The sequence below is a fragment of the Cibotium barometz genome, chromosome 50 (assembly GCF_041138505.1).
Source record: "Cibotium barometz isolate CiBa-2024 chromosome 50, ASM4113850v1, whole genome shotgun sequence".
NCBI classification, from domain to species: Eukaryota; Viridiplantae; Streptophyta; class Polypodiopsida; order Cyatheales; family Cibotiaceae; genus Cibotium; species Cibotium barometz.
In genome coordinates, this window is record NC_141095.1 from 42084660 (window position 1) to 42156748 (window position 72089).

The following is a 72089-nucleotide window of genomic DNA, read 5'->3' on the forward strand; positions in this document are numbered from 1 at the left end:
ATGAAAATCACACCCTTAATATAAAAATTATATCCTTAAAGCATATGTTTATGCATACAATTCTTTTATGATAAAAATCATTCTTTTAATATAAAATTTTTATCCTTTATGCATATGTTTATGCATACAATTCATTTATGATGAAAAATCATTCTTTTAATAAAAGAATTTCTTTTATGCATCTTAATTATGCATAACATAAAAATCAAATTCTCCATGATTACAATAAAATTCTTTTAATTAATCTAGGATGATAATTCCTAGAATATGGTAGGAAATCCTCTTTTCATGCTTTGATTTTATAAAATTTTGCCATAGCTCCGCTACTATGACTGATAAATCTCAATTATTTTAAAAGATAAAGTTTATCATTAAGGGAATGATTAGAATGATCCCTAATTGGATCATTAACCCATAATGGATTGAATCATCAATATTCATAAACTAAAAGCATAGGGAAAGCCATTAATTTGATCTTAAGCATAGATTAATTTTGGATTAAGAAAAAGCTTTATGAAAAGCTTCATTTGGATTGAGAATAGGTCATAAGTATGACCATTTCTTTAGTGAGAGAGAGATATTACATAAAAACCATTAGAATTAAGCATAAATGTAAATTTATGTAATTCAATTCTATCATTCATTAATTACTTCAATAGCATTCAAAAACCATTCCAATTAAGCTTCTCAAACTTGAGAGGGGTTGAGAAGAGAGAAACATTGAGAGATTATAGAAAAGCTCAAAATTCACCACTTACCTTACAAATTGCTTGATTCTTTGTTCACAGTAGAGGCCCCCAACCAATCAATTGGTTAAGTATGTTGATGGAGCCACCAATGGAGATTGAAGAAAGAGGGAAGCTCTAATTTCTTACAAATTGGAGAGAATTTTAGAGAATAGTAAATATTAGCATTATTTCAGCATAGTTCTAGAATAGTAAAATTCTCCTCCTTTTTTTTCAAAGGATTCATGTTCTATTTATAGGAGAGGGAGGCTCTAACCAAAGCTAACTGATTTCTATAATTTTCCAATTTCAGTTTGGTTGAATTTGGACTAGATTTGGACCTAGTTTGGTTCCTTTTTTATTCGATTTGGTTCCTTTTTGATTTGGTTTGGTTCAAGAGAGAGGAGAGATAAAAATATCACATTATTTTTGAGTTTAAAACTCATTCAAGCATGTGAAATATGCACCTCCTTTAATGGACTCCCCTTCCTTACATATGTGTCAAAATGGAATCATTATACCCAAAATATCTCATATTTTTTATATTGCTCATAGTTTTTTACTAATAAACCTTGTACATTTTCAACTCTTCATCTTATGTGAGCATTTACTCATTTTTGGGTATCTTCTTTTACAAAATTGGATTTATCTCCTCCCTACACATGGATTGATGCTATTGGCCCATAGGAACCTTAATTGGACCATAATCCAAAAATTTCTGAAAATCTAGACCCTTAGGCTAAGGTCCTTTATACCCTTTTCCAATTAATTCTAATTGCACATTGGAAAGTTCTTTTTGAATTTCTGTTTCAGGGGAACTTATTTTAATAAGATGAAATAATTTTCTATCCAAAAATATTAAAAATCTGAATATTCTCTCTCTAGAATATTTTCTCTCTCTATGTCAAAACAGGCAGAGACGAGATCTCTTATAATTCTGAAGAGGGAATTGATTACAGGGAAAGATGCTGGATATCTTGAGAGGTTGGGGAGGAATCTTACATTCTCTCCCACTTGAAAAACGCGAGATGTCCTCATCTTGCAAACTGGGGGCAATTTCATAAGATGCACGAATATGAGACTTAGAGAAAAATTTAATTAAGATTAACCACCAACAAATAAAAAAGTCTCAAAGAGAGTAAGGGTCAAGACAAGAACAAGATTTAAACTTTATTCATTCTTGGAACATATACAGTAAAGATAGAAGAACTCTTTACACTTCCATAAGCCCGTCCATCATATGATCACAAAAGCAGCACTCACAAGCTGTGCACGTATAAGGTAACTCATCTATGGGAATAATTCTGTTGGTTATTGCCGCACCGATCTCAGTGGTATGAGGTGATCTAACAAAAGGACCTCTGAGAGGTAAGCCAAAAACGGGGTAAAGACATATCTTCTGATGAGGAAGAAAACATGCCAGTAAGAAGACCCGCTCAGAAAACCCAAGATGCCTTGATCTCATGACGCAGTAGTATCGGGGACCCAAACCCAAAGCTTCAATAACCATGGCCAAGCGGACATTGTTACGAAAGTGCTGCTGACCCCAGGGTGTTACCCTAGTTATGTCTTGATAGGTCCGCCATTTGGTCTGAGCTACAGAAGTTCCTAGGTGAGGAAAAAGTGAGCGCTCATACAGTTCTATAAAATCCTTCTTCACAGACTCGCTTGCGTCTTGAAGGTGAGAAATCATCATGGATAAAACTAATTCCTGTTGCCAAGCCATGAAGGAGATTAAGAAAGAAAGGAGATCGATGGAAGTAAGATTACTGTGAGCGATAAGTAAAAGTTACGACTTATATAAAGGAAGGAGCTAGCGTAACCTAGAAGCCAACGGTATCTTGCCACTGAAGTTTTACCGTCTTTCCATGATTTGGGTTTGGCACATATTTCTATAGAAGACATTAAGAACTTTGAGATGAGGAGATAAAAGAAGTTCGTAGGCTAAGTCACTTACTTTCTTTGGTCCACAATATCTCGGAGATAACTACTTATACTCCCCAAGAGATAAAGAACTTCTTTTGGGCCATACTCGAATGAAGACCAAAACCTTGGTATCCAAAACACCGATTTTTACTTCTGAACTCATTGTTCTGAATCCTTAAAATAGGTGGGACTCCTGAGAAGTATTCTAGGGAAAGGGTCTTCCTTTTTTTTTTTAAAACAAAATTTTTCTTTTATTTTAGAGAGGGAATAATTATAAGATCAGAAAAGGGAGATTCTTACTCCTGTATACCTCGAAGGCTGGAGAGGAATCTTACATTCTACCCCACTTAAAAAAGTGCGAGATGTCCTCATCTTGCAAGGTAGAGGACAACTCTTTTTCTTAAGATCCAATTTTATTCTGGGGTTCCTTATATTCTGGTCAACCCAACAGAACACTGGGATAAATATCCCTATATAGAACTCATCATTAAATAACAATTCATTCAGATCATATCATTCATATCTTTAACATGATAATGGTCCATTAGACCGAAAAATTTCCTTCTGAACATTCCTCCACGGGAATTTCAGTCAAGCAAGTTCTCAATTTGTCATCCCTTAACTTGATCTACCGGTCAAGTGTTAACAGTAGCAATCTGACAGCACAATCCACTAATCTCATAGTGATTTGCTGAATTCATTATCATCATCCCAGTTATGAATATCATCACAGGGACTCGTCCCATTCATCCTCATTGTGGTTTCGCTCAGGTTATTATATTTCAACTAAATTTCAGAAATCATCATTTTTCAATCAGAATCCAAATCAATTCATCAATTCTCAAGTAGAATTAAAAATCATATCAACCACATTCAAAATCATCATTTGGATAGCATTAACACTTATAATTTCAAGTCTTAGATTTACTTGTATATACTGTCAGTAAAGAGCTACAGTTATACTCTCGGTATATACTGGTAGTCACGGCCTTTGGAATTATAAGGTAAATACCATCATGTCTAGGCCTCAAGCAAGTCAGGAATTCTATATAATTGCGGTACTTCCATCTGAAGACCCAATTACCAAATTACGAATTTCAGTTTGAATATTAAATTGTATGACTTATATCACACAATTACAACCTTTTTGTGTTTCTTGATAAATTTTTGACATATTTGTATTCTCAGTTGATCTTTATTAGCCAAATCGCTTTGATACCAACTGTGGGATCCCTGTTCCCACCGCGCAACGGATTCGGGGTACTAGCAGCGGAAGTAGCACTTCTTGCGCGAGGCAGGGTTCCACACTCGGGGCCTCGTCCACGGATATCCGGACAAAAGACTAATCCGTCGGTTTTTCCAAAACCGAACCCAGAAAAACTTCCCTTATCCGGAAAGCACGAGCGATTCCTCCAGGATAACTTTTACTCTAACGTGGTCAAGACCATTTTTGATCAACCTGATCCGACTGCATCTATAAAGATACTTGGTCAGATCAAGGAAGAATCTTGCACTTGGATCATTGGGATCAACGCTTTTTTTCCCATCAAGAGGCATAGCCATTGATTCCTATCCATAGAACAATTACTATCCAGGATTTACTTTATCTATCATAGTAACAGAATTTGAGTCTCGATTTACGGATCCATCAGTCCAGCCTAACCCCATCCAGTCCCATGGGTTAGCCAACCGCCCAACCACTGTAGTGATGGGATCCAATTAAGAATTTGGTTAGGTTTTGTCCCAGGTACCAAGGAAAAGAGTTCCAAGGCCCCCTAGCCGGATGTTCATGCAAAAATAAAACTAGTCACACCACTTACACACCCAATATGAAATTGCCTTTTCACAGATTCAACCAGTTTTAAAACTATCCTTTAATAAAACCATAGTATCACTGATCGCAATCTTCCAATTTATCTGGTTGATTCATAATTTCCCATCATTCCTTCATCAGAGTATCTATGGCATCATTGGCAACCAGAACGCTCACCACCTGTCCACGCAGGGGCCTTTTCAATAGTTCCTAGCCCATAATACTCGGCAATATAATCACTTATAAAAATCAAGATGGACTCTCGTTGAAGATCAGCAAGATCAACCAAGATATGGATGATTGGGAGCAAGATCTAGTGTTATTGAAGCTTGGGAAGGAATCGTGGAGCCTTTGAGCATTGATTTTTCCCTTGCATCACCAAAACATGTTTTCTTTCCCATGATACAAAGGCTTATAAGCCATGTTATACAGTTTTTTGTCTTTTCTTCAAATCCTAGCCCTTGCATCACCAAAACATGTTTTCTTTCCCATGATATAAGGCTTACAAACCATGTTATACAAGATTTAATGGTGATTACTTGCATTTATCCACATGGAGGCAAAAACGGGCTACGTGTTTTTGTTGATGAATTGGGGTTCAAGATTCACAAGTATGGCTACAATCATGTTAGGCAAAGACATTCCAATGTGTAAGGTTTGCATTCTTCACTGCAATGCCTCAGTTTCTCATGTTTCTTGTATATTAGGGTTTCTCATGAATTAGGGATTTCCTCGTAAATTGAGAAAGCTATCCACATAATCCTCTTCTTCATGCTTTTCTCTTCCCAAATATGCCTTTATTTTTTGAATCTTGATGAGAATGAGGATTTATGGCCTCTTTGCAAAAACAATAAGGGTTTCTATCACATTTTTGGAAAAATTACTTCAAAAATCTTCTTCTCCATCCTTTGTTGTACGTTTGATTAGTTGATGCTAAAGCATGAGATTACATAGATTTTGTCCCTTTCTTGTATTTTTTAATTTCTTGGGAAATTAGGGTTTGCTCTTAGCTTTTTGGTGATTCAAGGCCTTAATCATGTTCATTAGCCTTCCCTTTAATCAAAACAATGGAGAAATTAGGCCTTCTTGGTTGAAACAGGATTTAGGGCAAATCCATCAAAATTAGGGTTTCACTTGGGGGTTTCTTGGCTTCTAATGCATAATCACATTTCCATTGACTTCCTTGATCATGCCTTGGATATTTTTTAGCTTTGGGAATATTGTACATCAAGCTTTTGTTCATTGAGACAAAGTGCTCTTCATTTTTGGGGCTTTTCTCATGCATTCATGCATATATGAATTGAGCTATTTTGATGAATACCTTGAAGAGTCAGTAATCAATGGAGAATAACCCAATAAAGAAGATGTTGCATGACCATTAAGCCTCATCATCAACATAAAACCCATTGTATTGGTTGAGTTGTAAGGCATACATCTATAAATGCCTTGGATGTAAGTGATTCTTCTCATGCATTGAATCATTGGATCTCACACACATTTGTAAAAACCTTTCAATACAAAAGCTAGCTAGAATGTGTGTGAGGGAACCTTGGCATTGATGGAGAGGCCAAGGGGAGAATTTCTTGGACTGATCGTGCCATAATGCATTGGTAAAGTGGTACGGGAGGGATTAGGCACCCGGTGTGAAGATTTGGCTCCAACTCTTGCTTGGACATAAACTTGGTAACAAGGTGGGAAGTGCTTGGCTGGGAGATTGGTAAGCATCAACATGCTTGTTCAATATTTGAAGACTTCAAAGGATACTTGTATGTGAGCAATGGGGCCCATTGATGGACATAAGAGTTTGCATTAAATGATGCCAAATGATGCATGCAATGTGGTCAAGTGCAAGTGATTGATTGGATATTGGATTGGATGCAATAGGAGAATTGAGATTTGGCTCCAATTACAAAGGAGACCATGTCAAAATTTTCTTAAAATTATTTGCACATAGCGGATTGACGGAAAATATGGTGATTATGATGTGCTCTAAAGTGTTCATCATGCTTATAATACAAGGGAGGATGCCCTAATGCAATTGAAAGACAATTGAAATCTAATTGGAGTCACTTTGATAATTTTTACAAAAATTAAAAACCCTAATTCATTTCATGCATAATTGGATTAAGGTTTGGGAATTCAGATACTCTCAAATCACTCCCTTACATCTTTCTATCAAGCCATCAACTATTCAAATCGGGCACCGTTTGACTTTCCAAATTGCCAAACTTCATTGAAAGGCAAACTTTGGCCCTATCAAAAACAAAAAAGTTGTTTAAGGCATTTGATGTCATGGGATAATTATAAAATCTTAGGGCTCTCCAATGAGCCATAGTACACCCAATTCCGATGTCATTTGGATGGTCAAATCTCTAGGAATGTATTTGACCTAGAAGTCAAAACAGAGAACAATTGCACATTGACCAATGTCAAACCCCTTATACCATTGTTTAGTACACTCCTAGAGCATTCTCAAGAGCCAAGAGACTTTCAGTTTCAAAAAATTTTGAGGGTTTTAGGAGAAAATCTTCATTTTTAGTTATATCCCTAAAATAGAGAATACTAGGTCACATCCAATTCCCAATGTTTTTCCATAGATGGATAGAGCATCTTAAGAGCTTTCTAACAAGCCTTATTATCAACTTTTAGAAAAACTATATTTTCATGGCCAACAAGCTAAACGGGAGACCGAGAAAGTTGTCATTGGCCATCGAGGAAATGTATGGAGGGGATATGAATGATTGTGACACTATGGACAATATGGGTAAAGCCTCAAGAGAGGTTAAAGAGGAATTGAATGTGGGGAGTGCTCATAAGTCAAATACTCAAGCCTTCGCAAGATGCCCTCCTTCAACTACTAGTGGATCAATTTGACTGCAAACCTTTCATGGAGAAATTGGATTCTATTAACTACACTTTGAACTCCAAGTTTGACGCTATAGTCACAAATAGGGGAGTTATGGAGGAAATGTTGATCTAACCCATGAGTCAACCTCAAGTCGGTAATCATGAAGGGAGGAATGGTGTGCATCAAGAGGTTTTCTTGAAGGCTACATGTGATTTTAGCATTCAGGCTCCTTCAATCAGATTCATGATGGAAGCTAGAAGACCACTCTTAAAGGATATGGGATCAACTTCATTCCATGTTGGTTCATCTCAATTGAATGAGAAAGCACCACAAGTACCATTCAAATCTATGGATGCAACTTACCCAACAAAAGGTAAATCAATCTATGATAGCATAAAAGAAGATGTATTGGCATGAAGAAGAGGTCATGCATGCATGACACACAAGATTGAGATCATATGTCCTTCATAGAGATACAACGGAATTCACATGATGGACGGTGGATACATCTTGCCAAGAGGGTGTTTACCCAACAAAAGGCAAATCAATCTTTGATGGCAGAAGAGAAAATGTATTGGGATGAAGAAGAGGTCATGCATAACACAAGATTGGGATCATATGTCCTTCATCGAGATGTAATGGGATTCACATGATAGATGGATGGAACTACCTAATCTCATCAAGCGGGATTCACATGATAGTTGGATGGAACTACCTAATCTCATCAAGTGGGAGTATAAGTATTTCCCTCAATTCTTGCAATCTTAATCCAAAATGCAGAAATTCAAACCCTCTCTACATCAAACAAGGCCAATCGAAGACTTTTCATCTTTAAGGGCAATGGACAGAAATGCCTATCAAATGCCTTGATCAATTAAGAGTCAAGGCAAAGGAAAATATGCTTTTGAAGGAGTATAGAACATTATGGTGACAATGTTCAAGGTCAAAAGGTTGTGGACGCAAAAGCAAGATTTAGGTTTTCCATGATGTATAGACTGCATACCAATGAAAGTGCAAGCTTTTCTTGCATTATATAGTGTCTACTCAAGTGGGTAGTTTATGGTTCAAAAGTGGAGAGCCATTTGCACAAACATTGTTTGCATTTGATGGTGTAGAAGTCACTTGCATGGGACTCAAGGATTGGATTTGTAATTGGGAGATTTTCATGCCTTTCCTTGTGATGATGAGATGGATGCTTTGTGTGATGCTCAATGTTTGGACATATGTGATGCTCATGCATCGATTAGTGTTAATTATGCATTGTTTGGTGTGGACAACCGTGCCTTGGATTCACCTCTGGGATAGTGTTGGTCTCGCATTGATAGGTGGTTCATGGACTATACATTTGTGAATCCAACTTATGATGCTTTTCTGAGTTTGGATTGGAAGGTTTATGATTGTGAGCTTTACGGGACCACTTCATGTGTGGATGCTTTATCAGAGTCCATTATTGACAAAGATCATGCCTATGTTCAATTTGAGGATCACACTTAGGACACTAGGGAGGATTACACATGCGGAGATGATGATGCACGGTATACTGGTAGGTTCTATGCTCATTGCATAGAAGACCACACCCAAGGAGTGACACCTAAGGAGAATCTATGGGATGATCATGATCACACCTATGCTCATATGGATATTTGCTATGAGGTGTGTATCTTTGGGCCTTGTGGATGCCGACACAAGGTGATGGTTTATGTAGTTGGGGCATTCACTTTTGGATGTGCTTTGTGCCATTTGGAATGTAATTTTGATGGAGAGCACATGACTATCTTCATGATAGATGATAGTCATTTACATTTTCCATTTGATTTAGGAGGATACATATGTAGCCTTGCCTCCAATGATGATTTTTTACATTGGCCGTTTGATCCAGGTGGGAGATTGCTTAGCTTTAGCTTCATCATCGAGCGACATGAGGCCCTCATCCTTTCAATTTCACCTTGGGCATCATACTATTCATGTTACGAGATTTGGGTCTTCCATGACATTGGCTTATGTCTCATGATTTTTGGTTTTCATACATAACCTTTTGTATATGTTTGATTTTGCATGACTACCCTTTGATTTCAAGGATAAAATCATTATAGGAGGGGATGATTTGTAATGAAGCAACAACTTTAGATTAGGTTTTGGACATCTTTTGATATTGGTCATCTTGGCTCTTAGAGGCTCATGGCTTTCATGCCCTTGGCTTGTGGAAGGCTATTTCTATCCTCTGGGTGGGAGGTTAACTCACTTTAGCATCATGGCCATTGTATGAGATTATCTCTTTAATCTTGTATTAATCCATGGTGATTATCCCTTATCTCAGCTTTATGATCACTCCATTTCAAGAAGACTGTATACAAAAGCCAAAATCATGATTAAGTATCAATGTCGTATAGCAAATAAAAAATATGCCGACACAATGTGGATGCATAAGTAGCATGATCTCCTCTAGGGTCAGATGGAAAGAAAGGTGGTATACTGCCGAAGATGAGGTCAATAATGTACCCACATGCATCAAATGGGAAAGTTGAGCCATGCAAACTCCAAAAGAATGGCCCTCCAACCACTTGGGTCAAATGGTAAATATGGGAGACCAATGTCATGGTGAGGCTAACCATAAGTCCTCCTGGGTTGCTAACAACTAGTCCATCCTCATAGTCGTAATGTGAATCTAACACTGAAGATATCCACACAATGAGCTCGAAACTCATGGCCAGAATGTCAAACCATCCTTGCAAGCACAAAGAACCATCGTGCAGGCCAAGGCTAGAATGTGCCACATGTGCATCTGAATGTTGAGCCATAGAGTCAAAACCATGCACTGCAAATGGCAAAAATGATGCACCCAAAGGTGAATGTTGCGGCTCCGCAAAACATAGGGTCGTGTTGACAATCATAGGAAGCAAACACATATAGCTTGCATTCAACATCATGCACAGTCAAATGGGAATCAACTTCATCGCCTGATGTAGCATAACTTGAAACATCTGAGGCACAATTCACTATATCCATGTGTGTATGTGCGTGATCTAAACTATGCATCACATCCTTATGTGAAAATGCCTATGTTGCAAGCACAAAGAACCATCGTGCAGGCCAAGGCTAGAATGTGCCACATGTGCATCTGAATGTTAAGCCATAGAGTCAAAACCATGTACTGCAAATGGCAAACGATGCACCCAAAGGTGAATGTTGCGGCTCCGTAAAACATAGGGTCGTGTTGACAATCTCATAGGAAGCAAACACATATAGCTTGCATTCAACATCATGCACAGTCAAATGGGAATCAACTTCATCGCCTGATGTAGCATAACTCGAAACATCTGAGGCACAATTCACTATATCCATGTGTGTATGTGCGTGATCTAAACTATGCATTACATCCTTATGTGAAAATGCCTATGTGTGTGTGATCCTCCAAGGTTTTAAAAAAAACTTCATCAATAATGAAGACTAACAATGTGTAATCCTCATCCAAAAAGTCACTTTGGACTCTCCAAGGTTACAGAGGTAATCCTCATAGGTAGGGTCTATCTTCATCAATACTGGATCCATGTGAAAAAATGTCTAAGTTAAAAGTAAAACTCTCTAGATCCATATGAATAATCATGTGTCACCTACATGGTAAAAATTAAGGACTATTTTTAGCCCAATGGTGAATTTCGAGCATCTTCAAAATTTTAAAGGTAATTTTTTATTTTTATTTTTTAAAAGTACAGGCAAGAAATTATCAGCCTTAGGGTACTAGCTTTCACCCTCATTTTTACATAATAGAGTTGCATGTTTTCAAAATATTTCCCAACCTTATTAAGGTAGGCATCGTACATAGGATTAAATCGCCCTCGCCCCATGATATAATGCAAAAGCTCACACATGCTTGAGTTCAAATCAGCCATAACTGAGGTACGATTCAATACACAGTTTCACCTCATAGTTTTGCACTCTTTTATGGTTCAATATAGTTTCATCTCATAGTTTTTCCCTCTTTCTATCAAAGCATACAAAGGAAAATTTCACTGTTGGGTGCTTTTGTTTTGTTGCTATGACACCACACCTTATTTTTCTTAGCTAGCAAGCTCTTGCTTCAGCTACACATAGCCCACATTAAAACCTCTTCTCCAACTGCATAGTGAAATTTCACACTAACTAGTAAATATTGAGGTGCCTTTTTCTACTCAACAGGTATTATGCCTTTGTTATGATTGTTCTATCACATGAAACATTTTTTTTATGAAAACTTCATACCAAGATTTTTGCACAAATTTTGGCAAATTTTCTATTAATTTTTTTATTTTTTATTTTCTTATTTTGATGTAGATTCTTGAATCATCAATGGCTTCACACAATGAATCATCAAATGACTTCACACTCAATAGAAGAGTGTTTTTCATGTAATAATTATTTAAGTCCATATTAGGGAATTTGGAAAAATCCATGCATTTTGGAAAAAATGAAATTAATATCTTTAAATTAATTTTGGTAATTTTGATGAATTTGGTAATTTCATTAAATTTGAATGAGAAAGTGTTACTACTCAAGGTTACTAATAACACATATGGGGTGTTTACAAACACCGTTTAAGCTACAGTGTAGCCAAGAAAATATCCATAAAATTTTAAAGAAAAGTATAAAAAACAATCAAATTCTGAATAGTAGGAGATTAAAATGTACTAACTAACTCATAAACAAAAGGTGTCCAAAATAGATCCAACTAGTACTGTAATGATCTAAACTCGATGGCCTTCATCAGAGTCCTTAGATGTTGCCAAACTCTCCTTTGCCTTAGCACACACATTTGTTGGAATTTTAATCTTTTGTGGCACTTTTTGCCTCTTAGGGAGCCACACAAAAACTATCGTGTTTGATAGTTCCCAACGCATAGGATCCTTCTTTTGTTACACATCCAGAATTTGTTCCAACAATCTCTATAAACCTCAGCATCACTAACATTTCTCTTTTTGCATACTGGTGCCGAATATTGTATTAAAATCCTCTTGTAGTTTTCAGATGTTTTGTTGGCATCTATGTTACTCTGTGCTACACCCAACCATATAGGATATATTGGTTTTGATGGTCGAATAAGAACAAAGTCTCCCTTTCTAACATCAACCACCATAGGCTAAAAAGCTTGCTTCGGCCTTTTACTTTGTGGTCCACAATAGTGATCATCAAATCCCTCCAATCCTAAGAATTCATCATCAATATCAATAGTTATGTCATCCACATGTGTGCCTAGAGTTCTTGGCCAAATGTTTTGATAGAGGCCTCTGTCCTGGACACTTGGTCTCTCTAGTGCCTGAACCATTGCCTCCCAATACTCAATCTTTGCGCTGATGTATAAGGTGAAATTTGCATCAGATCCTTGAACTGATATCTCTTTTCCAATATCGTATGTAATCCTTAATTCCTTTTACCACCTCTAAGTGATCTTTAATGTACTCAAACATTGGAACGCCACATGGAACCCCTGTTGGTAGTATTGTGTTATTATCACTATTCTTCTTCCATAATTCAATACCACCATCCTTTGGCAGCCATTCAATGGATTTAGGATGCACTTTATATTGCATGATTGGAACCTTTTCCTACATGAAGAATCTAAATTGTAATGGTTTTGAGTGCCCCACTAGCACATCTTGTCCATCAGACAAGTACCCATCAATGAATCCCTTAAAGTTTGGGACATTTGTCATCAAGAATGGGGTTGGAGCAGATACTTGGCTATCCTTGAATATTTTCATTAAATGTGGGAAGATGAATGTCTGGCTAGTCCTTAGTTTCTCAAAAAACTTGCTAAACATTGCATCAATATCCTCATGTGTATGACCAACCATCAAAAATCCTAACTAGACCATCTTAAATAGTCCTTTGGTAACCAGCAATGATAGATAAGCAAACAAATACCGATTCTTGTTCTCTGATGTACAATTGTCCAATTGCAACATCAAATTCTTTGGTAACTTCTTGAATTCTGAACTAGGATTTGTGTTCAACACTTCTGTTGCTATCCCAACATCATTCAATGTAGTTGAGCAAGCTCCCATGTATCCATCCTCATGCGGGTAACACTGATCAAGAGCCTTTATAGAGTTTAAAGCATTCAATAGTGTGCTAGTAGATCTAGGCATACCATCATTGGAAAAATCTCCATACTCATGTCTATCACACCTCTCAAGGTTTTTTAGACACAAGGCAAGAGAACCTATTATGAAATTTGGTTCAAATGGCCATAAGCTAATAGCAAAATATCCATAGTGCCCTTATCCATGTCCATGGGTTATCATTCTTGTTAGTGACACTAGCAATTGTGTTGACTTATCTGTCTCCTTGGAACGTACCTTCAGTATCGGAATCGCTGTTTTCTTTTGGTCCATCTTATCATGTATTATGCATAAGTACTTATTAGGATTTAATTGTGAGGTCAATCTCCAAGCATAGTAGAGATTTCTACAACTAAGTTTTTGCAACATGTGGGCCTTTCTTTGACGCATCAATCTATTACATTCATCTTGGCACTTTGTGGCTCCCCAACTGATCCTTTATTCCACTACATAAAGTGAGTGCACTTTGAAAACTCACTTGTTTTGGCAAGGCTAACATGCTTGAATTCTGTATTCCATATCCTACCAAATGTTAATGCCAACATTTCTTTTTTATTGATATTCTTCAATGTCATATTAACCTTATTCAGAATGTCCACCTATTTGTAGACATCTGGAATAACTAGTTGGGTTTCCTTAAAACCATCTGTCATGGTCCTGCTCCTGCGAGGCATCTTCTAAGAATTGTTTTGTATAGATTCTCAAATTATTTCCCCTCCTAGTTCAGTAGTGTGATCCCATGCCTTTCTTATAATCCCCTTGTTTTCATGCATTGACCTTCGTATACCATTCTCAAATTGATCTGTAGAATGTTATAGTTGGAATACCATGCATCTCATACCATGCCCTTGAACATACTTCCATACCATTGAATGTGAAGCTATACAATGTTTTCCCCACTCCATCCACACGACATGCCATTTCCATGGAATCATACACATAATCAGTGCGAGGTTGCAAGCAATGCCCTCAAAAATCTTTGCGGAGTTATATCATTGCATCATGATCAGCAACTTGGTAACATTTTCTCCTGCAACAATCAATTGTAGCTACATGGGAAACAACATCTAGTGTTGTCCTCTTTGAATTCCTTATTATTCCCAATAGTTTGGGCTCCCTCTTCACCATGTAGTATCTCCTCTTCTTAGTTAGAGTATCAACACATTCATCAATGAACTGGTCATCCATATCATTGAAATCCTCTTCAATGAGGAACGCTGAACCATCCTCAAATGTGAGTCTTTTAATAGGCCACCTAATGAGATTAATACCATTATTTCAAGAAGGTACTGTTTACTGAACTTGTTGGATGGCTTGATCAACCACCACACCTACATCATCTCTACCTAAAGCTTCAAAACCAATAGCCGCATATGGAAAGGCCAACAACATGACCCCTTTCCCAACACATTCTTCTTTGCCCTCTGACCACAATAACACAGATTTTTCTCTGCAACTCTCACGGATTGAAATTCCATCATATGACACTACTCTTGAATCATATCCTTCATCCATGGTTGAATCCATGGTTGAGCCCAAAACTTCTTGAATGTTAGGTGCTACAGCCAAGACCTCTAGAGAATTCTTACACCACTTGACAATGCTACCGACTGCATCGACTAATTTGCTTGCATCTAAAGTTGGGAATGGTAGTGCAATGTCATGGTTGAAGCACTTATCAATGCTCACAGAGACCTGGTCTTTCCCATGTGTTTCTCCATGGCACATGAGTTGCATGTATCTTGCCTATTGCCACCATCACATTATTGATGATCAACTTGACATATTCTCTATGAGAAAATTGAGATGACCATTTTCTTACACATGATAAATACATAGATTCAGTTCTCCAAATTCAGTTAATAGAATATATGTTATAATCTGTCATTAGTATCATCTTCTTTCACTTACCACTTGAAAGAATTGACCAATTTTTCAAATCTAAATACAAATGAATATTTTTGAGGTCACAAGGAGCAAAATCCTTTAACTCCACTGAACACATGGACTACTCCTTTTTATGGGATTATTACCCAAATATTTATACATATCCCATTCTTGCTTACAAATGCCACAACTCTCTAAAGAAGTGGTCAGATGTCCAAATATATTTCTTAGAATTCTATCACATCCTAGTTTTATGAACCTAGCCATTTAGATGTAAATATTTACATTTGACCAAATGTCCAAATCTATATATAATATGAATTGTCTCATAAACATCTCATATGAACTAGCCAATTTTCCATACCCTCTCCCATCGAATGCTGCTTCTTTAGTATTTACCTAGGTGTCTAAATCCATATCTGAATGGGCACACATCATACCATACTTTTAAGGACCTAACCATCCATATATACATACCCCTCTAATGCTAATTCTCTCCAAATATTTGACCAACTGTCCAAATCTAAGAGGGCCTCAGTTTTGGACAAGTGTCCAAATCCACCTTAAATTTTGATTTCTATCACCTCCTAGTTTTCTAGACCTACCCATTAGTAAGGCCACCCTCGTTTTGATCAAGTGTCCAAATCTACCTCTAACAAGGCCCTAGTTTTAGCCAAGTGTCCAAGTCAATGGGGCTAATCCAAATTTCTAACAAAGGCCATAGTTTTGGCCAAGTATCCAAATCAATGGCTAACATGAATTTCTAACAAGTTTTCAAATCAATGGCTAACATGTATTTCTAACAAGGCCCTGGTTTTGGCCAAGTGTCCAAATCAACTTGTACCATAGAATTCTAGCAAGGCTCTAGTTTTAGCCATGTCCAAATCAATGGGGCTAATACAAATTTTCAACAAGGCCCTAGTTTTTGGCAGTGTCCAAATCAATGGGCTAACATGGATTTCAACAAGTGTCCAAATCAATGGTGGCTAACATGTATTTCTAACAAGGCCCTAGTTTTGGCCGACTGTCTAAATCAACTTGTACCATGGAATTTGGAAGGCCCTAATTTTAGCCAAGTGTCCAAATCAATGGGGCTAATCCAAATTTTTAATAAGGACCTAGTTTTGGTCAAATGTCCAAATCAATGGCTAACATGTATTTCTAGCAAGGCCCTAGTTTTAGTCAAGTGTCCAAATCAACTTGTACCATGGAATTCTAGCAAGGCCCTAGTTTTAGCCAAGTGTCCAAATCAATGGGGCTAATCAATTTTTTTAACAAGGCCCAAGTTTTGGCCAAGTGTCCAAATCAACTTGTACCATGGAAATCTAACAAGGCTCTAGTTTTGTGAATAAGTGTGTTCAAATCAGCCTCTAACATGGATTTCTAAGAAGTCCCTATTTTTGGCCAACTATAAGTAAACCTCTAAGATAAATTTATAACAAGGCCCTAGTTTTGGCCAAGTGTCCAAGTCTACCTCTAATATGGATTTCTAGCAAGACCCTAGTTTTGACCAAGTGTCCAAGTCTACCTCTAACATGAATTTCTAACAACAACAAGGTCCCAATTTTGCCCAAGTGTCCAAATCAACCTCAAACATAGAGTTCTAACAAGGCCCTAGTTTTCGCCAATTGTCCTCATTATATCTTTAGATATATCTACACATATATACAAATGTATAACACACACACACACACACACACACACACACACACACACACACACACATACATACACATATATATGTATGTATGTATGTAGATGCATGTGTATGTGTATGTATATGTGTGTGTGTGTGTGTGTGTGTGCGTGTGCGTGTGTCTATGTGAGTTTATATCTATATGCGTATATATATACGATTGTATATCTATATATGTATATATGTTTATATATATATATATATATATATATATATATATATAAACATATATACATATATAGATATACAATATATATATATATATATATATATAAACATATATACATATATAGATATACAATCGTATATAATATATATATATATATATATATATATATAAACATATATACATATATAGATATACAATCGTATATATATATATATATATATATATATATATATATATATATGCACACATACATACACACACACACATGTATATATACATACGCACATACACACACCTATATATATATACATATATATATATATATATACATATATATATATATATATATATATATATACATATATATATATATATATATATATATATATATATATACATATGTATGTATGTATGTACGTACATATATGTGAGGGTTATCCATCAAGCTCTTGAACATCTCCAACAGACATGCCCGAACAAGACATTATGGGTCCAAAAAAGGGGATGATTTCCCAAACTTTTGTCCTTATTGTGTTGATAATTGGCTTGTCTTTCGGGGTGGTTGGGGGCACCCAATTTACCACCAAGAATTATTGAGGCCAGGGGGTCTAGGGGGCCTCTGGCCCCCCTAGTGGGGGTTTCAGGGGTGCGGGGGGCTGCTAGTAGGCCCTCAGCGCTACGGTATGACCTGTGTAACAATTTTTGTGCCATGACATCATTGAAAAATCATTGAAACGAAATTCAAAATAATATATAATGTAATAAAATTTAAAATATAGATAGTTATTATAATTATGTTATGGTTATGTGTGTGGGGGGACGTGGCCCAAAAAGAAAGAAAACGTGTGACCGACCTTTGATGGTTTAACATTAAAAGTCACACTCTCACAAGATTTGGCCCAAAAATTGAAAAAAAAAAATTTGCTCTTTGCCTCTACAGCTCGAGAAGCAAAACGCAAGGAGAAGAAAAAAGCAGGGAGAAGCAAAACGCAAGGAGAAGAAAAAAGCAGGGCGAAGAAAAACGCAGGGCGAAGAAAAAAGCAGGGCGAAGAAAAACGCAGGGAGAAGCAAGGGTGCGGAGCAGGATAGGCACAGGTAAATCATCTTCTCTCTCTCTCTCTCTCTCTCTCTCTCTCTCTATAAAATTGTCTCACCCTAGCAGAGCATTGTGAAAATAAATTGCATGATGGTAATGGTGATACAAGAATCAATCTTTCCCTCCCTCTTTCTCCACAAAACATAATCTGAAAAATAGCTTGTTGTGCAGAGATTTGGTAGAAGGAGAGTTTACCTCCTCTCTCTCTCTCTCTCTCTCTCTCTCTCTCTCTCTCTCTCTCTCTCTCTCTCTCTCATGCACATACAGTAGAGATGCTACACGCCATCAATGAATCTTGATTAACTAATCTATATTTATAGTTCATATCATCAATAATTGTACTAATTAATTCACCTTTATTAACTACTCAAATTCAATATATTAAATCAATTCATCACTAATTAAACTGGTTATACTAACTTTTCATTCACAGTCACTAATTTGACTAACCTGTGAGATTAATGCATTTAATCTATCACTATTTATTAATGCATTTCATGAAACTGTCTGTAATCTATAATCTATTGGCAAGTTATTTAATCTAAGATTAGGCTTATGTTATCATGCTTTCTTTCTTTTAATGAGTCCTGCAAATAAGAAAGATGTATTGCATACCTATATGATGTGGATTTGCTTTGGCTCTTTTGCTCTTTTAATGGATTCACTTCAGCTCTTTTTCTCTTCAAATAGATATCTTTGTCTCTAGAGTTAAACTAGAAGTAAACTCCTCCATAAAAATGAAAACCACCTCTTTCAATCTAGAGCCATTCACACATAACATGAAGATTTAGATAGTGGACTATTACCTTGGTCACCCACTTGGCCAAATCCTTGGGAATCCACTTAACCAAATCCTTGGATACCATAATGGCTAGACATGGTAATTGGACAAAGATATGGACAACTATTAAATTTGTCTAAATCCCTTACGTATCCATGGAACCTAGACTATAACCTTTCTCACCCACTTAGCCCGATCCTTTAGGTATCCATTTAACCAAACCCTTAGACAAAGTTCTAGCTTTACATGGGAGTTGGACAAAGATATGGAATTTCATTCAATTTGTCTTAATCCCACTAACATACATTTGGCCAACTGTCCAAATCTACATCAAATAGAAATGCATAACGACTATCACATGTGACCTTGCTCTTTTGGGGAATTGCCTAATGGTAACCCCAATTGGGGACTTGCCTAATGCTCATCTCACTAGATTTGGCCAACTCTTCAATATAGATTTGGACAATTGTCCAAATCTAACTATAATTTATAGCTTAATTCTATTGGGGACTTCCATAATTTGGACAATTGTCCAAATCTTACTATAATTTGAAGCTCAATTCTATTGGGGACTTCCACAATCCTCCTCCCAATAGAATTCACCTCTATCGGAGACTTTCCCAAGGCTAACCCTTATTGGGGATTTGTCTAATGCTCATATCACTAGGTTTAGCCAACCATTCAATATAAATTTGGACAATTGTCCAAATCTAACTCTAATCCATATCTCGATTCTATTGGGGACTTCCATAATGCTCCTCCCACTAGAACTCACCCCTATTGGAGACTTGTCTAAAGCTAACCCATATTATTGGGGATTTGTTTAATGCTCATATCACTACGTTTGGCTAACCATTCAATATAGATTTGGACAATTGTCTAAATCTAACTACAATTAATATCATATTGCTATTGTTGGGGACTTCTATATTGTCTCCTCTCATTAGGTCTCAACCCTATTGGAGACCTTGACTAAGGCCAACCCTTATTTAGCCACAACCATTCCTTGATATATATTTGGACAAATCTATATACATACATACACCACTCTTATTGGGGATTTCCTAATTCTCCTCTTAGTAGAACCATTCAGTAAAGATTTGGATAGTTATCTAAATCTATATAACATTTATAGCTCACTCATATTAGTAGCTAATACTCTTCTCAGAAGATTTGACTAATCATTCGATACACAGATTTGGACAATTGTCCTAATATATCTATAGTTCATCGCTCACTCCTAATGGGGATTGGCCTAACGTAAGCTTAGCCATGGACATGAATAATGCTCCTCTCACTAGATTTGGCCAACCGCTGAATGTAGATTTGGAAAATTTCCCAAATCTATATTTAATTCATAGTTCACTCCTATTAGGAACTTGCCTACCTCATGCTCTTCTCACCACATTTTACTAACCAATTAAATTAGGATTTGATGAATTATTAGATATAGATTTTTATGATTGTCTTAATCTACCCACAGTCCAAACCTCAACCCTTTTGGAAACCTCTATAGTTCTCCTCACACTAGACCTCAACTCTATTGGGCACCTTTCCTAAGGCCAACCTTGAATGGGGATTTCTCTAATTCTCTTCTTTTTGGATTTAGCCAACCATTCATTTATATAGATTTGGATAAATTTATATACATATATACACCACTGCTATTAGGGATTTGCCTAATGCTGCTCTTACTAGAACCATTCAGTATAGATTTGGATAGTTGTCCAAATCTACCTACAATGCATAGCTCACTCATATTAATAACTAATTCTCTTCTCACAAGATTTGGCTAACCTTTCAATATACAGATTTGGACAATTGTCCAAATCTATCTATAGTTCAGAACTCACTCTTAAGGGGGATTAGCCTAATGTTAACCCTAATCATGGACATGACTAATGCTCCTCTCACTAGGTTTGGCCAAAAGTGCTCAATGTAGATTTGGATAATTTCCCAAATCTATATTTAATTCATAGTAGGGACTTTCCTACCTAATTCTCCTCTCATCACATTTGGCTAACCCATTAAATGTAAATTTGGTCAACCAATCAAATGTAGATTTGGACAACCATGAAATATAGATTTCGATAATTTCCTTAATCTACCTACAATACATACCTCAACCCTATTGGGGACTTCTGTAATTTTCCTCTCAGTAGGCCTCAACCCTATTAAAGGCCTTGCGTAAGGCCAACCCTTGATATAAATTTGTCTAATGATCTTCTTGTTGGATTTAGCCAATCATTCATTGATATAGATTTGGACAAATCTATATACATACATATACCACTCCTATTGGGGATTTGCGTAATGCTCCTGTAACTAGAACCATTAAGTATAGATTCGGACAGTTGTCCAAATCTATATACAATGCATAGCTCACTCATATTACTAACTAATGCTATTCTCACAAGATTTAGATGGCCATTCAATATATAGATTTGGACAATTATCCAAATCTATCTATTGTTCATAGCTCACTCCTAATGGGCATTGGCCTGATGGTAACCCTAGCCATGGACATGACTAATGCTCCTCTCACTAGATTTGGCTAACCACTTAATGTAGATTTGTACAATTGCCCAAATATATAATTAATTCATAGTTCACTCCTATTAGGGACTTGCCTACCTAATTCTCTTCTCACCACATTTAGCTAACCATTAAATGTAGATTTGGCCAACCATTAAATATAGATTTTAATAATTATCTTAATCTACCTACAATCCTAAACCCTTACTTATGCTTATCTCATTAGATTTAGCTAACCATTTAATATAGATTTGGGCAATTTATCTATAGTTCATAGCTTCTATGACTATATCCTTACGCTAACCATTACCATGGACTTGCCTAATGCTCCTTTGACTACACCCTTATGGTAACCATTACCACGGACTTGCCTTTCTCCTCTCACTATATTTGACCAACAACTTCATATATAGATTTGGACAATTGTCTAAATCTATATGTAGTTCATAGCTCACTCCTGTTAGAAACTTGCCTAATGCTCTTCTCAATAATTTTGGCCAACCATTAAATGTAGATTTGGACAATTATCCAAATCCATGACCCCTATTGGAGACTTGCCTAATGCTATTTAGCCAACCATTCAATACAAATTTGGATAATCCAAATCTATCTATAATTCATAGCTCACTCCTATTGGGGACTTGCATAATGCTCATATCACTATACTTGACGTCCCTATTTTTGGGGTCTTGCCTAATACTAACACTTATTGGGGATTTTCCTAAAGCTTCTCTCATTATTTTTGATTCATAGCTCAACCTAATTGGGGAGAATAATTGTCCAGATCTAACTACAATTCATAGCTCACTCCGATTGGGGACTTCAAAAATGCTCCTCTCACTAGACCTCATCCATATTGGAGACTTGTCTAAGGCTAACCCTTATTAGGAATTTGTCTAATTCTCCTCTCACTAGATTTGACCACCCATTAAATATATATTTGGACAATTGTCCAAATCTATAGGTGACTCCATTGGGGACTCACATAATCCTCCTCCCACTAGATTTTACCAGCCATTCAATATAGATTTAGACAATTCTCCAAATCTATAACAATTCATATCTCAGTCCTACTAAGGACTTACCTAATGCGCTTCTCAATGGATTTGGCCAACCATACAATATAGATTTAGGCCCTTTAACTAGACCTCAACCCCATTAAAGGATTTCTTGATCCTAACCCTAACCACAAACTTGGGTAATGCTCCTCTCTCCCTATATTTGACTAACCACTCCATGTAGATTTGGACAAATGTCCAAATCTACCTATAATCCATACCTATCTCCTTTTGGGGATTTGCCTAATGCTCCTATCACTATATTTGGCCAACCATTAAATATAGATTTGGACAATCCTTTTGGGGATTTGCCTAATGCTCCTATCACTATATTTGGCCAACCATTAAATATAGATTTGGACAATCCAAATCTATCTATAATTCATAGCTCACTCCTATTGGAGACTCTCCTAAATGATAATCTCGCTAGCCCCTATGTCCCTATTGGGGGCTTGCCTAATAGTAACCCTTATTAGTCATTTCCCTAATTCTTATCTCATTATTTTTAATCAGTATCTCACCCCCATTTGGGGACTTGCCTAATACTAACCCTTATTAGGATTTTCCTAATGCTTCTCTCACTATTTTCAATCCATAGCTCACCCCAATTGGGTCTTGCCTAATGCTTTTCTTAGTGGATGTGGCCAATCATTCAATATAGATTTGGACAATTGTCTAAATCTATCTATAATTCATAGCTCACTTCTATTGTGGGGGGACTTCCATAATGCTCCTCTCACTTCTATTGTGGGGGGACTTCCATAATGCTCCTCTCACTACACATCACCCCTATTGGACTTGCCTAAGGCTAGCCCTTTTAGGGGACTTTCCTAATACTCATATCACCACATATGGCCAAGCATTCAAAATACATTTGGACAACTGTCCAAATCTAACTACAATGCATAGCTCACTCCTATTGGGACTTCCAAAATGCTACTCTCACTAGACCTCATCCATATTGTAGACCTATTGGGGATTTTTCTAATGCTCCTCTCACTGGATTTGACCAACCATTTAATATAGATTTGGACAATTGTCTAAATCTATATACAATTCATAGCTCTCTCGTATTGGGGACTTACCTAATGCTCCTCTTATAGATTTGACTAACCGTTTAATATAAATTTAGATATTTCTCCAAATCTATAAGTAATTCGTATCTCACTCCTATTAAGGACTTGCCAATGCTCTTCACAATAGATTTTTCCAACCAGTCAATACAATTATCCAAATATATATATACTTCATAGCTCACTCCCTCTCATATCCCTTTAAAGTATTTAACTAAATCTAATATTTCAACGTCATCCCTCTAGAGTACTCAATCATGATCTGATCAATAGATTGTTTTTTCTATGTAAATGTTAAATGATTAAAAATTTTAAAGATCTACAAAATGTATGAAACTAAGTAAGTTCATGACATCAAACTTTGAATAAGTTCAAAATGTCAAAGAGGAAGACATCATCCACTGCTGCTAAAAAGTCCAAGGGAAGCTAAAGGCTTGAGATTTTTGACGGCATTAATGATGACAAGGCATGGACTTGGTACCTTGACTTCTATAATGAAGAGGGGAAGCCAATGAAACATGTACAATTGTTTGCATTACAACACAAGAAAGACACACAAAAAGCTTGGTGTAGTACAAGCATTGTCTGAGGGGATTGCAAGAAAAGAAAGAGTTCCATCCATTTGTGTGAATCTAATAAATCATTCTTGCTGGATGCATTGTCTTATGATGATGCAAAGATGAAGATCGATGGTGCTTAATCTATGTTATCAATGGCTTCGTGTATAGAGGAGGAGGATGATGAGCCTATGATAACAATACATATCTAGACCGATGGTGCTTAATCTATGTTATCAATGGCTTCGTGTATAGAGGAGGAGGATGATGAGCCTATGATAACAATACATATCTAGATGGATTTTACAAGGTTCAAGCCAATATTTCAAAGGATGAGGCTAGGGGCTGCACATTGTTCACTTCGCTTTGCAACTCCTTGGTGAGGCTTTACAGGTTTATTGAATGCAATCCATTGATCCCTTACTTGCTTTAGATTATCATAATATGGAGATTGTCGCATTATATTTTGAGATTCTAAGTTTGCCATTCAAGATAATTCCACACTCTCCTTTGAAGAGCAATTTTGCACATCCTCGCCACCCTTTCCATATAATACTCTTTGTGAAAACTTTGGCTTCATAAATGGAGTGTTGACCAGAAAGTATCCAATACTTGTATTTATGAAGACGGTCTTTCCTCACTATCTCCAAGGGTTTGTGAGTGGCCTCATCAAAAGGCATTAGATCAACACATGATGCAGGTTCAATATTTGGTGTTTTTAGAAATACCTCAGTATATTATTGGTTATCATTGATAAATTAGTTCATAATATTGCCTAATGTTGAGAATGTTGTGTAGTAATTTATCGAGCTAATAGAAGTTGCGATTGGTGATAGTGTTGCAACAAATGATGCACACATGATAATATGCCAAGATGACATGTTTGAGACATGGATGAGGATTATGGATGCATACAGAGATGGGTCATTGCCCTATTGTGCTGAGTATAGTAATGATATCAATAAGGGTGGAAGACAACCGACTGCTGGCATATTTAGGTGTTTACAAAGTTTAGATGAGGAGAATATTAATGTGAGATCCCATGAGTCAAAATCTTAACTAGATAAACTGATCTGACCAAACCTGAAGTCACATGGTCAAATCAAGAAGAGACTTGCACTTGGTCCATAGAATCACTGCTTTTTTTCTCCTTTAACGAGGCATAGCGGCTGATCCCCTCCCACAGAACAAGGTCTTCTCAGGACTTAATCTAGCTATCATAACTAATCGCATCTAGTTGTTTTGCAGAAATCCTCCGATCCAGCCTATGGGTTAGCCAACCACCCGACCATTGTATTGGTGGGATTCCTTTATAAATATTTGATTGTGTTTTTGCCCGGGTACTGAGGAAAAGAGTTCTCAGGCCCCCTAGCCGGCGATTCATGCAAAAATTAAGGTAGGCATACCACGTACACACCCAATATAAAATTGCCATTTATAACAAATTCGGCTGGCTTTAAAACAATCCTTCGATGAAAATCATAATATTAGTGATCATCATCCTCCAAAATTCCGAGTCCATTGTATTACAAAATGGGCCCTCTGGACTCTCCGTTGAAGACCAGCTGGCCAACCAACGAGATCCAGTATCAAAATTTGATTCACAAAAATCTTTCCTTTTAGTCCATCCGAATCTTCCTCGACGTACGCATGGGTGTCTTAGCAACCGCGATCCCGTGCATCGCTTGGTCTGAACCCTCTAGGATCATCCTTAGGTGTCCTAGCACTTCACTCAGGGACCGCTTCGTCCGTCCTCGCCCATCGTACCGGAAGCACACCATTTTAACCGTGCCGAGGCTGGTCAAGACCTCGGCAGGCTTTGCCGCCCACAAGCGACGTCCCTTGACGACTCCTCGCTTAGTAAAACATATGCCAAATGCTTCCTCTAGCATTCTGGCGTAAAACAGTCCTTTAAATGAAAAACAGAGGTTCCAATGCAAGTAAAATTTTCAGTTTGAGATTGGTTCCATAAAACCCCTTTTTCCATAATTCTCAGTTTCATAATGAGGATCCTTGATCTCTCATGAGGGTAATCTCCCCATCATTTTGTCTGTTTAGCCAACTAGATTCTTGGTGAGTTCAGTGTGAGTTCGGTCAAAGGAAAAACTAGTTTAGTTCTGGTAGTCTATTCTTTGTATTTAGGAACTGGAATTGGTCACAAAGTTTCATATCGAGAGATGGACAAGTAGGGTTACTGTCCGTCCCTCTCATAGTCTAACCAAATTCATTCGATTTAGTTTTAACAAGGATTCCCTTCAGATAAACATCTAATTTTGGGTAAATATCAATTTAGTGATTTTTCCAATTAAAATATCCAAAGATATTCTGTATGCCACATAATTTCTCGACCTTAATTCATTAGGTAGAATTATGGTGGAAATTTATCTTTTGAAACTAAGATTTAATTCAAATCCATCTTTTCTTAAATATCATAAAAATTCTTTTTTTAACTAAATACCAATACCTATTTTTTTGAATAAACTTAAAATCCCTCTTTTTCTCATTTCATGAGTGCAATCCAATTATCATGGGAATTCCTCTTTTATCATAAATTAAATCTATCTAAAATTCCATTAATTCCATTAATTCCATTAAGCTAGAAATTCCACTTTTCTCATTCAAATGATTGAACTCCAAATATGGTGGGAATTCCTCTTTCATCATTTAAATTTATCTATGCAAAAAGATAAATTCAACTAAATTTTCTCTTAAAAATTAAATAAAACTCTCCATTAATTTCTTTACACTAGAAATTCCACTTTTCTCATTTAAATGGTTGAATTCCAATTATGGTGGGAATTCCTCTTTCATCATTTAAATTTATCTATGCAAAAAGATAAATTTAACTAAATTTTCTCTTAAAAATTAAATAAAAATCTCCATTAATTCCTTTACACTAGAAATTCCACTTTTCTCATTTAAATGGTTGAATTCTAATTATGGTGTGAATTCCTCTTTTAACATTTAAATTTATCTATGCATAAAAATAAATTTAACTAAAATTCTTATTTGATTTTTAAATAAAATATCCATTATTTTAGTATTCCAAATTGTTCTCTTTCCTCATTGGAATACATGGATTTCTATTGTCATGGGAATTTCTCTTTTATCATAAAAATGAATTACTAGAAATTTTTCTTTTTTCTAATTAACTATTTATGTATAAACATAAAAATCAAATTTTCCATGGTTATGATGAGAATTATTCAATTAACTTAGGATGATTAATCCTAAAATATGGTAGGAAGTCCTCTTTTCATATTATGTATGAAAATTATTTATGTGTTAATTTTTTCAAAAATTTTACCATAGCTCCGCTGCTATTACTAATAATTTTGAATAATCCATCTTTTCTTAAATATCATAAAAATTCTTCTTTTTAAATTAAAAAACCAATACCTATTTTTTGAATAAACTTAAAATCCCTCTTTTTCTTCTTTAAAGAGTGCAATCCAATTATCATGGGAATTCCTCTTTTACCATAAATTAAATTTATCTAAAATTCTTCTTAAAAATTACATAAAAATATCCATTAATTCCATTAAGCTAGAAATTCCACTTCTCTCATTCAAATGATTGAATTCCAAATATGGTGGAAATTTCTCTCTCTTCATTTAAATTTATCTATGCAAAAAGATAAATTTAACTAAATTTTTTCTTAAAAAATAAATAAAAATCTCCATTATTTTATTTACACTAGCAATTCCACTTTTTTCATTTAAATGGTTGAATTCCAATTATGGTGAAAATTCCTCTTTTATGATTTAAATTTATCTATGCAAAAAGATAAATTTAACTAAATTTTCTCTTGAAAATTAAATTAAAAAATCTCCATTAAATGCTTTACACTAGAAATTTCACTTTTCTCATTTAAATGGTTGAATTCCAATCATGGTGGAAATTCCTCTTTCATCACTTAAATTTATCTATATATAAAAATTAATTTAACTAAAATTCTTCTTTAATTTTTAAATAAAATATCCATTATTTTAGTATTCCAAATTTTTCTCTTTCATCATTGGAATACATGGATTTATATTGTCATGGAAATTTCTCTTTTATCATAAAAATGAATTATTAAAAATTTCCCTTTTTCCTAATTAACTATTTATGTATAAATATAAAAATCAAATTTTTCATGGTTATGATGAAAAGTATTCAATTAATCTAGGATGATTAATCCTAGAATATGGTATGAAGTCCTCTTTTCATATCATGTATGAAAATGACTCATGTGTTAATTTTTTCAAAAATTTTACCATAGCTCCGCTGTTGCTATTACTGATAATTTTTAATAATTTTAAAAGCATAAAGTTTTAGTAATACAATATGATAGAATAACTATCATTTGGATCAATATCCAATTATGGACTTGATTTCTAAGTTTTTCATAATTTAAATAGCATAAAAGCATTAAAAGGCCACTTCTTTGGCTTCTAATTTGACAAGCATAGAATTTACTTTTAGATTTGAGAATTGCTTCACGAGAAGCATCATTTGAATATAGAATAGCTCATAAGAATGACCATTCTTTGGGGAGAGAGAGATATACTTAAAAAATATTTTACTTTAAGCATAAATGGAAACTTTATGTGTTTAATCACTAAAATTCATTAGAGAGCTTCAATTGCATTAAAAAGCCATTCAATTGAATACTTCTCAAGCTTGAGAGGGGTTGAGAAGTGAGAAAAATTTAGAGATTAAGAAAAAGACCATAAAGTCACACTTTACCTCTTATTTTGCTTGATTCTTTAGTCTAAGGAGAGGCCCCCAACCAATCAATTGGTTTAGTATGTTGATGAAGACTCCAAAGAAGGTTAAAGAGAGAAAGAAGCTCCAATCTCTCTAATTTGTAGAGGATAATAGAAAATATGGTTATTTTAGAGTAATACTGGCATGGTCTAGTAAACAGATAAGAATACAAAAGAATGAGAGTCTATTTATAGGTGAGGGAGGCCACTAACGGAATCCAAATAAGTTCTAGAATTTTTCAGCTTCAGTTTGGCTAAATTTGGACAAGATTTGGACCAATTTGGCTCCCTTTTTGATTTGGTTTGATCCAGGAGAGAGGAGAGATAAAAATATCTTATTATTTTTTAGTATAAAACTCCTCCACACATGTGAATTAGGTGCCTCCTTGAAGGCTCCCCCTTTCCTTACTAACATGTCAAAAATGAATGATCACTCCAAAATATCTTTTTTTTAGTAATATTTCATAATTTTTAACTAATAAATCTTGTACTCAGTCAACTCTTCATCTTATGTGGGCCTCATTTTTGGGTATTTTCTTTTATTCATTGGATTTATCTCATCCCAACACTTGGATTAATCTTATTGGTCCATAGGAACCTTAATTGGACCATGATCCATAATTTTCATAAAATCTTGACCCTTAGGCTAAGGTCTTTTAAATCATTTTTAATTAATTCCAATTGCACCTTGGAAAATTTATTTTGATTTTTTGTTTCAAGGAAACATATTTTTGATATTTGTAGAATTTATATATCCAAAAATATGTTAATATTGAACTACCACTCTCTAGAAATTTTCATCTCACTAGGCAAAAACAAGGAAAAATTAATATTTTCTTGTATTCAGAAATAGGAAATGATTACAGGGTATTGAGATAAAGGTTTATTCATTATTCAAGCTGAGGATGTCCTCATCTCGCAAAGTGGGGGTAATCTTTTGCCAACTCTTCTTCTTTCTCCCAGGTGGTATCTTCTAGAGGGAAGAACTTCCACTTTACTAAAAATTGTATGAGGACTCTGCTCCTGAGAATCTTCTCCCGACTAACGTCAAGGATTTCCTCAGGTTGGAGTACCATCTGGCCTTGAGTTGGAGAAATCAATTGTTCATCAATCATCAAGCATGACTCGGGTTGGTTACATATTTCTTAAGCAAACTGACATGGAATACATCATGTACCTTGAGATGGCGAGGCAGAAGAAGTTTGTAGGCTAGATCACCCACTTTATTTATAATAGCATACGGCCCACAATATCTGGGAGAGAGCTTCTTGTACTTCTTTAGGGATAAGGAACTTCTTTTTGGTCGTACTCGAATGAAGACCATATCTGATTCTTCGAACTCTCTCCCTCTGATCTCTTTTTATCTGCATACTGCTTTTGTCTGTCGTGGGCTGCCTTTATATCTTTACGAATTGATTGCATTTGTTGGTCCTCCATGTTATCAAGCATTTGTCTAGACATTTTGACTCTGATCAATGGATCATACCAAGTCAACGGTGTAACGCAATCTTATCCATATAAAGCTTTGAAAGGACTCATCCCAATGCTTCGATGATAAGAAGCATTGTAAGCAAATTCAACTAGATGTAAATGGCTTGACCACTTCTTGGGTTCCCTGCCGTAGCATGACCGAAGGATATCTTCAATTACCTGATTCACTCTTTCAGTCTGGCCATCTGTTTTGGGGTGATAAGCTGTGCTGAGATCCAAGAAAGTTCCTACTACTTTGAAGAATGTAGTCCAGAATTTCGATGTGAATTGGGGTCTCTGTCACTTACTATCCTCCTGGGGGGGTAAGTAGTGCAATCTGAAGATTTCTTTAAGGAAAACACTGGCAACATCCACTGCAGTGTATGTTTCTTTCATTGGATTCAGATGGGCACTTTTGGTTAGTCTGTCAAACTACCACAAAAATGGAGTTGTAACCTGATTGCACTGAAGGTAGTCCAGTTGACAAAGTCCATACTGATACATTCCCACTTCACCTATGGAATGTCTAGAGGCTGTAGTTTCCCTGGCATCTTGACTCTCTCTACCTTGACTCTCTCACATTAAGCATTTTCGCACATGATCAAGTACATCCTTTTTGAGTCCTGGCCAGAAGAAGTTTTTCTTCACAGACATATAGGTTTTTATAATCCCTGGATGTCCAGCTATCAGGCTATCATGGGCTTCTCTCAGAATTCTTCCCTTTTTTCCCTCATCATTGGGGATACATAGCCGATTATTATAATACATGCATCCTTCATCCAATTTGTACCCAAGAACTCGACTCATTTCCTGAGGAGTCTTGCTTTCCTGCATCAAAAGGGTAGCAATAGTAGGGGCAAAGAATTTGTCCTGCATGATTTTCTCCTTTGCTTCACTGATCAATGGATTTGACTCCACTGTAATTGTTGCAAGCAAGGAGGCTTTTCTGCTGAGTGCATCTGCAACCACATTTTCTTTCCCTGATTGATACTTGATTTCAAAATCAAATTCTTGCAGGGTCTGCATCCATCTCCTTTTATGCATGTTGAGATCCCTTTGGGTGAAGATCCACTTCAAAATTTGATGATCTATCATCATGGTGAACGTCTGTTCCAAAAGATAATGTCTCCACAACTTCAGAGCATACACTACTACTACTGAGAGTAACTCCAAGTCATGGACGCTCTCATGTGTTCTCAGTTTTCTGGATTCATAGGCCACTGCATGACCTTCCTGCATAAGAGCACTGCCTAAGGCAAACCCATTGGCATCAGTAACTACCTCAAAGGGTTTGGTAGAATCTGGCAACTTAAGGACATGGTTGGTTACTAAGGCTGTCTTCAGCTTGTCAAAGGCACTCTGACACATTGCAGTCCATTGAAAAATTGTACTCTTCTTGAGAAGATTAGTTAAAGGGGATGCTATCTTAGCACACCTAGGAATAAAGATCCTATACCATCGGGTTAATCCTAGGAATCCTCTGACTTCCTTTACTGTCTTGGGCTTTGGCCATTCTACTACTGCTTGGATCTTTGCGGCGGGGTCAGGAGAAATCCCATCCTTTGCATAAAAATAAATTTAACTAAAATTCTTTTTTAATTTTTAAATAAAATATCCATTATTTTAGTATTCCAAATTTTTCTATTTTCTCATTGGAATACATGGATTTCTATTGTCATGGGAATTTCTCTTTTATCACATAAAAATAAAAAAATTGAAGTTCTCCTTTTTCCTAATTAACTATTTATGTATAAACATAAAAATCAAATTTTCCATGGTTATGATGAGAATTATTCAGTTAACCTAGGATGATTAATCCTAGAATATGGTAGGAAGTCCTTTTTCATATTATATATGAAAATGATTTATGTGGTAATTTTTTCAGAAATTTTACCATAGCTCCACTGCAATTACTGATAATTTTCAATAATTTTAAAAGCATAAAGTTTTAGTAATACAATATGATAGAATAACTATCATTTGGATCAATATCCAATTATGGACTTGATTGCTAAGTTTTTCATAATTTAAATAGCATAAAGCATTAAAAGGCCACTTCTTTGGCTTCTAATTTGACAAGCATAGAATTTACTTTTAGATTTGAGAATTGCTTCACGAGAAGCATCATTTGAATATAGAATAGGTCATAGGAATGACCATTCTTTGGGGAAGAGAGAGATATGCTTAAAGAATATTTTAATTTAAGCATAAATGGAAACTTTATGTGTTTAATCACTAAAATTCATTAGAGAGCTTCAGTTGCACTAAAGAGCCATTCAATTGAATACTTCTCAAGCTTGAGAGGGGTTGAGAAGTGAGAAACATTTAGAGATTAAGAAAAAGACCATAAAGTCACACTTTACCTCTTATTTTGCTTGATTCTTAAGTCTGAGGAGAGGCCCCCAACCAATCAATTAGTTTAGTAGGTTGATGAAGATTCCAAAGAAGGTTGAAGAGAGAGAGAAGCTCCAATCTCTCCAATTTGTAGAGGATAATAGAAAATATGGTTATTTTAGAGTAATACTGGCATGGTCTATTTCACAGATGAGAATACAAAAGAATGAGGGTTTATTTATAGGTGAGGGAGGCCACTAACTGAGTCCAACTAAGTTCTAAAAATTTTCAGCTTCAGTTTGGCTGAATTTGGACAAGATTTGGATCGATTTGGCTCCCTTTTTGATTTGGTTTGATCCAGGAGAGAGGAGAGATAAAAATATCTTATTATTTTTGAGTTTAAAACTCCTCCACACATGTGAATTAGGTGCCTCCTTGAAGGCTCCCCCTTTCCTTACTAACGTGTCAACAAAAATGAATGATCACTCCAAAATATCTCATTTTTTAAGTAAAATTTCATAATTTTTAACTAATAAATCTTGTACTCAGTCAACTCTTCATCTTATGTGGGCCTCATTTTTGGGTATTTTCTTTTATTCATTGGATTTATCTCATCCCAACACTTGGATTAATCGTATTGGTCCATAGGAATCTTAATTGGACCATGATCCAAAATTTTCAGAAAATAGGCTGTCTTTTAAATCATTTTTGATTAATTCCAATTGCACCTTGGAAAATTTATTTTGATTTTCTGTTTCAAGGAAGCATATTTTTGATATTTGTAGAATTTTTATTTCCAAAAATATCTTAATATTGAACTACCACTCTCTAGAAATTTTTATCTCACTAGACAAAAACAAGGAAAAAATAATATTTTCTTGTATTCAGAAATAGGAAATGATTACAGGGTATTGAGGTAAAGGCTTATTCATTATTCAGGCTGAGAAGGAATATTACATCCTCTCCCACACTTGCAAAATGCGAGATGTCCTCATCTCGCAAAGTGGGGGTAATCTTTTGCCAACTCTTCTTCTTTCTCCCAGGTGGCGTCTTCTAGAGGGAAGAACTTCCACTTTACAAAAAATTCTCTGAGGACTCTGCTCCTGAGAATCTTCTCCCGAACGTCAAGGATTTCCTCAGGTTGGAGTACCATCTGGCCTTGAGTCGGAGAAATCAATTGTTCATCAATCATCAAGCATGTGACTCGGGTTGGGTACTTATTTCTTAAGCAAACTGACATGGAATACATCATGTACCTTGAGATGGGGAGGCAGGAGAAGTTCGTAGGCTGGATCTCCCACTTTATTTATAATAGCATACGGCCCACAATATCTGGGAGAGAGCTTCTTGTACTTCCCTAGGGATAACGATCATGGTAATTTGGCCTCAATAGCATTAATCAAATTACACTAGGAACTTCTTTTTGGTCGTACTCGAATGAAGACCATATCTGATTCTTCAAACTCTCTCTCTCTGATCTCTTTTTATCTGCATATTGCTTTTGTCTGTCTTGGGCTGCCTTTATATCTTTACGGATTGATTGCATTTGCTGGTCCATGTTATCAAGCATTTGTCTAGACATTTGCTGATCCTCAATGATTCAAACCAAGTCAGCAGTGTAAGGCAATCTTGTCCATACAAAGCTTTGAAAGGACTCATCCCAATGCTTCGATGATAAGAAGCATTGTAAGCAAATTCGACTAGATGTAAGCAAATTAAACTAGATGTAAGCAAATTCAACTAGATGTAAATGGCTTAACGACTTCTTGGGTTCCCTGCCCCGTAGCATGACCGAAGGATATCTTCAATTACCTGATTCACTCTTTCAGTCTGGCCATCTGTTTTGGGGTGATAAGCTGTGCTGAGATCCAAGAAAGTTCCTACTACTTTGAAGAATGCAATCCAGAATTTCGATGTGAATTGGGGATCTCTGTCACTTACTATCCTCCTGGGGGGGTAAGTCGTGCAATCTGAAGATTTCTTTAAGGAAAACACTGGCAACATCCACTGCAGTGTATGTTTCTTTCACTGGATTCAGATGGGCACTTTTGGTTAGTCTGTCAAACTACCACAAAAATGGAGTTGTAACCTGATTGCACTGAAGGTAGTCCAGTTGACAAAGTCCATATTGATACATTTCCACTTCACCTATGGAATGTCTAGAGGCTATAGTTTCCCTTGCATGTTGACTCTCTCTACCTTGACTCTCTCACACATTAAGCATTTTCGCACATGATCAAGTACATCCTTTTTGAGTCCTGGCCAGAAGAAGTTTTTCTTCACAGACATATAGGTTTTTATAATCCCTGGATGTCCAGCTATCAAGCTATCATGAATTCTTCCCTTTATTCCCTCATCATTGGGGATACTTATAATACATGCATCCTTCATCCAATTTGTACCCAAGAACTCGACTCATTTCCTGAGGAGTCTTGCTTTCCTGCATCAAAAGGGTAGCAATAGTAGGGGCAAAGAATTTGTCATGCATGATTTTCTCCTTTGCTTCAGTGATCAATGGATTTGACACCACTGTAATTGTTGCAAGCAAGGAGGCTTTTCTGCTGAGTGCATCTGCAACCCCATTTTCTTTCCCTGATCGATACTTGATTTCAAAATCAAATTCTTGCAGGGTCTGCATCCATCTCCTTTTATGCATGTTGAGATCCCTTTGGGTGAAGATCCACTTCAGAATTTGATGATCTGTCATCAAGGTGAACGTCTATCCCAAAAGATAATGTCTCCACAACTTCAGAGCATACACTACTACTACTGAGAGTAACTCCAAGTCATGGACGCTCTCATGTGTTCTCAGTTTTCTGGATTCATAGGCCACTGCATGACCTTCCTGCATAAGAGCACTGCCTAAGGCAAACCCATTGGCATCAGTAACTACCTCAAAGGGTTTGGTAGAATCTGGCAACTTAAGGACATGGTTGGTTACTAAGGCTATCTTCAGCTTGTCAAAGGCACTCTGACACATTGCAGTCCATTGAAAAAGTGTACTCTTCTTGAGAAGATTAGTTAAAGGGGATGCTATCTTAGCATACCTAGGAATAAAGATCCTATACCTTGGGGTAATCCTAGGAATCCTCTGACTTCCTTTACTGTCTTGGGTTCTGGCCATTCTACTACTGCTTGGATCTTTGCGGCGGCGGGGTCAGGAGAAATCCCATCCTTTGCATAAAAATAAATTTAACTAAAATTCTTCTTTAATTTTTAAATAAAATATCCATTATTTTAGTATTCCAAATTTTTCTATTTCCTCATTGCAATACATGGATTTCTATTGTCATGGGAATTTCTCTTTTATCACATAAAAATAAAATAATTGAAGTTCTCCTTTTTCCTAATGATCTATTTATGTATAAACGTAAAAATCAAATTTTCCATGGTTATGATGAGAAGTTTTAGTAATACAATATGATAGAATAACTATCATTTGGATCAATATTCAATTATGGACTTGATTCCTAAGTTTTTCATAATTTAAATAGCATAAAGCATTAAAAGGCCACTTCTTTGGCTTCTAATTTGACAAGCATAGAATTTACTTTTAGATTTGAGAATTGCTTCACGAGAAGCATCATTTGAATATAGAATAGGTCATAGGAATGACCATTCTTTGGGGGAGAGAGAGATATGCTTAAAAAACATTTTAATTTAAGCATAAATGGAAACTTTATGTGTTTAATCACTAAAATTCATTAGAGAGCTTCAGTTGCACTAAAGAGCCATTCAATTGAATACTTCTCAAGCTTGAGAGGGGTTGAGAAGTGAGAAACATTTAGAGATTAAGAAAAAGTCACACTTTACCTCTTATTTTGCTTGATTCTTTAGTCTGAGGAGAGGCCCCCAACCAATCAATTAGTTTAGTAGGTTGATGAAGATTCCAAAGAAGGTTGAAGAGAGAGAGAAGCTCCAATCTCTCCAATTTGTAGAGGATAATAGAAAATATGCTTATTTTAGAGTAATACTAGCATGGTCTATTTCACAGATGAGAATACAAAAGAATGAGGCTCTATTTATAGGTGAGGGAGGCCACTAACTGAGTCCAACTAAGTTCTAGAATTTTTCAGCTTCAGTTTGGCTGAATTTGGACAAGATTTGGACCGGTTTGGCTCCCTTTTTGATTTGGTTTGATCCAGGAGAGAGGAGAGATAAAAATATCTTATTATTTTTTAGTTTAAAACTCCTCCACACATGTGAATTAGGTGCCTCCTTGAAGGCTCCCCCTTTCCTTACTAACGTGTCAACAAAAATGAATGATCACTCCAAAATATCTCATTCTTTTTAGTAATATTTCATAATTTTTAACTAATAAATCTTGTACTCAGTCAACTCTTCATCTTATGTGGGCCTCATTTTCGGGTATTTTCTTTTATTCATTGGATTTATCTCATCCCAACACTTGGATTAATTGTATTGGTCCATAGGAACCTTAATTGGACCATGATCCAAAATTTTCAGAAAATAGGATGTCTTTTAAATCATAATTAATTCCAATTGCACCTTGGAAAATTTATTTTGATTTTCTGTTTCAAGGAAGCATATTTTTGATATTTGTAGAATTTATATATCCAAAAATATCTTAATATTGAACTACCACTCTCTAGAAATTTTCATCTCACTAGGCAAAAACAAGGAAAAAATAATATTTTCTTGTATTCAGAAACAGGAAATGATTACAGGGTATTGAGGTAAAGGCTTATTCATTGTTCAGGTTGAGGAGGAATCTTACATCCTCTCCCACACTGGAAACACGTGAGATGTCCTCATCTCGCAAAGTGGGGGTAATCTTTTGCCAACTCTTCTTCGTTCTCCCAGGTGGCGTCTTCTAGAGGGAAGAACTTCCACTTTACAAAAAATTCTCTGAGGACTCTGCTCCTGGAATCTTCTCCCGAACGTCAAGAATTTCCTCAGGTTGGAGTACCATCTGGCCTTGAGTCGGAGAAATCAATTATTCATCAATCATCCAGCATGTGACTCGGGTTGGGTACATATTTCTTAAGCAAACTGACATGGAATACATCATGTACCTTGAGATGGGGAGGCAGAAGAAGTTCGTATGTGATAAGCTGTGCTGAGATCCAAGAAAGTTCCTACTGCTTCGAAGAATGCAGTCCAGAATTTCGATGTGAATTGGGGATCTCTGTCACTTACTATCCTCCTGGGGGGGTAAGCCATGCAATATAAAGATTTCTTTAGGAAAAACTCTGGCAAGAAGAGAGCCCACAAACCTCTTAAGGTTGGATACATGAAACACATTATGAATCCTTGTAGAAGGAGGTAGGTCAAGCTTATAAGCCAAATCACCCACTTTCTGTCATCAAGGTGAATGTCTGTCCCAAAAGATAATGTCTCCACAACTTCAGAGCATACACTACTACTACTGAGAGTAACTCCAAGTCATGGGCGCTCTCATGTGTTCTCAGTTTTCTAGATTCATAGGCTACTGCATGACCTTCCTGCATAAGAGCACTGCCTAAGGCAAACCCATTGGCACCAGTAACTACCTCAAAGGGTTTGGTAGAATCTGGCAACTTAAGGACATGGTTGGTTACTAAGGCTGTCTTCAGCTTGTCAAAGGCACTCTGACACATTGCAGTCCATTGAAAAAGTGTACTCTTCTTGAGAAGATTAGTTAAAGGGGATGCTATCTTAGCATACCTAGGAATAAAGATCCTATACCATTGGGTTAATCCTAGGAATCCTCTGACTTCCTTTACTGTCTTGGGTTCTGGCCATTCTACTACTTCTTGAATCTTTGCGGCGGGGTCAGGAGAAATCCCATCCTTTGCATAAAAATAAATTTAACTAAAATTCTTCTTTAATTTTTAAAAAAAATATCCATTATTTTAGTATTCTCATTGGAATACATGGATTTCTATTGTCATGGGAATTTCTCTTTTATCACATAAAAATAAAATAATTGAAGTTCTCCTTTTTTCTAATTAACTATTTATGTATAAACATAAAAATCAAAGTTTCCATGGTTATGATGAGAATTATTCAATTAACCTAGGATGATTAATCCTAGAATATGGTAGGAAGTCCTTTTTCATATTATATATGAAAATGATTTATGTGTTAATTTTTTCAGAAATTTTACCATGGCTCCGCTGCAATTACTGATAATTTTCAATAATTTTGAAAGCATAAAGTTTTAGTAATACAATATGATAGAATAACTATCATTTGGATCAATATCCAATTATGGAGTTGATTCCTAAGTTTTTCATAATTTAAATAGCATAAAGCATTAAAAGGCCACTTCTTTGGCTTCTAATTTGACAAGCATAGAATTTACTTTTAGATTTGAGAATTGCTTCTCGAGAAGCATCATTTGAATATAGAATAGGTCATAGGAATGACCATTCTTTGGGGGAGAGAGAGATATGCTTAAAAAACATTTTAATTTAAGCATAAATGGAAACTTTATGTGTTTAATCACTAAAATTCATTAGAGAGCTTCAGTTGCACTAAAGAGCCATTCAATTGAATACTTCTCAAGCTTGAGAGGGGTTGAGAAGTGAGAGACATTTAGAGATTAAGAAAAAGACCATAAAGTCACACTTTGCCTCTTATTTTGCTTGACTCTTTAGTCTGAGGAGAGGCCCCCAACCAATCAATTAGTTTAGTAGGTTGATGAAGATTCCAAAGAAGGTTGAAGAGAGAGAGAATCTCTCCAATTTGTAGAGGATAATAGAAAATATGCTTATTTTAGAGTAATACTGACATGGTCTATTTCACAGATGAGAATACAAAAGAATGAGGGTCTATTTATAGGTGAGGGAGGCCACTAACTGAGTCCAACTAAGTTTTAGAATTTTTCAGCTTCAGTTTGGCTGAATTTGGACAAGATTTGGACCGGTTTGGCTCCCTTTTTGATTTGGTTTGATCCAGGAGAGAGGAGAGATAAAAATATCTTATTATTTTTGAGTTTAGAACTCCTCCACACATGTGAATTAGGTGCCTCCTTGAAGGCTCCCCCTTTCCTTACTAATGTGTCAACAAAAATGAATGATCACTTCAAAATATCTCCTTTTTTTTAGTAATATTTCATAATTTTTAACTAATAAATCTTGTTCTCAGTCAACTCTTCATCTTATGTGGGCCTCATTTTTTGGTATTTTCTTTTATTCATTGGATTTATCTCATCCCAACACTTGGATTAATCGTATTGGTCCATAGGAACCTTAATTGGACCATGATCCAAAATTTTCAAAAAATAGGATGTCTTTTAAATCATTTTTAATTAATTCCAATTGCACCTTGGAAAATTTATTTTGATTTTCTGTTTCAAGGAAGCATATTTTTGATATTTGTAGAATTTATATATCCAAAAATATCTTAATATTGAACTACCACTCTCTAGAAATTTTTATCTCACTAGGCAAAAACAAGGAAAAAATAATATTTTCTTGTATTCAGAAACACGAAATGATTACAGGGTATTGAGGTAAAGGCTTATTCATTCTTCAGGCTGAGGAGGAATCTTACATCCTCTCCCACACTTGAAAAATGCGAGATATCCTCATCTTGAAAAGTGGGGGTAATCTTTTGCCAACTCTTCTTCTTTCTCCAAGGTGGCGTCTTCTAGAGGGAAGAACTTCCACTTTACAAAAAATTCCCTGAGGACTCTACTCCTGAGAATCTTCTCCCGAACGTCAAGGATTTCCTCAAGTTCGAGTACCATCTGAGTCGGAGAAATCAATTGTTCATCAATCATCAAGCATGTGACTCGGGTTGGGTACATATTTCTTAAGCAAACTGACATGGAATACATCATGTACCTTGAGATGGGGAGGCAGGAGAAGTTCGTAGGCTGGATCGCTCACTTTATTTATAATAGCATACGGCCCACAATATCTGGGAGAGAGCTTCTTGTACTTCCCTAGGGATAAAGATCATTGTAATTTGGCCTCAATAGCATTAATCAAATTACACTAGGAACTTCTTTTTGGTCGTACTCGAATGAAGACCATATCTGATTCTTCAAACTCTCTCTCTCTGATCTCTTTTTATCTGATTCTTCAAACTCTCTCTCTCTGATCTCTTTTTATCTGCATACTGCTTTTGTCTGTCTTGGGCTGCCTTTATATCTTTACGGATTGATTGCATTTGCTGGTCCATGTTATCAAGCATTTGTCTAGACATTTGCTGATCCTCAATGATTCAAACCAAGTCAGCGGTGTAAGGTAATCTTGTCCATACAAAGCTTTGAAAGGACTCATCCCAATGCTTCGATGATAAGAAGCATTGTAAGCAAATTCGACTAGATGTAAGCAAATTAAACTAGATGTAAGCAAATTCAACTAGATGTAAATGGCTTAACCACTTCTTGGGTTCCCTGCCGCCCGTAGCATGACCGAAGGATATCTTCAATTAACTGATTCACTCTTTTAGTCTGGCCATCTGTTTTGGGATGATAAGCTGTGCTGAGATCCAAGAAAGTTCCTACTACTTTGAAGAATGCAGTCCAGAATTTTGATGTGAATTGGGAATCTTTGTCACTTACTATCCTCCTGGGGGGGTAAGTCGTGCAATCTGAAGATTTCTTTAAGGAAAACACTGGCAACATCCACTGCAGTGTATGTTTCTTTCACTGGATTCAGATGGGCACTTTTGGTTAGTCTGTCAAACTACCACAAAAATGGAGTTGTAACCTGATTGCACTCAAGGTAGTCCAGTTGACAAAGTCCATACTGATACATTCCCACTTCACCTATGGAATGTCTAGAGGCTGTAGTTTCCCTGGCATCTTGACTCTCTCTACCTTGACTCTCTCACACATTAAGCATTTTCGCACATGATCAAGTACATCCTTTTTTAGTCCTGGCCAAAAGAAGTTTTTCTTCACAGACATATAGGTTTTTATAATCCCTCGATGTCTAGCTATCAAGCTATCATGGGCTTCTCTCAAAATTCTTCCCTTTATTCCCTCATCATTGGGGATATATAGCCGATTATTATAATACATGCATCCTTCATCCAATTTGTACCCAAGAACTCGACTCATTTCCTGAGGAGTCTTGCTTTCCTGCATCAAAAGGGTAGCAATAGTAGGGGCAAAGAATTTGTCCTGTATGATTTTCTCCTTTGCTTCACTGATCAATGGATTTGACACAACTGCAAGCAAGGAGGCTTTTCTGCTGAGTGCATCTACAACCACATTTTCTTTCCCTGATCGATACTTGATTTCAAAATCAAATTCTTGCAGGGTCTGCATCCATCTCCTTTTATGCATGTTGAGATCCCTTTGGGTGAAGATCCACTTCAAAATTTGATGATCTGTCTCATCAAGGTGAACGTCTCTCCCAAAAGACAATGTCTCCACAACTTCAGAGCATACACTACTACTACTGAGAGTAACTCCAAGTCATGGACGCTCTCATGTGTTCTCAAATTTTTTGGATTCATAGGCATCTACATGACCTTCCTGCATAAGAGCACTGCCTAAGGCAAACCCATTGGCATCAGTAACTACCTCAAAGGGTTTGGTAGAATCTGGCAACTTAAGACATGGTTGGTTACTAAGGCTGTCTTCAGCTTGTCAAAGGCACTCTCACACATTGCAGTCCATTGAAAAAGTGCTCTTCTTGAGACGATTAGTTAAAGGGGATGCTATCTTAGCATACCTAGGAATAAATATCCTATACCATCGGGTTAATCCTAGGAATCCTCTAACTTCCTTTACTATCTTGGGTTCTGGCCATTCTACTATTGCTTGGATCTTTGCGGTGGGGTCAGGAGAAATCCCATCCTTTGTATAAAAATAAATTTAACTAAAATTCTTCTTTAATTTTTAAATAAAATATCCATTATTTTAGTATTCCAAATTTTTCTATTTCCTCATTGGAATACATGGATTTCTATTGTCATGGGAATTTCTCTTTTATCACATAAAAATAAAATAATTGAAGTTCTCCTTTTTCCTAATTAACTATTTATGTATAAACATAAAAATCAAAGTTTCCATGGTTATGATGAGAATTATTCAATTAACCTAGGATGATTAATCCTAGAATATGTTAGGAAGTCCTTTTTCATATTATATATGAAAATGATTTATGTGTTAATTTTTTCAGAAATTTTACCATGGCTCCGCTGCAATTACTGATAATTTTCAATAATTTTGAAAGCATAAAGTTTTAGTAATACAATATGATAGAATAACTATCATTTGGATCAATATCCAATTATGAAGTTGATTCCTAAGTTTTTCATAATTTAAATAGCATAAAGCATTAAAAGGCCACTTCTTTGGCTTCTAATTTGACAAGCATAGAATTTACTTTTAGATTTGAGAATTGCTTCACGAGAAGCATCATTTGAATATAGAATAGGTCATAGGAATGACCATTCTTTGGGGGAGAGAGAGATATGCTTAAAAAACATTTTAATTTAAGCATAAATGGAAACTTTATGTGTTTAATCACTAAAATTCATTAGAGAGCTTCAGTTGCACTAAAGAGCCATTCAATTGAATACTTCTCAAGCTTGAGAGGGGTTGAGAAGTGAGAAACATTTAGAGATTAAGAAAAAGACCATAAAGTCACACTTTGCCTCTTATTTTGCTTGACTCTTTAGTCTGAGGAGAGGCCCCCAACCAATCAATTAGTTTAGTAGGTTGATGAAGATTCCAAAGAAGGTTGAAGAGAGAGAGAATCTCTCCAATTTGTAGAGGATAATAGAAAATATGCTTATTTTAGAGTAAAACTGACATGGTCTATTTCACAGATAAGAATACAAAAGAATGAGGGTCTATTTATAGGTGAGGGAGGCCACTAACTGAGTCCAACTAAGTTTTAGAATTTTTCAGCTTCAGTTTGGCTGAATTTGGACAAGATTTGGACCGGTTTGGCTCCCTTTTTGATTTGGTTTGATCCAGGAGAGAGGAGAGATAAAAATATCTTATTATTTTTGAGTTTAAAACTCCTCCACACATGTGAATTAGGTGCCTCCTTGAAGGCTCCCCCTTTCCTTACTAACGTGTCAACAAAAATGAATGATCACTTCAAAATATCTCCTTTTTTTTAGTAATATTTCATAATTTTTAACTAATAAATCTTGTACTCAGTCAACTCTTCATCTTATGTGGGTCTCATTTTTTGGTATTTTCTTTTATTCATTGGATTTATCTCATCCCAACACTTGGATTAATCGTATTGGTCCATAGGAACCTTAATTGGACCATGATCCAAAATTTTCAAAAAATAGGATGTCTTTTAAATCATTTTTAATTAATTCCAATTGCACCTTGGAAAATTTATTTTGATTTTCTGTTTCAAGGAAGCATATTTTTGATATTTGTAGAATTTATATATCCAAAAATATCTTAATATTGAACTACCACTCTCTAGAAATTTTTATCTCACTAGGCAAAAACAAGGAAAAAATAATATTTTATTGTATTCAGAAACACGAAATGATTACAGGGTATTGAGGTAAAGGCTTATTCATTCTTCAGGCTGAGGAGGAATCTTACATCCTCTCCCACACTTGAAAAATGCGAGATGTCCTCATCTTGCAAAGTGGGGGTAATCTTTTGCCAACTCTTCTTCTTTCTCCAAGGTGGCGTCTTCTAGAGGGAAGAACTTCCACTTTACAAAAAATTCCCTGAGGACTCTGCTCCTGAGAATCTTCTCCCGAACGTCAAGGATTTCCTCAAGTTCGAGTACCATCTGGCCTTGAGTCGGAGAAATCAATTGTTCATCAATCATCAAGCATGTGACTCGGGTTGGGTACATATTTCTTAAGCAAACTGACATGGAATACATCATGTACCTTGAGATGGGGAGGCAGGAGAAGTTCGTAGGCTGGATCGCCCACTTTATTTATAATAGCATACGGCCCACAATATCTGGGAGAGAGCTTCTTGTACTTCCCTAGGGATAAAGATCATTGTAATTTGGCCTCAATAGCATTAATCAAATTACACTAGGAACTTCTTTTTGGTCGTACTCGAATGAAGACCATATCTGATTCTTCAAACTCTCTCTCTCTGATCTCTTTTTATCTGCATACTGCTTTTGTCTATCTTGGGCTGCCTTTATATCTTTACGGATTGATTGCATTTGCTGGTCCATGTTATCAAGCATTTGTCTAGACATTTGCTGATCCTCAATGATTCAAACCAAGTCAGCGGTGTAAGGCAATCTTGTCCATACAAAGCTTTGAAAGGACTCATCCTAATGCTTCGATGATAAGAAGCATTGTAAGCAAATTCGACTAGATGTAAGCAAATTAAACTAGATGTAAGCAAATTCAACTAGATGTAAATGGCTTAACCACTTCTTGGGTTCCCTGCCGCCGTAGCATGACCGAAGGATATCTTCAATTAACTGATTCACTCTTTTAGTCTGGCCATCTGTTTTGGGATGATAAGCTGTGCTGAGATCCAAGAAAGTTCCTACTACTTTGAAGAATGCAGTCCAGAATTTTGATGTGAATTGGGGATCTTTGTCACTTACTATCCTCCTGGGGGGGTAGGTCGTGCAATCTGAAGATTTCTTTAAGGAAAACACTGGCAACATCTACTGCAGTGTATGTTTCTTTCACTGGATTCAGATGGGCACTTTTGGTTAGTCTGTCAAAACTACCACAAAAATGGAGTTGTAACCTGATTGCACTGAAGGTAGTCCAGTTGACAAAGTCCATACTGATACATTCCCACTTCACCTATGGAATGTCTAGAGGCTGTAGTTTCCCTGGCATCTTGACTCTCTCTACCTTGACTCTCTCACACATTAAGCATTTTCGCACATGATCAAGTACATCCTTTTTTAGTCCTGGCCAAAAGAAGTTTTTCTTCACAGACATATAGGTTTTTATAATCCCTCGATGTCTAGTTATCAAGCTATCATGGGCTTCTCTCAAAATTCTTCCCTTTATTCCCTCATCATTGGGGATATATAGCCGATTATTATAATACATGCATCCTTCATCCAATTTGTACCCAAGAACTCAACTCATTTCCTGAGGAGTCTTGCTTTCCTGCATCAAAAGGGTAGCAATAGTAGGGGCAAAGAATTTGTCCTGTATGATTTTCTCCTTTGCTTCTCTGATCAATGGATTTGACACAACTGCAAGCAAGGAGGCTTTTCTGCTGAGTGCATCTACAACCACATTTTCTTTCCCTGATCGATACTTGATTTCAAAATCAAATTCTTGCAGGGTCTGCATCCATCTCCTTTTATGCATGTTGAGATCCCTTTGGGTGAAGATCCACTTCAAAATTTGATGATCTGTCTCATCAAGGTGAACGTCTCTCCCAAAAGACAATGTCTCCACAACTTCAGAGCATCCATCTCCTTTTATGCATGTTGAGATCCCTTTGGGTGAAGATCCACTTCAAAATTTGATGATCTGTCTCATCAAGGTGAACGTCTCCACAACTTCAGAGCATACACTACTACTACTGAGAGTAACTCCAAGTCATGGACGCTCTCATGTGTTCTCAATTTTTTTGGATTCATAGGCATCTGCATGACCTTCCTGCATAAGAGCACTGCCTAAGGCAAACCCATTGGCATCAGTAACTACCTCAAAGGGTTTGGTAGAATCTGGCAACTTAAGACATGGTTGGTTACTAAGGCTGTCTTCAGCTTGTCAAAGGCACTCTCACACATTGCAGTCCATTGAAAAAGTGCTCTTCTTGAGACGATTAGTTAAAGGGGATGCTATCTTAGCATACCTAGCAATAAATATCCTATACCATCGGGTTAATCCTAGGAATCCTCTAACTTCCTTTACTATCTTGGGTTGTGGCCATTCTACTACTGCTTGGATCTTTGCGGTGGGGTCAGGAGAAATCCCATCCTTTGTATAAAAATAAATTTAACTAAAATTCTTCTTTAATTTTTAAATAAAATATCCATTATTTTAGTATTCCAAATTTTTCTATTTCCTCATTGGAATACATGGATTTCTATTGTCATGGGAATTTCTCTTTTATCACATAAAAATAAAATAATTGAAGTTCTCCTTTTTCCTAATTTACTATTTATGTATAAACATAAAAATCAAAGTTTCCATGGTTATGATGAGAATTATTCAATTAACCTAGGATGATTAATCCTAGAATATGGTAGGAAGTCCTTTTTCATATTATATATGAAAATGATTTATGTGTTAATTTTTTCAAAAATTTTACCATGGCTCCACTGCAATTACTGATAATTTTCAATAATTTTGAAAGCATAAAGTTTTAGTAATACAATATGATAGAATAACTATCATTTGGATCAATATCCAATTATGGAGTTGATTCCTAAGTTTTTCATAATTTAAATAGCATAAAGCATTAAAAGGCCACTTCTTTGGCTTCTAATTTGACAAGCATAGAATTTACTTTTAGATTTGAGAATTGCTTCACGAGAAGCATCATTTGAATATAGAATAGGTCATAGGAATGACCATTCTTTGGGGGAGAGAGAGATATGCTTAAAAAACATTTTAATTTAAGCATAAATGGAAACTTTATGTGTTTAATCACTAAAATTCATTAGAGAGCTTCAGTTGCACTAAAGAGCCATTCAATTGAATACTTCTCAAGCTTGAGAGGGGTTGAGAAGTGAGAAACATTTAGAGATTAAGAAAAAGACCATAAAGTCACACTTTGCCTCTTATTTTGCTTGACTCTTTAGTCTGAGGAGAGGCCCCCAACCAATCAATTAGTTTAGTAGGTTGATGAAGATTCCAAAGAAGGTTGAAGAGAGAGAGAATCTCTCCAATTTGTAGAGGATAATAGAAAATATGCTTATTTTAGAGTAATACTGACATGGTCTATTTCACAGATGAGAATACAAAATAATGAGGGTCTATTTATAGGTGAGGGAGGCCACTAACTGAGTCCAACTAAGTTTTAGAATTTTTCAGCTTCAGTTTGGCTGAATTTGGACAAGATTTGGACCGGTTTGGCTCCCTTTTTGATTTGGTTTGATCCAGGAGAGAGGAGAGATAAAAATATCTTATTATTTTTGAGTTTAAAACTCCTCCACACATGTGAATTAGGTGCCTCCTTGAAGGCTCCCCCTTTCCTTACTAACGTGTCAACAAAAATGAATGATCACTTCAAAATATCTCCTTTTTTTTAGTAATATTTCATAATTTTTAACTAATAAATCTTGTACTCAGTCAACTCTTCATCTTATGTGGGTCTCATTTTTTGGTATTTTCTTTTATTCATTGGATTTATCTCATCCCAACACTTGGATTAATCGTATTGGTCCATAGGAACCTTAATTGGACCATGATCCAAAATTTTCAGAAAATAGGATGTCTTTTAAATCATTTTTAATTAATTCCAATTGCACCTTGGAAAATTTATTTTGATTTTCTGTTTCAAGGAAGCATATTTTTGATATTTGTAGAATTTATATATCCAAAAATATCTTAATATTGAACTACCACTCTCTAGAAATTTTCATCTTAGTAGGCAAAAACAAGGAAAAAATAATATTTTATTGTATTCAGAAACACGAAATGATTACAGGGTATTGAGGTAAAGGCTTATTCATTCTTCAGGCGGAGGAGGAATCTTACATCCTCTCCCACACTTGAAAAATGCGAGATGTCCTCATCTCGCAAAGTGGGGGTAATCTTTTGCCAACTCTTCTTCTTTCTCCAAGGTTGTGTCTTCTAGAGGGAAGAACTTCCACTTTACAAAAAATTCCCTGAGGACTCTGCTCCTGAGAATCTTCTCCCGAACGTCAAGGATTTCCTCAAGTTCGAGTACCATCTGGCCTTGAGTCAGAGAAATCAATTGTTCATCAATCATCAAGCATGTGACTCGGGTTGGGTACATATTTCTTAAGCAAACTGACATGGAATACATCATGTACCTTGAGATGGGGAGGCAGGAGAAGTTCGTAGGCTGGATCGCCCACTTTATTTATAATATCATACGGCCCACAATATCTGGGAGAGAGCTTCTTGTACTTCCCTAGGGATAAAGATCATTGTAATTTGGCCTCAATAGCATTAATCAAATTACACTAGGAACTTCTTTTTGGTCGTACTCGAATGAAGACCATATCTGATTCTTCAAACTCTCTCTCTCTGATCTCTTTTTATCTGCATACTGCTTTTGTCTGTCTTGGGCTGCCTTTATATCTTTACGGATTGATTGCATTTGCTGGTCCATGTTATCAAGCATTTGTCTAGACATTTGCTGATCCTCAATGATTCAAACCAAGTTAGCGGTGTAAGGCAATCTTGTCCATACAAAGCTTTGAAAGGACTCATCCCAATGCTTCGATGATAAGAAGCATTGTAAGCAAATTCGACTAGATGTAAGCAAATTCGACTAGATGTAAGCAAATTAAACTAGATGTAAGCAAATTCAACTAGATGTAAGCAAATTCAACTAGATGTAAATGGCTTAACCACTTCTTGGGTTCCCTGCCAGCATGACCGAAGGATATCTTCAATAACCTAATTCACTCTTTCAGTCTGGCCATCTGTTTTGGGATGATAAGCTGTGCTGAGATCCAAGAAAGTTCCTACTACTTTGAAGAATGCAGTCCAGAATTTTGATGTGAATTGGGGATCTTTGTCACTTACTATTCTCCTGGGGGGGTAAGTCATGCAATCTGAAGATTTCTTTAAGGAAAACACTGGCAACATCCACTGCAGTGTATGTTTGTTTCACTGGATTCAGATGGGCACTTTTGGTTAGTCTGTCAAACTACCACAAAAATGGAGTTGTAACCTGATTGCACTGAAGGTAGTCCAGTTGACAAAGTCCATACTGATACATTCCCACTTCACCTATGGAATGTCTAGAGGCTGTAGTTTCCCTGGCATCTTGACTCTCTCTACCTTGACTCTCTCACACATTAAGCATTTTCGCACATGATCAAGTACATCCTTTTTGAGTCCTGGCCAGAAGAAGTTTTTCTTCACAGACATATAGGTTTTTATAATCCCTCGATGTCTAGCTATCAAGCTATCATGGGCTTCTCTCAAAATTCTTCCCTTTATTCCCTCATCATTGGGGATATATAGCCGATTATTATAATACATGCATCCTTCATCCAATTTGTACCCAAGAACTCGACTCATTTCCTGAGGAGTCTTGCTTTCCTGCATCAAAAGGGTAGCAATAGTAGGGGCAAAGAATTTGTCCTGCATGATTTTCTCCTTTGCTTCACTGATCAATGGATTTGACACAACTGCAAGCAAGGAGGCTTTTCTGCTGAGTGCATCTGCAACCACATTTTCTTTCCCTGATTGATACTTGATTTCAAAATCAAATTCTTGCAGAGTCTGCATCCATCTTCTTTTATGCATGTTGAGATCCCTTTGGGTGAAGATCCACTTCAGAATTTGATGATCTGTCATCAAGGTGAATGTCTGTCCCAAAAGATAATGTCTCCACAACTTCAGAGCATACACTACTACTACTGAGAGTAACTCCAAGTCATGGACGCTCTCATGTGTTCTCAGTTTTTTGGATTCATAGGCCACTGCATGACCTTCCTGCATAAGAGCACTGCCTAAGGCAAACCCATTGGCATTAGTAACTACCTCAAAGTGTTTGGTAGAATCTGGCAACTTAAGGACATGGTTGGTTACTAAGGCTGTCTTCAGCTTGTCAAATGTGCTCTGACACATTGCAGTCCATTGAAAAAGTGTACTCTTCTTGAGACGACGATTAGTAAAAGGGGATGCTATCTTAGCATACGTAGGAATAAAGATCCTATACCATCGGGTTAATCCTAGGAATCCTCTGACTTCCTTTACTATCTTGGGTTCTTGCCATTCTACTACTGCTTGGATCTTTGCGTGGCGGGGTCAGGAGAAATCCCATCCTTTGCATAAAAATAAATTTAACTAAAATTCTTCTTTAATTTTTAAATAAAATATCCATTATTTTAGTATTCCAAATTTTTCTATTTCCTCATTGGAATACATGGATTTCTATTGTCATGGGAATTTCTCTTTTATCACATAAAAATAAAATAATTAAAGTTCTCTTTTTTCTAATTAACTATTTATGTATAAACATAAAAATCAAATTTTCCATGGTTATGATGAGAATTATTCAATTAACCTAGGATGATTAATCCTAGAATATGGTAGGAAGTCCTTTTTCATATTATATATGAAAATAATTTATGTGTTAATTTTTTCAGAAATTTTACCATGGCTCCGCTGCAATTACTGATAATTTTCAATAATTTTGAAAGCATAAAGTTTTAGTAATACAATATGATAGAATAACTATCATTTGGATCAATATCCAATTATGGACTTGATTCCTAAGTTTTTCATAATTTAAATAGCATAAAGCATTAAAAGGCCACTTCTTTGGCTTCTAATTTGACAAGCATAGAATTTACTTTTAGATTTGACAATTGCTTCACGAGAAGCATCATTTGAATATAGAATAGGTCATAGGAATGACCATTCTTTGGGGGAGAGAGAGATATGCTTAAAAAATATTTTAATTTAAGCATAAATGGAAACTTTATGTGTTTAATCACTAAAATTCATTAGAGAGCTTCAGTTGCACTAAAGAGCCATTCAATTGAATACTTCTCAAGCTTGAGAGGGGTTGAGAAGTGAGAAACATTTAGAGATTAAGAAAAAGACCATAAAGTCACACTTTACCTCTTATTTTGCTTGATTCTTTAGTCTGAGGAGAGGCCCCCAACCAATCAATTAGTTTAGTAGGTTGATGAAGATTCCAAAGAAGGTTGAAGAGAGAGAGAAGCTCCAATCTATCCAATTTGTAGAGGATAATAAAAATATGCTTATTTTAGAGTAATACTGGCATGGTCTATTTCACAGATGAGAATACAAAAGAATGAGGGTCTATTTATAGGTGAGGGAGGCCACTAACTGAGTCCAACTAAGTTCTAAAAATTTTCAGTTTCACTTTGGCTGAATTTGGACAAGCTTTGGACCGGTTTGGCTCCCTTTTTGATTTGGTTTGATCCAGGAGAGAGGAGACATAAAAATATCTTATTATTTTTTAGTTTAAAACTCCTCCACACATGTGAATTAGGTGCCTCCTTGAAGGCTCCCCCTTTCCTTACTAACGTGTCAACAAAAATGAATGATCACTCCAAAATATCTCTTTTTTTAAAGTAATATTTCATAATTTTTAACTAATAAATCTTGGGTATTTTCTTTTATTCATTGGATTTATCTCATCCCAACACTCGGATTAATCGTATTGGTCCATAGGAACCTTAATTGGACCATGATCCAAAATTTTCAGAAAAAAGGATGTCTTTTAAATCATTTTTAATTAATTCCAATTGCACCTTGGAAAATTTATTTTGATTTTCTGTTTCAAGGAAGGATATTTTTTATATTTGTAGAATTTATATATCCAAAATATCTTAATATTGAACTACCACTCTCTAGAAATTTTTATCTCACTAGGCAAAAACAAGGAAAAAATAATATTTTCTTGTATTCAGAAACACGAAATGATTATAGGATATTGAGGTAAAGGCTTATTCATTATTCAGGCTGAGGAGGAATCTTACATCCTCTCCCACACTTGAAAAACGCGAGATGTCCTCATCTCGCAAAGTGGGTTAATCTTTTGCCAACTCTTCTTATTTCTCCCAGGTGGCGTCTTCTAGAGGGAAGAACTTCCACTTTACAAAAAATTCTCTGAGGACTCTGCTCCTGAGAATCTTCTCCCGAACGTCAAGGATTTCCTCAGGTTGGAGTCCCATCTGGCCTTGAGTCGGAGAAATCAATTGTTCATCAATCATCAAGCATGTGACTCGGGTTGGGTACATATTTCTTAAGCAAACTGACATGGAATACATCATGTACCTTGAGATGGGGAGGCAGGAGAAGTTCGTAGGCTGGATCGCCCACTTTATTTATAATAGCATACGGTCCACAATATCTAGGAGAGAGCTTCTTGTACTTCCCTAGGGATAAAGATCATGGTAATTTGGCCTCAATAGCATTAATCAAATTACACTAGGAACTTCTTTTTGGTCGTACTCGAATGAAGACCATATTTGATTCTTCAAACTCTCTCTCTCTCTCATCTCTTTTTATCTGCATACTGCTTTGGTCTTTCTTGGGCTGCCTTTATATCTTTATGGATTGATTGCATTTGCTGGTCCATGTTATCAAGCATTTGTCTAGACATTTGGACTCTGATCCTCAATGATTCAGACCAAGTCAGCGGTGTAAGGCAATCTTGTCCATACAAAGCTTTGAAAGGACTCATCCCAATGCTTCGATGATAAGAAGCATTGTAAGCAAATTCGACTAGATGTAAGCAAATTAAACTAGATGTAAATGGCTTAACCACTTCTTGGGTTCCCGCCGTAGCATGACCGAAGGATATCTTCAATTACCTGATTCACTCTTTCAATCTGGCCAACTGTTTTAGGGGTGATAAGCTGTGCTGAGATCCAAGAAAGTTCCTAATACTTTGAAGAATGCAGTCCAGAATTTTGATGTGAATTGGGGATCTCTGTCACTTACTATCCTCCCTGGGGGGGTAAGTCGTGCAATCTGAAGATTTCTTTAAGGAAAACACTGGCAACATCCACTGCTGCAGTGCATGTTTTTCACTGGATTCAGATGGGCACTTTTGGTTAGTCTGTCAAACTACCACAAAAATGGAGTTGTAACCTGATTGCACTGAAGGTAGTCCAGTTGACAAAGTCCATACTGATACATTCCCACTTCACCTATGGAATGTCTAGAGGCTGTAGTTTCCCTGGCATCTTGACTCTCTCTACCTGGACTCTCTCACACATTAAGCATTTTCGCACATGATCAAGTACATCCTTTTTTAGTCCTGGCCAGAAGAAGTTTTTCTTCACAGACATATAGGTTTTTATAATCCCTCGATGTCCAGCTATCAAGCTATCATGGGCTTCTCTCAGAATTCTTCCCTTTATTTCCTCATCATTGGGGATACATGGCCGATTATTATAATACATGCATCCTTCATCCAATTTGTACCCAAGAACTCGACTCATTTCCTGAGGAGTCTTGCTTTCCTGCATCAAAAGGGTAACAATAGTAGGGGCAAAGAATTTGTCCTGTATGATTTTCTCCTTTGCTTCACTGATCAATGGATTTGACACCACTGTAATTGTTGCAAGCAAGGAGGCTTTTCTGCTGAGTGCATTTGCAACCACATTTTCTTTCCCTGATCGATACTTGATTTCAAAATCAAATTCTTGCAGGGTCTGCATCCATCTCCTTTTATGCATGTTGAGATCCCTTTGGGTGAAGATCCACTTCAGAATTTGATGATCTGTCATCAAAGTGAATGTATGTCCCAAAAGATAATGTCTCAACTTCAGAGCATACACTACTACTACTGAGAGTAACTCCAAGTCATGGACGCTCTCATGTGTTCTCAGTTTTTTTGGATTCATAGGCCACTGCATGACCACCTTGCATAAGAGCACTGCCTAAGGCAAACCCATTGGCATCAGTAACTACCTCAAAGGGTTTGGTAGAATCTAGCAACTTAAGGACATGGTTGGTTACTAAGGCTATCTTCAGCTTGTCAAAGGCACTCTAACACATTGCAGTCCATTGAAAAAGTGTACTCTTCTTGAGAAGATTAGTTAAAGGGGATGCTATCTTAGCATACCTAGGAATAAAGATCCTATACCATCGGGTTAATCCTAGGAATCCTCTAACTTCCTTTACTATCTTGGGTTCTGGCCATTCTACTACTGCTTGGATCTTTGCGGTGGGTCAGGAGAAATCCCATCCTTTGCATAAAAATAAATTTAACTAAAATTCTTCTTTAATTTTTAAATAAAATATCCATTATTTTGGTATTCCAAATTTTTCTATTTCCTCATTGGAATACATGGATTTCTATTGTCATGTGAATTTCTCTTTTATCACATAAAAATAAAATAATTGAAGTTCTCCTTTTTCCTAATTAACTATTTATGTATAAACATAAAAATCAAATTTTTCATGGTTATGATGAGAATTATTCAATTAACCTAGGATTATTAATCCTAGAATATGGTAGGAAGTCCTTTTTCATATTATATATGAAAATGATTTATGTGTTAATTTTTTCAAAAAATTTACCATGGCTTCGCCGTAATTACTGATAATTTTCAATAATTTTGAAAGCATAAAGTTTTAGTAATACAATATGATAGAATAACTATCATTTGGATCAATATCCAATTATGGACTTGATTCCTAAGTTTTTCATAATTTAAATAGCATAAAGCATTAAAAGGCCACTTCTTTGGCTTCTAATTTGACAAGCATAGAATTTACTTTTAGATTTGAGAATTGCTTCACGAGAAGCATCATTTGAATATAGAATAGGTCATAGGAATGGCCATTCTTTGGAGGGGAGAGAGATATGCTTAAAAAACATTTTAATTTAAGCATAAATGGAAACTTTATGTGTTTAATCACTAAAATTCATTAGAGAGCTTCAGTTGCACTAAAGAGCCATTCAAATGAATACTTCTCAAGCTTGAGAGGGGTTGAGAAGTGAGAAACATTTAGAGATTAAGAAAAAGACCATAAAGTCACACTTTACCTCTTATTTTGCTTGATTCTTTAGTCTGAGGAGAGGCCCCCAACCAATCAATTAGTTTAGTAGGTTGATGAAGATTCCAAAGAAGGTTGAAGAGAGAGAGAAGCTCCAATCTCTCCAATTTGAGGATAATAGAAAATATGCTTATTTTAGAGTAATACTGGCATGGTCTATTTCACAGATGAGAATACAAAAGAATGAGAGTCTTTTTATAGGTGAGGGAGGCCACTAACTGAGTCCAACTAAGTTCTAGAATTTTTTAGCTTCAGTTTGGCTGAATTTGGACAAGATTTGGACCGGTTTGGCTCCCTTTTTTATTTGGTTTGATCCAGGAGAGAGGAGAGAGAAAAATATCTTATTATTTTTTAGTTTAAAACTCCTCCACACATGTGAATTAGGTGCCTCCTTTTTTGAAGGCTCCCCCTTTCCTTACTAACGTGTCAACAAAAATGAATGATCACTCCAAAATATCTCATTTTTTTTAGTAATATTTCATAACTTTTAACTAATAAATGTTGTACTCAGTCAACTCTTCATGCCAGGTTTCATTTAGACATACATGCATTCCCAACAAATTAGATAGCAAGAAACAATAAGAGGGCCTCATTTTTGGGTATTTTCTTTTATTGATTGGATTTATCTCATCCCAACACTTGGATTAATCGTATTGGTCCATAGGAACCTTAATTGGACCATGATCCAAATTTTTTAGAAAATAGGCTGTCTTTTAAATCATTTTTACTTAATTCCAATTGCACCTTGGAAAATTTATTTTGATTTTCTGTTTCAAGGAAGCATATTTTTGATATTTGTAGAATTTATATATCCAAAAATATCTTAATATTGAACTACCATTCTCTAGAAATTTTTATCTCAGTAGGCAAAAACAAGGAAAAAATAATATTTTCTTGTATTCAGAAATAGGAAACGATTATAGGGTATTGAGGTAAAGGCTTATTCATTATTCAGGCTGAGGAGGAATCTTACATCCTCTCCCACACTTGAAAAATGCGAGATGTCCTCATCTCGCAAAGTGGGGGTAATCTTTTGCCAACTCTTCTTCTTTCTTCCAGGTGGCGTCTTCTAGAGGGAAGAACTTCCACTTTACAAAAAATTCTCTTCTTTCTCCCAGGTGGCGTCTTCTAGAGGGAAGAACTTCCACTTTACAAAAAATTCTCTGAGGACTCTGCTCCTAAGAATCTTCTCCCGAACATCAAGGATTTCCTCAGGTTGGAGTACCATCTGGCCTTGAGTCGGAGAAATCAATTGTTCATCAATCATCAAGCATGTGACTCGGGTTGGGTACATATTTCTTAAGCAAACTGACATGGAATACATCATGTACCTTGAGATGGGGAGGTAGGAGAAGTTCGTAGGCTGGATCGCCCACTTTTTTTATAATAGCATACGGCCCACAGTATCTGGGAGAGAGCTTCTTGTACTTCCCTAGGGATAAAGATCATGGTAATTTGGCCTCAATAGCATTAATCAAATGACACTAGGAACTTCTTTTTGGTCGTACTCGAATGAAGACCATATCTGATTCTTCAAACTCTCTCTCTCTGATCTCTTTTTATCTGCATACTGCTTTTGTCTGTCTTGGGCTGCCTTTATATCTTTACGGATTGATTGCATTTGCTGGTCCATGTTATCAAGCATTTGTCTAGACATTTGGACTCTGATCCTCAATGATTCAGACCAAGTCAGCGGTGTAAGGCAATCTTGTCCATACAAAGCTTTGAAAGGACTCATCCCAATGCTTCGATGATAAGAAGCATTGTAAGCAAATTCGACTAGATGTAAGCAAATTAAACTAGATGTAAGCAAATTCAACTAGATGTAAATGGCTTAACCACTTCTTGGGTTCCCTGCCGCCATAGCATGACCGAAGGATATCTTCAATTAACTGTGCTGAGATCCAAGAAAGTTCCTACTACTTTGATGAATGTAGTCCAGAATTTCGATGTAAATTGGGGATCTCTGTCACTTACTATCCTCCTGGGGGGTAAGTCGTGCAATCTGAAGATTTCTTTAAGGAAAACACTGGCAACATCCACTGCAGTGTATGTTTCTTTCACTGGATTTAGATGGGCACTTTTGGTTAGTCTGTCAAACTACCACAAAAATGGAGTTGTAACCTGATTGCACTGATGAAGGTAGTCCAGTTGACAAAGTCCATACTGATACATTCCCACTTCACCTATGGAATGTCTAGAGGCTGTAGTTTCCCTGGCATCTTAACTCTCTCTACCTTGACTCTCTCACACATTAAACATTTTCACACGTGATCAAGTACATCCTTTTTGAGTCCTGGCCAGAAGAAGTTTTTCTTCACAGACATATAGGTTTTTATAATCCCTGGATGTCCAGCTATCAGGCTATCATGGGATTCTCTCAGAATTCTTCCCTTTATTCCCTCATCATTGGGGATACATAGCCGATTATTATAATACATGCATCCTTCATCCAATTTGTACCCAAGAACTCCACTCATTTCCTGAGGAGTCTTGCTTTCTTGCATCAAAAGGGTAGCAATAGTAGGGGCAAAGAATTTGTCCTGCATGATTTTCTCCTTTGCTTCACTGATCAATGGATTTGACACCACTGTAATTGTTGCAAGCAAGGAGGCTTTTCTGCTGAGTGCATATGCAACCACATTTTCTTTCCCTGATTGATACTTGATTTCAAAATCAAATTCTTGCAGGGTCTGCATCCATCTCCTTTTATGCATCCATCTCCTTTTATGCATGTTGAGATCCCTTTGGGTGAAGATCCAATTCAGAATTTGATGATCTGTCATCAAGGTGAACGTCTGTCCCAAAAGATAATGTCTCCACAACTTCAGAGCATACACTACTACTACTGAGAGTAACTCCAAGTCATGGACCCTCTCATGTGTTCTCAGGTTTCTGGATTCATAGGCCACTGCATGACCTTCCTACATAAGAGCACTGCCTAAGGCAAACCCATTGGCATCAGTAACTACCTCAAAGGGTTTGGTAGAATCTGGCAACTTAAGGACATGGTTGGTTACTAAGGCTATCTTCAGCTTGTCAAAGGCACTCTGACACATTGCAGTCCATTGAAAAAGTGTACTCTTCTTGAGAAGATTAGTTAAAGGGGATGCTATCTTAGCTTACCTAGGAATAAAGATCCTATACCATCGGGTTAATCCTAGGAATCCTCTGACTTCCTTTACTGTCTTGGGTTCTGGCCATTCTACTACTGCTTGGATCTTTGCGGGCGGGGTCAGGAGAAATCCCATCTTTTGCATAAAAATAAATTTAACTAAAATTCTTCTTTAATTTTTAAATAAAATATCCATTATTTTAGTATTCCAAATTTTTCTATTTCCTCATTGTAATACATGGATTTCTATTGTCATGGGAATTTCTCTTTTATCACATAAAAATAAAATAATTAAAGTTCTCCTTTTTTCTAATTAACTATTTATGTATAAACATAAAAATCAAATTTTCCATGGTTATGATGAGAATTATTCAATTAACCTAGGATGATTAATCCTAGAATATGGTAGGAAGTCCTTTTTCATATTATATATGAAAATGATTTATGTGTTAATTTTTTCAAAAATTTTACCACAGCTCCGTTGCAATTACTGATAATTTTCAATAATTTTGAAAGCATAAAGTTTTAGTAATACAATATGATAGAATAACTATCATTTGGATCAATATCCAATTATGGACTTGATTCCTAAGTTTTTCATAATTTAAATAGCATAAAGCATTAAAAGGCCACTTCTTTGGCTTCTAATTTGACAAGCATAGAATTTACTTTTAGATTTGAGAATTTCTTTACGAGAAGAATCATTTGAATATAGCATAGGTCATAGGAATGACCATTCTTTGGGGGAGAGAGAGATATGCTTAAAAAATATTTTAATTTAAGCATAAATGGAAACTTTATGTGTTTAATCACTAAAATTCATTAGAGAGCTTCAGTTGCACTAAAGAGCCATTCAATTGAATACTTCTCAAGCTTGAGAGGGGTTGAGAAGTGAGAAACATTTAGAGATTAAGAAAAAGACCATAAAGTCACACTTTACCTCTTATTTTGCTTGACTCTTTAGTCTGAGGAGAGGCCCCCAACCAATCAATTAGTTTAGTAGGTTGATGAAGATTCCAAAGAAGGTTGAAGAGAAAGAGAAGCTCCAATCTCTGCAATTTGTAGAGGATAATAGAAAATATGCTTATTTTAGAGTAATACTGGCATGGTCTATTTCACAGATGAGAATACAAAAGAATGAGGGTCTATTTATAGGTGAGGGAGGCCACTAACTGAGTCCAACTAAGTTCTAGAATTTTTCAGCTTCAGTTTGGCTGAATTTGGACAAGATTTGGACCGATTTGGCTCCCTTTTTGATTTGGTTTAATCCAAGAGAGAGGAGAGATAAAAATATCTTATTATTTTTTAGTTTAAAACTCCTCCACACATGTGAATTAGGTGCCTCCTTGAAGGCTCCCCCTTTCCTTACTAACATGTCAACAAAAATGAATGATCACTCCAAAATATCTCTTTTTTTTAGTAATATTTCATAATTTTTAACTAATAAATCTTGTACTCAGTCAACTCTTCATCTTATGTGGGCCTCATTTTTGGGTATTTTATTTTATTCATTGGATTTATCTCATCCCAACACTTGGATTAATCGTATTGGTCCATAGGAACCTTAATTGGACCATGATCCAAAAAATTCAAAAAATAGGCTCTTTTAAATCATTTTTAATTAATTCCAATTGCACCTTGGAAAATTTATTTTGATTTTCTGTTTCAAGGAAGCATATTTTTGATATTTGTAGAATTTATATATCCAAAAATATCTTAATATTGAACTACCACACTCTAGAAATTTTCATCTCAGTAGGCAAAAACAAGGAAAAAATAATATTTTATTGTATTCAGAAACAGGAAATGATTATAGGGTATTGAGGTAAAGGCTTATTCATTGTTCAGGCTGAGGAGGAATCTTACATCCTCTCCCACACTTAAAAAACGCGAGATGTCCTCATCTCGGAAAGTGGGGGTAATCTTTTGCCAACTCTTCTTCTTTCTCCAAGGTGGCGTCTTCTAGAGGGAAGAACTTCCACTTTACAAAAAATTCTCTGAGGACTCTGCTCCTGAGAATCTTCTCCCGAACGTCAAGGATTTCCTCAGGTTGGAGTACCATCTGGCCTTGAGTCGGAGAAATCAATTGTTCATCAATCATCAAGCATGTGACTCGGTTTGGGTACATATTTCTTAAGCAAACTGACATGGAATACATCATGTACCTTGAGATGGGGAGGTAGGAGAAGTTCGTAGGCTGGATCGCCCACTTTATTTATAATAGCATACGGCCCACAGTATCTGGGAGAGAGCTTCTTGTACTTCCCTAGGGATAAGGAACTTCTTTTTGGTCGTACTCGAATGAAGACCATATCTGATTCTTCAAACTCTCTCTCTCTCTGATCTCTTTTTATCTGCATACTGTTTTAATCTGTTTTGGGCTGCCTTTATATCTTTACGGATTGATTGCATTTGCTGGTCCATGTTATCAAGCATTTGTCTAGACATTTGGACTCTGATCAATGGATCAGACCAAGTCAACGGTGTAAGGCAATCTTGAAAATACAAAGCTTTGAAAGGACTCATCCCAATGCTCCGATGATAAGAAGCATTGTAAGCAAATTCGACTAGATGTAAGCAAATTCCACTAGATGTAAATGTCTTAACCACTTCTTGGGTTCCTTGCTGCAGCATGACCGAAGGATATCTTCAATTACCTAATTCACTCTTTCAGTCTGGCTACTATTTCGGGGTGATAGGCTGTGGTGAGATCCAAGAAAGTTCCTACTGCTTCGAAGAATGCAGTCCAGAATTTCGATGTGAATTGGGAATCTCTGTCACTTACTATCCTCCTGGGGGGGTAAGCCATGCAATCTGAAGATTTCTTTAAGGAAAACTCTAGCAGGAAGAGAGCCCACAAACCTCTTAAGGTTGGATACATGAAACACATTATGAATCCTTGTAGAAGGAGGTAGGTCAAGCTTATAAGCCAAATCACCCACTTTCTTGACTACCAAATATGGTCCATAGTATCTATGTGCCAACTTGGAATTGGAAGACCCTTTGAGAATATTGTGACGGCTCTTAGGAAGCTTGAGTAACACATAATCACCTTCCTTGAACTCCATTTTGCATCTATGCTCATCCGCATTTGCCTTCATGACTTCTTGTGCCTTTTTCATATTATCCTTGCATAATTGAAGAAGCTGTCTCATCCTTTCCAACTCTTCCTTGGCTAAAGGACTAACCATTTTATCCTCATGGAAGGCAATAGATGGCACATGTACTTGATACCCATAAAGAGCCTCGAAAGGTGACATCCCAATACTCAAATGCTTGCTTGAATTATGACGAAATTCAGCAAGGTAAAGCCATTCATCCCATGATGCTTGCATGTCATGACAATAGTGCCTCAAGTACACTTCGAGCCATTTGTTTGTGCACTCTATTTGCCCATCCATTTGAGGGTGAGAGGCTGTAGAAGGAGTGATTTGAGTCCCCAAGTTCTCTCACAATGTCCTCCAAAAAGTGCCCATGAACTTGGTATCTCTATCACAAACTATGTTGAGTGGCAAACCATGTATCTTGAATACATGCTCCATAAATTGCTTGGCAATGTGAGAGGCCCTGGAAGCAATAAAATGAGCTGATTTGGTGAGTCTATCCACCACCACAAATACTTGATCCCATCCATGCTTCCTCTTTGGTAAGCCCGTGAGTGACGAAGTCCATGGAAATGTTAGTCCATTTTCCATCTGGAATAGGCAAAGGATGAAGTAAACCACTTGGCAATTGGTGACTATCCTTATTTCTTTGGCATGACACACATTCCAAAACAAACTTCTTGGCATCCCTCCACATGCCTTTCCAATAGAAGCTTTTGCTCGCTTTGTCAAATGTCTTGAGAACACCAAGATGACCCGAAAGCGGTGAAGAATGCATCTCATGAAGCACCTTGGGAATGTAGGATGAGGTTGGAACCAAATACACCTTATCCTTGTGCCATAGTAGACCATTCCAAAGCTTATAATGAGGAAATTCTTCACCATCTAACAAGATACTCCTCTTGTATCCCTTTTATCCATTCACTATACACTTCCATAATTGATGTCAAGGTGCAAGCCCACATTCTAGACAATGCGTTATGTGCTATTTGTGGTCGATCTGATAACCATGTACGAGTAAGTGCCTTCAGCGTTACCATGGAAGGAAAAGTGGGTTAGTGGTTCCAATCATTGAAACTAGAAGACAAGGCTAACTTTGACACCCTAAACACTACTTTCACAATTGGATACTCTTGCTAGTAGGGAATTCGATGAAGGAACCCAGTCGATCAACTTTACCATCTCAAACAACAAGAGAAAGAATCAATTGGTGACTACATCAATAGAATAAGATACATTCACTAATTAACAATGCTTAGATATAATGATAAATTCTCTAATGAATAATTAATTGGGAGATTTTTGAAAGGAATCCTCAATTTGACCTTGCATAAAACCTTGTACTTAGAAAAGCATAAAAACTTTGAGCCATGTTGGAGAATTACCATAGACTTTGATGATAACTTCATGGGAATTTCTTCATGGAATGTCCTTGAAGGAACCCCTTCTGAAGTATCCTTTGGCGTAGTGCCAAGTTGATGTCAAAGGGAAAGAGCCACAGCCGCGCTCCAGGCATAGAAGACCTTAGCAACCATGCTCATGTAGAAAATGAGTGAGTAGTGGAAGGTTGGGGTGAGAAAAGATACCATTGGTCAACTGCATCTGTACCCTAGACATGAGTTGGTATGGTAATCAATATACTATGCCAACCACATAACATAGAGTGCCCCCACCTAAGATCAAGACCAAGAGGAATCTAGTGTGCATATTGCATGAGAATGGGAAACCATGACACTATCCATTGCTACAAGAGCCAGCCTCATAGGTAGCAGTGCTAATTGCACTAACTCCACCTGCCCAACACTTGGCTTTGTTGACTCCACTAGCAAGACAAGGCTTGCTCTATTTCCGTCACATGAGCAAACACATACTTTTGACATAGTTTGTATCTAATTGAACTTCCATCTATCCTTGTAAATAATTGAGAGATCAAATCCATCTAACCCATGAGTCTATGGTATCCTTCCCAAACAAAAAATATCTTCCTAGAAAGAAACTTGAACTCACGCTTGGTTTTGATGTCCTTCTCAAACTTTGTATCCACTTCTTGCCATAATGGTGACCAAGATGTTGTTATTAATAGAGTTACATGCCTTTGCTCCCCATCATATTTGCATGTAGACACCACAAATGACCCCTTTCCTGTAAGATAGCCCTCACACTAGTAAGTACTTTTTAATCTGGCCATGTTAGTGTGTAGACCTCGTGCCATAGCATGTGGTATCATACAACACAAGGGAACCCATGGGCACACCTCATGATATCAATAGTAAACAACACTGACCTATCACATCCTGACAACCTACCATCTGCATATCCATATATGAAACCTAGCTAACCACATCCTCATCATCAGAGTAGGCCCACTCTTTCTTGATGAGGAGGGTCCTTCCTCTTCCATGTCCTTGGAACTCTCAACCACAACTTTGTTCTCAATCAGCAAAGACATATTATCTCCATCCCCACCAACTTCCTACCCTATAAGTAATTGGCCTTCCTCCGCAACAACCAAGCTGTCTCCTCCCAAACCAAAGGCAACCTAGGCTTGTCCTGCTATGATGACTCCTCCTCAGAGACCTCTTCTAATGCCTCAAGGAAAGATCTCTATGTGGTGGAACATGGAGTTGTCAACCTTCCCCCTAGGAGATGTCCGCGTGTTTTCCTCCCACCGCTTGGCCTCATGGTTATCACCTATCATAACACTAGAGCACCATAAGCTCCAAATTATTTGAACATGCTCCAAACTCAAAAACATTTATGTTTTCTCTAGAAAAATCTAATGTTATTCAAGAAGAAGCAAAACAAAGCCACAAAGTAAAGTAATACTTATCCCAAAATGCGACTCATAAAATTAGATGTTTTCAAGAACTGCTCCCCAAAGAGACTCACAAAAAATCCTCAATAAACATCTTTGATGTACACCATTCACCATAACCAGTCACTTCTATAGCTAGTGCACTTTCTAACACTTCCATGTATATATTAGAATCAATCTTGAACTCATAAATTGATTACAATAATACATATGTCCTCATAAACACATAGCGAGGCAACCATATACTTATCCAATACAACATCATTGTGTTATTCTTGCTGAGTTTGTTCTAAACTTCTACCTTTTTCCCCAAAAAGTAAATTCTTTTATTGGTCAATAGAGATATAAATTATGGACTCCATAATCAATCCACAAAGCTCTCTTTGCATAGTCATATAGATTGGATAAATGGTTTTAGTTATTGTGTCTTCCATTCCAGAGGAGTTTGTTGATGAAGACCAACAAAATCTCTCATTCCATATTGCAATTTGATAATTGTGATTTACTAATTCCATACTGCTGAGCTTGCTATCATTTCAAATGCCACGAGAACCAACAAATTGAGTGCATACACACATAACAATATCATCACATAGAACCAACCACGTATCAATACGCGGTGCTTTGTTGTGCCATAATGTAAGGTGAGAGCGAAAAAGAAGGCAATTTGCAGGTGGCATCACACGAGCTGCGCGAAGAAGAAGACCAACAAAAATTTGCATACACCTAGCCTATCCCCCATGGCCCGGGGTCGAAGTCCAGCCCGTGCATGTTGTCGGAACAGCAAGAACACCGAGAAGTTGTACACTCCCGGCGGCAAGTTTCTGTGACGGATTGGGACAAATTGATTTCGCTTATGCTTGCATTTAAATATCTAAATTTGAATTAACATCGTAAACATTGCATACAATGTTAAGAAACATGTGTTAAAAAGCGACGATTTTAATTCCAAGGGAAAATACTAAATTCATGGACTGCTGCTTTCTAAGGCTAGCATGTAGAGTGCGACCTATCAAAAAATTAATAAAGATCTTGTAGGTTGTGTTAACGAAATTTAATTCAGGCAAGTCTTAAGTTTATCCTCAATTCAATTAGTAGGCGTCAATTCTATGGAGAGAACATGAGGGCCTCAATTCTCTGGAGGGAACAACCAGTTCCAAATGGAAAGAACCAAACGAACAGTGTGGCAGAACTACCGCACCTCCTCCACAGATCGAGAGGAGGGTTGAGAGCACCGCGTATCAACATGCGGTGCTTTTTGGTGCCCAAATGTAGAGAGAGAGAGAGAGAGAACAATACCTTGATTCATAGCCCTGAGATTTGGAGAGCACCACGTATTGAGAGTACCACGTATCATCAACACACGGTTGCCTTTGTGTTGCCCAAGCCCTGCGCTGAATGTTCTATTAAAGTTTAAGTTTATGTTTTGTTCAAGTTTAAGGTTTGTTCAAAACATAAATTTTTTCTCAAAATAAATTTAAAAGTTTGGTTGTTTTAAAAAATTTATGTTTTGATGAAGTTAGAAATAAAAGTTTAGTGATCAAAATTTTAAGGTCTATAAAAACTTTTGAATTTGTAAAAAACAAGAGGTCATATATTTTTCTTATAATATTGTTTGGAATAAAATATTATTTCTAATACATTATAGATACAATATTGCTTGATATAATATATTATTTATAGAATAATACATTTGAGATTACTAAATTTATTTATTGATTATTATTCTTTTATAATAATATATTATTTATTAATTATATAGTTTATAATATTGCTTGGTATAAATTCTAACTTTGGAGTTTCTCTCTCTTACTAGATAATTGTTTTTATAGTGGCTCGAGAAGAAAGTGAAAAAGTGTTTTCAAAACTTAGGAATGATTATTTTTTAAAATGGCACAAGTCGGAGAATTGGAATTCATTCTCTAGCCGCCCTTGTATCTGACAAAAAAAAAAGTCAAATATTTTAAGTCTGCTTACAAATCAGCTTTAATCAATTTGTGTACATAATTTTAACTAACTCAAGTACATCACCTCTATATCATAACTTTAACCACCTCTATACCAAGTCCATATGTCATAACTTGAAATTACCACTAGAACAACCACTATTCATATACATAAGCACACTAAATTAGCTTTTTCTTTTTCTTCTACTACACAAATCTGAGAGACCACTATGCCATGCACAATGCACATAAAATTCAGCCACTCCAACACTCTTTCTATTAGATATCACATAGTTTTGTGTGAGATTGGCCTCCATAAGCTAAAGCATCATTTTGGAATTATAGATTATGATGCTATTGAGATCCATTAAAGTACATGAATTGCTAATGTGAGTGTGGCAGTGCCATTTCAAGTTGGATGGTGGGAAACATAGTTTTTACCGTATTTCATTAAAGAAAGCAATGCATGTAGCAAAGATTCCTAGCAGACAAATAAGTGTGTTAACTCTCATTGAGGATCTTCCATTGTCCAGCTCAATTCATGTTGCATATTCAAGTGCCAAGGAAGTACAAGAGGTGGATGAGTTGCCTATGAACTACAATGGTTATGTCATATTTGAATTGACACCTACACTTACTGGTAGTAACATGAATAGTATGGATCAAAAGAATGATGGACATGTCTGGGGTGAGTATAGTACTAGTTCTCAAGGTACCTTTCTTGGTATTATGAGAATGAGTAGGTGTTGTGGTTACATGAGATGTTATAATGTGGATTGTCTATCCTTACACAGAGAGGATAGGCACTATCAATGAGTGTCAGTGGAAAGGAAAGATAAGCAAGCTATCGTCAATTGGACCTTTATATAAGTGAATGGGACATTAGAATGTAAGCATTGTGGATTATCGCTAGAGTGTGAAGGCATGTGATGCATATATATATTATTGCATTCCACTTGATGGGAATACACCACTAGATGTGTGCTATTCATGTCGGTACACATGATCATCCAATTGAAGTTGGTCTATCCAGGAGCATGCAAAAACAAGTAGACAATATGGTGAACCTTCATGCTCAATTGAATTCGTATGCATCTTGTAAGAATATTGAGGTGGCAATCGGGCAGGATCTGGTCATGGACACATCGCTTACTAAGGATGGGAATGATTTCAAGAGTTTAATGAGGCCAAGATGCATGAGGTGTTGGATAGTATTACACCACTATCCCATAGGAGAAGATTGCAAACGTCTGTGAAAATTGCCAAAAGAGGCATGGAAAATTCTAATGCCAATCTAGATGCATTATTGCCATTGAAAAGAAAGTGCATGTACCCATACTTCCATAGTGTATTATTTATTGGTCATTTGGGAGATAGTATCATGCCTCACATATTTAAAATGCCAACTGTGGGCCCAAGCTTAGGTTTGGATCTAGTGAACAAAATGAGAGCGGGCGGGTCACTTGGAGAACAATGGATCCACTTTGACCATCAGGTCAAAGGCTAGAATAAAATGGGGGCACATCTATATGATCCCCATATTAGGGAGTTGTTTGACAATGACAACTTGTGAGTTTAAAGTGGAGGATCATTAGGCATAGGTTTCCTTTTGAAGGATGTTGAATGAAGTTATGCTTGAAGATGGATTTTCTCTACTATAGTTTAGAGGTTTTATGGGGCAGATGCAACTCAAGCCAATTGGTTGGAAGTTAGGATGGCCTATAATGGGGGCCCTGATAATATAATGAAAGAAAAGAAAAGAACATCTTCATTTCATTAGGAGAGGAACATGGTTATGCATGGAAAAAGATGTGTAAAGTCTTATGCAAGAAGTGAGAGGCTGCAAGCTCTGAAGTTGAGGCAGACAAGTGTAAAGAATCCGCAATGCAATTTTGGTCCCCAAAGCATATGAAGGATGGCAAGCTCCTACGGCTTATGGCTTAGTTCAATTGGTGAGATGTAAGGGTGCCTTAATGGGAAGCAATGTTTCTAGAGTAACATGAGAATTTGCTCAAGAGGGTTAACTCTATAAGATGCTCTACAAGGCGGTGCACTACCTGGAATAATGTCTATGTGATGATCTCTAGGACATGATCTAGGGAGTCTAGGAGGTAACTCATTGAGAAAACAGTCAGAGAATTTAGAAATGAAAGAGTCATGCGATGTATCCCTAGGAGGTGGTTCTTGAGCACTAAGTTGGTTAACCAAAAGTAAAAAAGTTTTCTCCCTCTTCCTCAAAGTCCTTTTTTCTTGAGTATGGCTCAAAAGTGGTTGATCCTTACCCTTAGAAATTCCTTGCAAACAAACATTCTTTCCATGATGCATAAAAGATATTGTGTGCTTTGCATAATCAATTTGTGGTGTGTACTCATGTCGAAAAGGCATTCCCAAAATCATGTCAATACCATGCAAAGGTGCTACTTCTTTTAGTACGTTGATTTGAAAATTGTGCAATAGAAAAAGTAACATTCTTTACTTTCTTAGTGCAATTATACTTTTGATTTTGAAAAGCAATCTTTACTTTAAAACGAGAAGACATTATGTCAAGAGGAAGAGCATGTGCAAGACATTGTGCTACCATCATCATTTTTTGATTTTAATTTTCTTATTTTGAATTTTTTCCTTCATTTTAAGTAAAGTTTGTGGTGAAAAAGAATCAGGACCAAGGTTAGAAGTACCTTCTTGATCAGACTTACCATTGAATTCGTTACCATTAGACTCTGGCTCGTAGTCATAAGCATCATCGTTGTCTCCATTGCCAGTGTCTTTATCTCCATCCATCATGTTAAGCCATGCCATTGGTTTCTTGTTGTTGTTGTTGTTGTCGTTGTTGGTGTCATTTGGACACCAACAACGACAACAACAACAACAACATGTTAAGCCATGCCATTGGTTTCTTGTTGTTGTTGTTGTTGTCGTTGTTGGTGTCATTTGGACACTTATTAGTATAGTGTCCCCTCTGATGGCAAGTGTAACATCGAACATTGCTTGTTTTTTCATCTCGAGTCAATGAATCTGGAATATCTGTCTTCTTTGGTTCTCCATCATCAAAGTGCTTGAAGTAGTCTCGAAGCGTTGGAAGGTCATCCGGTAGAAAAAATATTGAGAATCGAGAGTGAATTTAAGCTTCGAGAAGGCATAAAATGACCAAATTCAAAAATCCCACAACTTTGAATTGCTATAATTTTCTTAGCCAAACCAGAATAAGAAACTAAAAATATTTCTAGTTCAAAGCCGAGCCAAATTCGACAGGCTGATTTTGATGAAGTTTTGGGTTGAAGAAGCTTTGCGTGTATAATCTCCTCGTATGTTTTTAGACCTTTTTGAGTAAAGCAAATATGTAATTTTTCTCCACCCTTGATTTCTGTAGAGTTTTCTCCATCGTTGCAAATTCAAATACCTGGATCTTCCACAAAACCTCTCAGACAGGGTATAGGATTTGTGCAAGAGAACATGCTGAATGCATTTGACGGAACAGATGTTTGATCTGATGTTGAATTGAGAGGTGAATTTCCAAGGAAAAGGTGATTCGACGTGCTGTCCTGATGGGCTCGAATTTGCTGTGTGCGCTTGTGGTTAAAGCTTGGAGCTTGAGCTTAAGCTTAAGCTTTGTATTATAATTTGTTTAAGCTTTGGATAAAGCTTTTGTCCATTGGATATTTCTTTGATGTAACTTGAAAAAGAGAGCTCAACCAAGCCTTCAATTCCCCTGTAATTTTTTGAATTTTCTTCTGTCTCAAAAACCAGAGAATTGCATGTACCTTCTCTCTTTCTTTTGCAAGCCTTCCTCCCTTTGATTTTTCTCAATATTCTTCACCTTCTCTCCCCCCTTTGCTCGGATACCACTGAAACCACTAGGATCATGGGGAGACACACCGTCCAACCAAATACCAATTGCTTCATCACTTCAATCGAATTACCGTAGCCAAAAAATTAATAAATATCATAAAAACATAACATAGCATAAAAACACGAGAGAATCATTGGGTGCAATCTGTCCCCCCTCAAGAAGTGTTGACTTCCTCCCACTTCTTGAGTATTTATGCTTTATTAATAAAAAATAGTCCATAAGCCGAAAATTGATGCACACTTATGCATGGGCTTGCCGTTTACAAAAATGGGGGTTGCTTTTAACACAAGCTTAGGTAAAGTGTTCCTATCTAAACACTAAAGGATAATTACAAAATGAACCTCAAGGGCTAATACACGTGCAAATAAATAATTCCATGCCCAATATAACAAAAGTGGGCGGTTCAATACGTCCACGCATGAATACATCAAAATGGCCGGCTAAATATAAAATCTCGTAGTAAACACTACCGTAAAAATATCAAAATGAGAACCATCCCGGTAATAGCTCATACCTGTAGAACAAATGTCTTTTGGTTCTTTTGATTGGTTATACGACCATATTGTGAGTTTTTATCAGAGAGTTATGGCCAAAACAATTGCTGATTCTGTTAGGGTCTCTACACAAGGAAAACTGTAAGAAGGTAGCAAGTAGTCTCAAGGTAATTCTAGACCTTGAGATGTATATATCCCTTCATTATTATCTAATCTCTTAGAAAAGAAGGCTAGATTTCTATGGTCTTTCGGAGGAAGCGATCACAACTTCATAGTTTTCTTTTAAAGGAAGAATAGTATGCCATAGCCCTATGAGAGAGAAGGCTACTTTGCCATAGTCCTTCAAAGAGAGAAGGCTACTTTGCCATAGTCCTTCAAAGAGAGAAGAGTTAGAGTACGAGTGAGAGGACATTAAGCTCAAGGATGGTTGGATAATTCCATTTCTATGAGAAGGTATTAGGAGACTCTCCATTCTCCTATTTCAAGTTCTGAAGCTCTTGTTAACGAGCAAAGACAATGATAAACGAGATAAATTTCTATAAGGTATATATATATATTATTTTTCAATTATATATCATTCTTAGGGGTTGAGGTATGGCCCTGACTTCTCTATTAATTGTTAATAGTGATCTATTTGATTGATTTTCTTAAGAAGGTAACATGGATTCTAGTCCTATGGTTTAGTTGACTAAATGGATTGCTATCTTGGTTAAATTTAGGTACAAGTACAACTTCTCCCTGCCTTGACACTGCCCCGTTCTTGTTCTTGTGTAGCCAAACGGTGGAGACGTTAGTAAGGCCCGGAGTCGGCTCATAGTATCCCTCATACCATTGGGAGAATGGGGTTCGCCGATTGAGGCGAGTGATTGTGATGCTGCCTAGTTCTGAGGGCCCAAGCTAGTGCAGTGAATTAGCCCACCCTAGGGCGTAGACATCCCTCTGAGGGGTGGGAGGATCAAGCGACGAAGTCTAAGAGGGCGACAGGCCGGCTTGAGTCCTCGCCAACAGCCACCAACGACGAGGTGTATAGTCCTGTAGGGTTTTTTTTGTCTAGCATGTAGAGGCTGGAAGGCCGAATTCTAGATCATTGGCAATATAAAGGAAAAGAATAAGAGAGCCGGTTTGGCTTGTATGGAATTGATTCTTGTATAAACTTTTTTTCTATAAATCTTATCTTTGGCATTATTGTATTGTGGAAAGGCTGTTTTAACAAACCTTGTTAAAGGGCCTTAATTAAGGAACATGTTTATTTATGTCAAACAGTGTGGTAGGATTAATTACAAAACAAATTGACGTGTGAGTAGGGTGGAAAGTGGGAGGATGGAATGCCCCAATGGCACCATCCTACGGAGAGGTGGACCTGATTAGTCGGGTAGCTTTCCAACAGATTAAGTGAAAGCCCTACGCTAGAT